The 72,089-nt window shown below is 37.3% G+C and overlaps 4 protein-coding genes across 4 annotated transcripts; 2 read left to right on the forward strand and 2 right to left on the reverse strand.

Annotated features, from left to right (window-relative positions):
* Positions 1 to 13,785: 13,785 nt before the first annotated feature.
* LOC107793022 (G-type lectin S-receptor-like serine/threonine-protein kinase CES101) lies at positions 13,786 to 20,115 on the forward strand. The gene is made up of 4 exons (XM_075246803.1): positions 13,786 to 14,169; positions 15,207 to 17,874; positions 18,956 to 19,765; positions 19,870 to 20,115. The coding sequence occupies exon 2, from the start codon at positions 15,253 to 15,255 to the stop codon at positions 16,228 to 16,230; it is 978 nt and encodes a 325-aa protein (XP_075102904.1). The 5' UTR covers positions 13,786 to 14,169; positions 15,207 to 15,252; the 3' UTR covers positions 16,231 to 17,874; positions 18,956 to 19,765; positions 19,870 to 20,115.
* LOC142177200 (uncharacterized) lies at positions 18,963 to 19,456 on the forward strand. Its single transcript, XM_075245666.1, has 2 exons — positions 18,963 to 19,130; positions 19,217 to 19,456. Exons 1-2 carry the CDS (start codon positions 18,963 to 18,965, stop codon positions 19,454 to 19,456), a joined length of 408 nt encoding a protein of 135 aa, XP_075101767.1.
* Positions 20,116 to 25,942: 5,827 nt separating the features above from the next.
* Positions 25,943 to 26,989, reverse strand: LOC142177201 (uncharacterized). Its single transcript, XM_075245667.1, has 2 exons — positions 26,717 to 26,989; positions 25,943 to 26,047 (listed from the first exon to the last, which is right to left on the reverse strand). The coding sequence occupies exons 1-2, from the start codon at positions 26,987 to 26,989 to the stop codon at positions 25,943 to 25,945; spliced, it is 378 nt and encodes a 125-aa protein (XP_075101768.1).
* A 1,060-nt stretch (positions 26,990 to 28,049) lies between these two features.
* LOC142177202 (uncharacterized) lies at positions 28,050 to 28,742 on the reverse strand. Its single transcript, XM_075245668.1, has one exon. It carries the CDS (start codon positions 28,740 to 28,742, stop codon positions 28,050 to 28,052), a length of 693 nt encoding a protein of 230 aa, XP_075101769.1.
* Between the last annotated feature and the right edge of the window lie 43,347 nt (positions 28,743 to 72,089).

A 72,089-nucleotide genomic window follows, 5' to 3' on the forward strand; every position in this document is an offset into this window, starting at 1 on the left:
GACCTTCTTATTTGGCTTCTTTGCACTTCTAGACTCCTTAATGATTTGTGTATCAACAACCTTTCTTTTACTCCTTGTGAGTTGAGTTCTGGCAGGAGAAGCCACACCTTTCCTTGTTGAGACTGTAGACTTTGTAGCTTTCACAAGGGTTTTCCTGGATTTCTTCCCTACCTCAGATAGTGGCACATCATCTTCATCACTGCTAACTTCTTCATCTCTAGTGAAAGGAGTTAACAGAGACCCAAGTTCTTGAGCCCTTGTCTTTTCACCAGTTTCTTCTAAAGGGGATATGACAGTGTTTTCAATTGTCATGGAACCTTCATATTCCTCACTCACATTCCCATATTCTTCCCCACTCTCTTTATCACCTCCTTCACTCTCACTCACCTTTTCTTGATCCTCACCCTCACTTTCAGAGTCCTTCTCTTCTTCACTATAATTTTCTTCTTTTGCAGAATCATTAACCTGTTCACATGTCTTATCATCGTATCACACTCCTTCTCACCTCGAGATGCTCCCTCATTCTCAATCTTTTCTTCTTCATTGGCTATGTTTTGAGCATCATGATCCTCATGACTGTTCACAGCTTCCTCTTCTTTTTCACCCATATTATGTTCCTCATCCTCAGTCCAACTAAAAGAAAGGCAATTAGAAGCCTCCTTTTGCACATGTTCTTCACTTCCTCCCCCCTCAACCACAGACTCCACAGCCGTAGTATCTACTTCCTTCCCCAGATCCCCTGCACCCTTTCTATATTTAATTTCTCCACTAGTGGCTTCTCACTCGTGGGTGGGAGATCATCTAGGGGGTGCAACATCTATAGCAAATACCAAAACATCTAATTTGGAAGGAGGATGTTGTACCTGATCAGTAGTGGCTAGCAGCATCAGGCACTTTCTTGACATATTTTCTTGGAGTGGCTTTGACCTTTGCTGACTTAGAGGTATTTTTCGCAGGAAGCTTAGGTGCATGGGTGGTTGTTTTTGGAGGAGGGGATACAATGGAGGTGGGAATGATAGGAACAACATGAATATTAGGAACATGGGATGATGATGTAGGTATAGTGGAGGATATCGAAGGAGAAGGAATAGGTGTAGGTTCTCTTTATGGCTTGGCATATTTCTTCGATTTGGTCTTCATAATTTTGGGTTTTGCTTCAGCCTTGGTTGATGATTTAACTTTAGAGGGTGTTTGACTGGTTTTAGGCATAGTGATCAGATGAGAGACTCGAAGAAGAGAAAGAGAGAATTAGTTCTTGATAATTTCTTTTGATTCTTGCTTAGGGTTTGAGAGAAACAGTGAGGTTTGAGAAGTTGATCATAATAGCATTTTAAAGGCGTTCTCTTGATTTGACTGGAAGAGAGAAGGTGGCCGAATTTGAGTTCTAACGGGACTCTTATAACAGTTACTTTGAATGTTAGGATTTCAGGAGTAATTGATCTCTAATTGCACTAAGATTCCCCCTTACTCTTTGACTTGAAGACGATTGGAAGTTATGCCAACAGAATTAGAAGTTTGAGTATAGCAATATTTTTAGGATATAAAGTCCTAGTGACTTAAGATAGTATGGCACATACCTGAATCAAAGAACCAACTCCTTAGCAACTCCTTAATTTATTTCTGCAATAAAGCTTCAGCACTTCATATTAGTTTCATGCAACACAATTATCAGCTAGATTTTCCAAGCAAGTGTGTGAGCTTAATACAAGCACAAAGCTGAATCAAATACATTACACTTAATTATCTACATCTTATTATGCCTTTTCTAGCCAATCACTGGGATTCAACTCAGTGGGAAGAGTTGATTAGACCTAATTCTAGTCTATTCCTTTCAAAGTGATCCCTACTTAGAGCTTTAGTAAAAATATCAGCAATTTGATCTTCGGTTTTACAAAAGTTAATTGAGATATTCCCCTTTTCAACATTGTCTTTGAGAAAGTGATGTCTAATATCAATGTGCTTGGTTCTCTTGTGCTGACATAGATTTTTAGCAATGTTTATGGCACTGGTGTTATCACAGAAAATAAAAACACAATCAACAAATATACCATAGTCCCTTAGTTGTTGTCTTATCCATAGAAACTGAGCACAGCAGGATGCTGCTGCCACATATTCAGCCTCAGCTATATATAAGGCCATTGAGTTTTGATTTTGGTTCCCCAAGACACCAGACAAGAACCTAGAAAATGAGCTGTTCCTGAAGTGCTTTTTCTGTCAACATGAAAACCTGCATAGTCAGCATCAGCATAACCAACTAAATCAAAGCTATACCCTCTGAGATACTATAGATAGAAGTCAGGGCCCCCCTTGAGATATATTAGTATCCTTTTGATAGCCTTCAGGTGAGATTCCTTGGGATTTGCCTGAAATCTTACACATAATCCCATACTACACACTATATGAGGCCTGCTTGCTGTGAGGTACAACAGTGACCCAATCATTCCTCTATATAGTTTCTGTTCCACACTTTTCCCTTCTTCATCAAGGTATAACTTTGTTATAGTTGCAATGGGTGTGTCAATGGATTAGAGAAATCCATGTTAAACTTCTTCTTCTTTTTTCCTGCAAATATACTACGAGGTTATTCACCTAGGCTGGGACAAAGTTACACAATGTTCAAGTAAAAGAGAGTAAATGAAACAAAAAAAGCCCATGGCTATCGCTACCATATACAATGTAGCAGTAGCATAATGATAAATGAAAAGTACTAAGCTATTAATTTGAAACATCCAATTGTTGCCGACGACAATGAACTCACACACCGGTTACAAATAATTCTTTGTAGCACCTATAATTCTCTCACCAGGCGCCATTTGTTACAATTCAAAGGAGTAGGTATTTATAAATCCACAAGATATACAATAAAGTAGTTCGGACATATTCACTTTGGGACTGAAGAATTTTAGCAGTATTGTTGATACAGAACAAAGGCATTCGCTACTTCTTTGCTTGAGATACATTTTGCATTGGTAATTTGCGACCAAAAGCCCAGCTAATGTCAAGTGATTTTGCATATGGTAGAAGCATAATCCAGACAGTCTTTGAACTGGGGAAAGTTGTCCTGCCTAGCCAACGATAATAGACCATAGTTTAGTGTTAAGCCATATGGACACCATAGTGATGATGTTGTGGCAGCATCATTTTAGCTGGACGAACACTCCTTAATATAAGCTGCTCAATATGTGTAAGGACAACCCAAGTATTCCCAGAGAATGTATGAATCAAAATGGCAACAACAACAGTTGATTGTCTTGCTGGTGCATTTGAAGAATAGGTGTTGCAGATGTTGAGTCAAATAAATCTTTGGAACCTGCAACATTTAGCAAACAAATTAGGAGGGGAGCTCCTGCTCCCAGTTGTATGAGTAGGCTTGGGATATGAGTGAGGTAGTGGGGGTGTGGTTGTTGTTTAGTTGGTATATCATTGTTGTATGTCATCAAACTACCCCCAGAATGAGCATGTGGCCATGCTAATACCACTAGGAAGTGATAATAGCACACAACCATGCAATACTTCCCAAACAGTAGCAAAAGAAGGTCCAGATGTATAAGTCTACAACAACACTGATTAGGCAATATCCTTAATATGTTGCTATGATTTTGTGCTTTAGCAGCTATAACCAAGCAAGTAATGCATGGTGTATTGCTGTAATGAAGCAGTAAGAAATGGGAACTTTCCAATACCACTGTGAATTTATACAATACTCAGCATACACTGAACAATCAAAAATTGCATGTCTTCACATTTGGCATGTTGGACTGGAGTTAAAGTAATGACTAGAGCTCAGTGGCATTCGAAGCTGTTATGTATGCATCCCAGATTTGCCTTGTAGATTCCAGTGTTCGACACAATTGTGCATTTCATACTGTGATACAGCTGAAGAATTGTGCCTATTTATATGGTGTTATGACAGTCGCAACATGAGAATTCAAAAATGCTAATACCACTGCAAGATGACATAGTTGCATACATTATAGAAATTGTCCAAAAATTGAGTTGTACTTGAGTATCCTGTGAAATGATGTTCTGTTGTTGAACTTCTTCAGTAGTTCTTTGATATATTTCTGCTGATGTATCATGGTTCTAGTAGGTATTTGCTTGATTTTCAGCCTCAGAAAGAAGTTCAATTCACCCATCATGCTCATTTCAAACTCATTTTCCCATCATCTCAGCAAATTCTTTGCACATTGCTTCATTGGTAGCCCAAGGATAATGTCATCCACATACACTTGCATAATAAGAGTATTCTTCCCTCTGCTCCTTAGAAATAGAGTGTTGTCTACCTTTCCTCTTACAAAGTTGTTGGCTAAGAGGAATTTTGAGAGCCTTTCATACCAACATCTTGGAGCCTGTTTTAGTCCATAAAGAGCTTTATCCAGTTTGAACACATAGTCAGAAAATTCTTCACTTTTAAATCCAGGAGGTTATTTGATAAACACTTCCTCCTTCAGGTAACCATTCAAAAAGGCACTCTTTACATCCATCTGGTATAAAGTGAACTCCATGTGGGAAACAAAGGCTATCAACATTCTTATAGCCTCCATTCTAGCTACAAGTGCAAATGTCTCATCATAGTCAATGCCCTCCTCTTGATTGTATCCCTAAACCACCAGTCTGGCCTTGTTTCTTGTGATATTTCCTTGTTCATCCAACTTGTTTCTGAACACCCATCTGGTACCTATGACAGTTCTGTTCTTGGGTTTCTATATCGGGTGCTATATATTGCTTCTCTCAAACTGATTTAGCTCCTATTGCATGGCTATGATCCAGTCTGGATCCTTTAGATCTTTTTTGATGGCCTTAGGTTCAACCTCGAGAGGAATGTTATGAGTGCACATAGATTTCTTAGAGAAGACCTGGTTTTCACCCCTGCATTTGGATCAGAGATGATATTCTTAAGAGGATGTGAGCTTTGATGTTGAAGATTCACCCGAGGAGTAACCTAAAGGAGCAGGTTCAGTAGGTGTGGCTTCATTAGTCTAGTCAACAGTTAGAGTAGTTCTTTCTTCTTCTTGTTCCTCATGATCACTGTCAATTTCCTTGTGGTTTTCAGATCCTTCTTCATCATATTCCTTTGTATCTCCATCATCAGTGAATCCTATGTCATAATCTTCATCCTGCAAACCTTTCTCAGCCAAATTGTTAGATTCATAAAAACTAACATGAATATTTTCTTTCACACACATAGTTCTTTTATTAAAAACCTTATAGGCCTTACTATGTGGAGAGTAACCTAAGAAAATTCCCTAATCACTTCTGTCATCAAGCTTACCTAGAGCTTTTTTCCCATTATTATGCACAAAACATTGCACACAAAGGCTCTTGGGTGAGTGATGTTGGGTTTTCTTCCTCGAAGTAACTCATAAGGAGTTTTCTCAAGAATGGGTCTGACCATGCATCTATTTAGCAGGTAGCAAGCAATATTGATTGCCTCAGCCCAGAAATTCTTAGGCAGTCCACTGACAATCAACATGGTCCTCCCCATGTCTTCTAAGGATCTATTCCTTTTTTCTACAACTCCATTTTGTTGTGGAGTTCTAGGTGTAAAGAAATTATGGTCAATGTCATGTGAGCCACAAAACTCAAGGAATTTTGAATTTTCAAATTCAGTTCCATGGTCAGTTCTTATACTTAAAACATTCCTAGCTTTTGTTGAATCATTCTGACAAATACACAGAAAACATCAAAGGTTTCATTTTTGGATCCCAAAAATAAAGTCTAGGTATACCTGGAGAAGCCATCAACAATCACAAACACATACCTCTTACCTCCTCTGCTCCTTATTTTCATTGGTCCACATAGGTCCATGTGAAGGAGTTCCAGAGGTTTACAAGTACTTACAAACTTTTTAGATTTAAAGGATGACCTAACATGTTTTCCTCTAGTACATGTATCACATAACTTGTCAAAGGTGAACTCAACTTTAGGTAGCCCAAGGACCAAGTCCTTTGCTGCCAACTTGTTGAGTTGAGAGAGACTGGCATGTCCCAGTCTTCTATACCATAGCAATGGATCATCTTCCACTACACTCAAGCATGTGTGCTCACTCTGGGGAAGTGATATAATCGATATCTTGCAGACATTATTATGTCTCTTACCCTTTAACACATTTTCATCAGTATCAAGCTTAGTGACAGAGCAAATTTTGGAATTGAATTTTACCTCATTTCTTTTATCGCACATTTGAGAGATGCTAAGAAGATTGTGTTTAAGACCTATCACATAATACACAACTTCTATAGCATGAGATAGTGACTTTCTAACCTTGCCAATACCTGTTATCTGGCCCTTTTTCTCATTTCTAAATGACATACTCCCTCCTTGGAAGGCTGTTAGTGAGAGAAAGTTTTTCTTTTCTCCAGTCATATGTCTTGAGCATCCACTGTCTAGATAACAGTCCTAATTGTTTCCTATCACCTTAGCCTGTACCAAAATTCACAAGTTAGTTTTGGGAACCCAGACAAGCTTGGGTCCCTTTTTGTTGGAAAAAGGATGAATCAGATCCCTTCTTGCCTAGAAGGGGAGAGGATTAGAAGATATTTTCTTGTTAACCTTAATCCACATAGTATGCACATGAGAATTAACCTTTGGCTCCTCTTCTTTCTTCACATTTTTAGCAATACCAAAGATGTTTCTAAACTGAGCATGAATTAAGGCAGGACAAGTGTCATACTTTCCACAATGAGTGCACATGTTATTATCAGAAATTCTTACATACTTTGGGTCAAACTTAGGGATAGGTTTTCTGAAGACAATTCCAGATTTGTTAGAGATACAATTTTCATTCAGCCAATTCAAGGCATCAAAAGATCTATGTCATTTGCTTAGTCTAGAGAGTTCATAATTAGCCTTTTCTAGGTTTTCACGCAGGACTTTATTTCTACATTCAACATCACAAAATATTATCATTAGAAAATTTTAATTCCTTTTCAAGCTTATCCTGCAGATCACTCATTTTTCCTTTAACATATATATCAGGAGACTTCTCATTCTTAGAAGTAAGCTCAAATTAATGGTTCTTAAGGTCTTTGCCCTGTTTCTCTAAACTAGCTTTGTCAGATTCAAGCTCTTTGATATCAAGTTTAACACAAGAAAGGTTGCTCATTAGCTGATCATTTCTAGTACTCATTTTATCCATTTCATTCATTAAGGTCATAATTATGGCCATTAGTTGTTTTTTGGACATAGTATGAATGTTTTCTTTCAAGTCAGATATACTTACCTGGTTTGCTTCATCTTCAGTTTCTGAATCACTCATGCCATCATTCCTATCACTTCTTTCTCTGTTTTGGATTCTTCAATTGCCATCAAAGCCACTTTGATGTTTTTATTTCCAAAGTCAGTTTCCAAGGTCCTCCATATATTATGAGCAGAGATGCAAGAGGACACTCTGAGAAGAGTGTTTCTCGAGAGGCTTCTGTAGAGCAAGTCTTTTGCTTTAGCATTTTTCTAAACAAGCTAACGATCTTCCTCATCGTATTCCTCTTTTTTTTGTTGCACTTGTTACCTTCACTATCCAATTTGGTTGGGAGAATTGGTCCATGACTGACAATTACCCATAGGTCAAAGTCAGTATCCTGAAGAAATATTTCCATACGTAGCTTCCATTCATCATAGTGATGTTCATCAAACAAATGAGATCTTCTAATGTGCATTCCAAGCTGTACTGGGGGTTCTGTCTTCACAGCTTGGTATTCATCAATCACAGTATAGAGACCTATAGCCTTATCCTCATTTTCTTTCTCTTGATCACTTCTACTGTCCTCATATGCTGCCAAGAATGCCTACTTGATTGCTTCTGTAAATCCTTTGCATAGGATTTTTCCTTTGTTGGAACCCTTTTCTCTCATCTACTCCCGTTTCTCTTTTTCAGCTTTTTCTTTTCTCTGCTCAATTTCCCACATTTGGTATTTCTTGACCATGTGATTTAGCTTGCCACACTTGTAGCACCCATCATAGTTAGCTTTGTCGATTTGCTTGGGCTTACTACTGGTTTCTCTCTTGGATGCACTTTTGGAATTCTGCATGAACCTCTTGAACTTGGCAAACATTTCTAGATCAGGATCATCATAGTCAGATTCATCATCCTCATACGTTTTAAGAACCAAGGCCTTATCCTTCTTTGGTTCTTCCTTGCGCATTTCTATCTTTCTTATTTCATGAGTTTTTAAGTTTCCAACCAACTCATCATGATTTGGTCCAATTCCTTGGTTTCCTGGATTGCAGTGACTTTTGATTCCCATGAAGCTGGAAGGATTCTTAGAAATTTTCTAACCAACTATTATGAGGTAAACACATTTTCAAGTAATTTCAGTTCATTGGTTATTAAAGTGAACCTAGTCATCATATCCTGGATGGGCTCAGAATCCTTAATGGAGAAAAACTCATAGTTTCTCATGAGTAGCTCAATCCTTGATCTCTTTACTTGGTTTGTTCCTTCATGAACAGTTTAGAGTGCATCCCATATCTGCTTCGCATTAGAGTACACAGAAATTCTATTGTACACATCAGGACCAAGTCCACAGATAATGATTTTCTTAGCCTTTGCATTCTTCTCCATCATTCTGAAATCTGTTGCCACCAATTCGAAGGGGTCCTTAGGAACTGTTTCATTTTGTGCATTTTGTTTAGTAGGAATAAAAGGACCTTGGTTCACTATGGTCCATAGTTCATAGTCTTCAGCTGTCAGGAAGTCTTCCATTCTTGTTTTCCATCAACTGTAATATATTCCAGTGAACAAGGGTGGCCTGGTCGTTGATTGTCCTTTATTAATTTTGGGTGGAGCACTCATCTTGCTTCCAAGATCTTTCTAGGTGTTAGCCGTGTAAATGAGAGAACCTGCTCTAATACCAATTGTTAGTTTGAGTGCTCGTATGGATAGCTAAATATGGTGGTTCTTTATCGCGTTCCTTAAGCGTAAAGTAAACAAGCAATAAAATGAACACAACGATTTTTACGTGGAAAATCACCCGGATCAAAAGGTGCAAAAATCACGACCTACCATGTAGGATTTTCAATTCCAACTCTACTAGAATAATGAGCCAAAATGTATCAATTACAAGACTGTAATTAAATACTCTCAAGCACTCCTACTACTCCTATTTGATTCACAAGTTACTCTAACTTCTAAAGCAAAATACTCACTCCAACTCACTAATTATTTATGACACTTGATTACAATTCAATTTCCTAAAACACATTCACTAGACTGACTCAGGAAGAATACAAGGCAAGTACTCAATATAAGTAAGCTACAACTTGTTGTGAAACTTTCAAGGATATATCCATGGTGGAATACCTTGTTTTCATCACTTTGATATATCAAAAAATAAAAAGGAGTTCATCTCTGGTTATTCTTTTATTTTTTAATTTGTGTGCGTGAGAGAGAGTCACCAAATGATGTAATATTGGAATAAGTTAGAACTGGCAGCTAGATGGATTCGCGAAAACCATAGCATATGGGGGAATATTTTTAAAAATAAAAAGGTGTACATGAAACAATATGTTTTAAAAAGAAACAAATAGGAAGTTTGACAGTGCATTGACAAAAAAACAAAACTCCTTGTCATAATTAAAATAAAAAGCAGAATAAGTAGGAGGGTTAATCATCTGAAGGTAAGTTCAAGGAAAGTGCATGATCAGATATATATCTGTATATAATCTGTCACTAGGGGGATGAATAAATCATTGACAGGGAGCATTTTTCTCCTTATATGGGATCTACGCAGTGGAAATCTGAATTAGTTGGACTAGTAGGTTTTGGATATCAGATGGTTATAAAAAAAAGAAATAGCATAAATTGTCACTTTGTGTGCTACTCTTTATCATTTAATATTACCCCCTTAATATGTTAACTAACCTCAACTCAGCCATCTCACTTGTAGTTGTAGCGTTGCATGAATAGCCCCTAATGTATCTTATTGCTAAATCAACTTTCCAAAATGAAGACATTTGAAAACAAAATTTTCCAAATACAATTAACCAGCATTTTGCTTGACTGAAGAAATGGGCAAACCTACTGTTAGTTTGAATGCCCGTATGAATTATAAAAGAACTTGGTTCTTTACCATGTTTCTTAAGCGTAAAGTAAACAAGAAATAAAATGAACATAACGATTTTTACGTGAAAAATCACCTGGCTCAAAAGGTGCAAAAACCACGACCTACCCGTAGGATTTTCAACTCCAACTCCACTAGAACAATGAGCCAAAATGTATCAATTACAAGACTGTAATTAAATACTCTTCAGTACTCCTACTACCCCTATTTGATTCACAAGTTACTCTAACTTGTAAAGTAAAATACTCACTCCAACTCACTAATTGTTTATGACACTTGATTACAACTCAATTTTCTAAAACACATTCACTAGACTGACTCAGGAAGAATACAAGGCAAGTACTCAACACAAGTAAACGACTTATGACTCTTTAGTTGATGTGTAAAAGGATAGTTCAGAAGTCCAAAGTCGATCCTATTTAAAACACAACTTGAGATCTTCTAGGAGTCCTATTCATAATCAACTTCTTCTTTGATAGGACTCCTACTGTTCCAAGGATTCCACAAGATTTGGGACTTTTGTCTCTGACTGAATTATCCGTATCTTTTTTAGCAACGACCCTTATCACTTATAGCAGCCTTCTTCCACCAAACTCGGATCTGGGTAACTTTGAGAGAAAGTTACTGTCTTGTACAGACGTACAAGTATCAATCATGAGGAGCTGATTCTTTCTCCCGAGGAGCTGGTTCTTCATAACAGTTAAGCAGCTACGTTGAGGACCTGGTTCTTTGAATATTTAGTCATACTTTGTTAATCATCAAAACTTCAATACTCAACAAATTTTCCCTTTTTGATGATGACAAACTTTGTACACAACAGAACCAGGTAATCACATCAAAGTACCAGATAATCACAACAAGTACTATTGATAGACATGTATGTTCATAACCCACAACCTTCCAACCTTATCTTCCTCCTTTTTGCATCATCAAAAGCACACAAAAAAATGTTAGACATTAATCATAGATGATAAAAAGGCTACAACACAAGCTTAAGAAAAGGCAAATAGACTAGGCTGATGATCCAATATAGTATAAAGTAGTAAAGTAGAGCAAGATGAGACATTAAGTAGTGCCAAAAGAATCCCAAGGACTTGTCTTCATCATTAGAACAAAATAAACTAAGCATACTACAAACTACTCAGACTAAAAAAATAAAAATAAAATATAAGGCATCACTGGAATAGCAAAAGAACTAAGGACACCGGAAAGGAACAAGTTCATGGGTGAGAAGCATATGGGGTCAAAGCTTTCACAAGGGTGGAAATCTGTTAGGCATGAGCCTCCCTATCTCTTCTAAGCTCTTCCCCTTAGTTGATTTGTTTCCTTTCTCAACTTATTATTGTCTTCACGAAGCTTGGCATTCTCTTCAACAGCCAACTCCAACCTCTTGCTGAGCTCTGCAGCCCTACTCTTCCCAGGTAGAATAGCAGATCCTGTGGGTCTTCTAGCCTTGATCTTCTTATACCCACATTGCTTAAGGGTAACAACATCCAAAACGTCATTGTGGTTTCCAAAGTCTAAACTTAAGCTCAGGTAAGGCAATGTTGAGCTTGTCAAACAACTCAATCAATATGAAACCATAAGGCATAGCATGCTTGGGTTTGGAAGTATATGCAGATCTTGCCATATGCTGAATCATCAGGCTAGGAAGAATGATAGGGCTACCAGTGTCAAGCAGCTCCATCACTGCCATGTCCAGTAGAGTAGCTTCATGCCTTCTCTCAGACCTCTCTCTCAAACCTCTGAAGAATGCAAGAATTGGCAAAATGAAACAATAATTTGTGGAAGGGAGTCATATCAGTCTTGTACACTTTCTGGGGAGCATCTAGTTCAAATCTTTTGGGAGAACTTCCTGGTGACCCCAATGCCAGTGTCAACATCATTGTCTATGGCTGTCCACTTCTTCTTCAAGTAGTTGTCAAATCTCAAGGAAGAGATATTCAGAAGCATCCTCAGCTCCTCAGCATCAAACTCCATTTCAAAGCCCCCTACCTTACTCTTGACTACCGTCCCAAAAAATTTGAAATTTGCATAGAATTCCACCACAACAGGAACACATACTGGGGGGAAAATTTTTACAAATATGTGCTTCCATCCCTGTAGCTCAAGTTTTTCAACCAGTTGAGCCATCCCCTTCTCATCAGTGTTCGCAAGAATTTTTTCATTTAGCACTTTTCTGTTCCTGAACTCTGTGAGTCGATCAACTGCAGCTGGCACATTCTTTCTTGTCTTATCCCTACTAGCCCTTGCAGAAGAGGTAGCAGGTTTGGTGACTTTGGCACCTTTTCTCTTTAGTGTAGCAGATTTAGTTGGCAAGGCAGAGTCAGACTCATTTTCTCCATCCACCTCAACAGTGTTAAAGTTATTGCATTGTATCTGCAACAGTACAACAACACAACTGTAGCTTGCTAAGGCCAAACTAAAAGACCTTCTCTTCTCACATGTTCACTTATATATATAGAACATGATACAAGGTATAACCTAACACTTGCAAATCCAAAAATTTATATTCTCTCAAGTGCTAGCCGCCACAGTCTTCAAGGCTCTCTCAAGAACAAAGTTGCTACAACTTCAAGGACCAGATCGAGAGATTGAAGATATCTTAAGTCCTTAAGTTTGTTGAGTCTTTGTCATTTTATTCTTTATTTGTAATCCTACACTACTTTCAAGAAGTGTCTTTGTAGGACAGATTTCAATCATTGTTTGGTTTAGTTTCTTGACTAGAGTTAGTCAATGTTTGTTACTTTGTAATAGAATTATTGCAAAGGGATTACAATAGAGTTATTGTAAGGGGTGAGGGATTAAGAGTTTAATTCCTAGATTGCAATATGTTGTAATATGAAGTTTGCTCGATTTAGTGGAGTTGAAATCCTACTAGGCTAGGTCGTGATTTTTAATCCCTTGAGCAAGGAGTTTTCTACGTAAATATCGCGTGTTCTTTATTTACTGCATATTTAATGTGAAAACATATAGAGAACCCGATTCCCTATACTGTGTGATTTTACTTTCCGCTTATTTACCGTGGGAATAGATATTGGTGGACTCCTAGTTTCTATCATATCCCATATTTTGGTAATGCCTAGTTCCACGGAGACAAATTAGTACATTCAAAGTTCTCACGTACTCTTTCAGAAACATTTTTATCATCCAGAAGGCTTTACTTTTCATCCTGCCATGAAAATCCTTCAAATAAATCAACTTCAATAGCATATATCCTTGAAAATATTAATTCTTCTTGATTTATCTTCATGAAAATTCCCAACCCCTTAATTCTGAATTCTCTGTGCTCGTTATTGGTGCTTCTATAGTATTGGATTATTAGATGCTATGAAGTTCTTATAGCACACTGATACTCTGGGGCGGACCTACATGGGTCAAAATGGTACATATGAACCCATTTCGTTGAAAAATATTTCTTTCTTCGAGAAAATAGTTGACAAAACGTTTTGTTGACCCCTCTTAGCACAAAGATAGTGGTCTGGTCTACCCACAAAGTGGGTTCAAATTTATTAGGACGTCCTGAGTTCAAAACTAGTTTGCCCCAAACGGGCTCTTTTAGACATAGGACATACACGAAAGTTTATATTTCTCTTTTTAAAACTAGGAAAGCTTTTTCCATATAAATACAATCTAGAAAAAGAAAATTACACAGTTTTAATTCTTTTCCTAATAGAATAAAAAATCTGAAAATTATAAATAATTCCCAATTCCCAAACCCTTCAATGCTTCTTTCTTGGCTGAATCTCACTTCAAGTTCAAAGTCACATTGCTTCCATAGCCATCTCGATATGCACTGCCGCGTCTCGCTGTCTTTGTATATTTGATTCTTTATATTTTGAACCAGCTTTCTAAAAATCCTGGGTCCGCAATTGCTGATACTGTAGAGGAGAGGATGGGAGAAGTTATGCCGCTTAACTTATACTTGCAAGTTTCTAATAAAAACGCATAAAAAAGGTTAAATACCAGGCACAACGGGAGACATCAGTAAATTTTTGCTCGCATCGTGCACGTTGAGGGAAGGTAATACCATCCAATGTTGGGACGTCGCATAGGTCAGGCTGGACTAGTTTGAGCTGGACTTGGCTTCGGATGTGGTTGGACTGCCCAGGTCAAGTTTTGATCACTGCACTATCTATATTCCATCCTTGTGAATATTTGTCAATGTTGCAGTCATTTATAGCTTCATTTCCAGTAATATATGACCAAGAAATTTGTAAGACTTGACACTTGTCTCTGTAAAAAGGTTTGACCTTTTTTTTTTTATTAAACTTGGAAATTTGATCCCAGGGACTTGATTTATTTTGGCTCTTCTGATTTTGTAGCAAAAGAAACCTTTGATCTTTGTTTGACGGAAATAGAATTTTAATCTAAATTCTAGTCACGAGAATTAAAACTTCCAGCTAAACTTCTCTGTATGAGAAATTAAAAGAGAATTGTAGCTACAAAAGAAAAATTTAACTAAACTTCAATTCTTGCTGGAGATATATATTAAGCTTAACGAGCATGAGAAAAAGAACATAAAACAAGTGTTTTCTTTGTACACACCTTCACTTTAAAGCTGGGCATTCATCAGATTAAGATTTGAAGTTTTTTGCATTTCTGGTCTTAAATGTTAAACTACATTCATTAGAAAGCAACCTTAGGATTTTAAATCCTCGTCATTTATTGACTCGTCTGTTTTTAAAATTTAACCTTTTGCTTGATCATGGTACTACAGCTTAGGAGGTCTTGACCTTTTTGGTTTTATCAATAAAAATCAACCACTTCCTGGTGGTTTTATTTAAAAAAGCAGGAAAGAAGAAAAGAAAATAAAAAAGTCAAAGAAAAAACAACAGACACCAAATATAAATTGGTCAAAATTGTTGCTATGAAAAGTCATGATAGTCTCGTTCCACAAGCTTTCCTACAAGAAGCATGTCCAGATATCATTTGTACTCAAACAAATCTTGAAAAATTCTTGCTGAAAAATGTTTCAAATCATTCACTATTCTGAGCTGCACGTTTGGCTTTGAACAACCGAAAACACAAAGAGATGACCATATTATTATTATTATCTGCAGCAACTTTTATTTTTTGGTCTCTAGCTGCCAAAATGAAATTTTTAGCCAAGTACTTCTTCTTTCTCATCTTTACCTTATTCTGCAGCCAAAAATGTATCATTAACCTTTCATCTGTAGCTGCTATAACCTCAATGAAGCCTGGTGATGAACTCAATCACTTACAAGTACTTGATTCAGAAGGTGGAAAGTTCAAGTTAGGATTTTTTTCTATCCCACAAACAGATAAAAATTGTCTTGGAATATGGTATGCAGGTGATTCACAAGATAAGAAATTATGGATAGCCAATCCGAATACGCCTATATTGAACAACTCAGGATTGATCACCATAGATTCTACAGGAATATTGAAAATCACCAGTGGAGGGAAGGCAGTTGTGAATATTGCCCCTCCTGTATTGACAGGAAGTTTAATGGCTAGACTTCAAGATTCTGGAAATTTTGTGCTTCAGGATGAAACTCGGAATAGTACTTTATGGCAAATCTTTGATCATCCTACCGATTGTCTTTTGCCTGGTATGAAGCTTGATCATAACCTTACAACAAAGCAGAATTGGACTTTTACTTATTGGTTGAGTAGTTATATTCCGGTCTCGGGGGTTTTTACTCTAAGTTTGGAGTCAGTTCAAGATGCATTTCAGTTGGTTATACGTCAAAGGGGCGAGGTTTATTGGACTAGTGGCGCTTGGAGCAATCAAGGTTTTCCATTCTTAAGTGCATTGAATGATTCTTCTAACAGATATCAGTATAATCTCAGCTTGGTGTCTGAAAAAGACAGCGTGTTCTTTCAATTTGACGCTCCAGAGGGAAGTTTCCCAAGTTTTGAGTTGTCTTTAAATGTGGCTATTCATGGCGGTGGTGAAGACGGTTGTGTGTACACCCTTTATAATGAGTTCTGTTATGGTTATGAAAGTGATGGTTGTGTCTCTACTCAGTTGCCTGAGTGCCGAAAGGATGGGGATAAATTGGAGCAAAAGAGTGGAGACTTTATTGATACATCTAATACTAACGATTATGATAATGCAAGCATTAGTATTGGTGATTGTATGCAGAACTGCTGGGAGCACTGCAGTTGTGTTGGCTTCACCACTACCGGCAATGGAACAGGTTAGATTTGCGGACACTATGAGCTACATAAGTCAACTATAACAGTTGTGACACTAGGATATTTTTAGAATGAGGCTGTTGAACTATCAGTTGACATAAAAATAACGAGCAGAGAGCCGTGGCTAGTTTCTTGTACAAGAGAGCAACTGACTTTCTAGAGTCATCAACCATAAATTTAGATTGATCCAATATAAGTATCTTCAGACCCTACACCAGGAAACTTGACACAGTACTCTCAACTGACAGTTATTGCGTTCAAGTTGAAGACGGGAAATATGCATTCAAGCATGAAGAAGAAAACAAAAATACAAAGATTAAACAAGTTATCAAACAGTTAAGTAACAAATACTCATCAAAGTATCTTTAAAAGATAGCAATTTGATCCTTCCTTTAGGCTTGAGGTTGATAGTGTTGAGATACACGGTTAAACATGCGGTTTAGAGATAGTATTTTGTTTAATTCTTTATGGAACAATTATTTATTTAATTTATTCAATTCAATAAAGTATTTTTTAAAATAGATTATTTGTTACATGTGTGTCCTTTTAGTTATGTAGTAGACAATTTAGTGTATGGGGTCTTAGCTCATGCACAGAAGATTAAATTATCGGTTCACATAATTAATAAACTATGTGCACAATCAAAGATATTATTGGACAAAATATCTTGATGATTGTAGCACAAGATTATAGTATAATTTGTCTTGATTATGAGAGTGGTTTTACTCCAACTTCTCGTGCTAGTATACTTAGTGTATATTGAACGGACCAAGTAGAGAAAAAATATTTTTGTACTGAATATATATAAATCATTTTCTCTAATTCATTAAAATGTGCTTATACTCCTAATCTTGATATAATTATTATGATCAATGTGATTTATTTTTTGTTTTGATTTATCAAAAGGTACAACTCTATTCAGAGTTAGTGTATGCCTAATAGATTGGACAGTAACGAATAACATTTGTGAAATAATAATTAGTTGATAGAATCTATGACTCGGTTTTGAGTTTGATGTTACCTCTTTCATGTAAGCTTATAAGTTTTCATGTAAAAACCCGGCCGGTGGATTTTATATCCGTCACATGAAATAGTTTAAGCGGAATTATAAAGGATTTAATTAGTTGATTAAATTAAATTTTCAGTGATTTAATTTAATTAACTGGTATTTTGGATCTTAACATGGGGAGTTAAAATAAGTGTTAGTGAATTTTCGAAATTCATATTGAGGAGTTCAATTGCAGTTTATTAGTGGAATAAGCTGCAATTAATTATAGTAAGAATTAATTCATGCAAAATTTCGAATTAATACTATAATTAGTAGCCTCTTATTATTTATGTGGTCCCTGCTATGCCTAGTAAAAATCTGGACTGACTTGGGTAAAAAGTAACTTGAGAGAAAAGTCATCCGGTAAAGTTAGAGTAGGATTCTACTTGTGCAAGTAGAATCCTACAAGTTTTTGAGAGCCTTATTTTGGCTGAAAACGTGTCTACTTAAGGAAGACAATTTTCACCCAATAACTCACCTTTTTGAGTTGTGTTGTTCTTGCCCACTCAAAGCATATTCGTCCAAGGTATTACCAGGATCATAGCAGAAGATTGCAGCCCTGGATTCTTGCTGTGTGGAGAATCTTTGCAACGATTTCAAGAGGTCAGTGCTTCTAATCTAGCAATTATATCATTGTCTAGTTTACATGTATTTGATGCCTCGATTATATGCTTGCTTCCGTTGCGCATGTTCTAACAATTGGTATCAGACGCCGTCTTACATCTAACTAGATAATATAATGCAACATGAATAGAGTAATATTAAAACGTGTTATTTAATGATACATGTTTGGTATGATTATTCTATGTAAAAAACGTGATTGTTTTTATTAGTATTTTAATTATGTTATTATGGATTAATATACATATGCATAAATAGTGGTATTATATTTAATGACAATCTGTTCAATTACGTTTTTGTTGAATGACTGTTTTCAAAAGAGTTCAAGCGTGACTGTTTTTCATAATTAAGTTTATGGATTAACAGTGTTGTTTTAGTAAAAAATGTAGCTGTTTTGAAAAACAGAATACTACAAATAGGTCATGAATTTGGAATTCTGAAATTCTGTCGAACACTGATTGACCTCAAATTTGGTAGGTTCATCGGAAATGACCCAGTGAGCAATACTTATCAGCTTTTCTCATGACGTACGTCGTTGTTGTGGGCATTCAGGGTCGTTTAGATGGGATTTTGGCCATTTTTCTATTTTCTGGAAATTTATTTTAATAAAAGAATTTTTTTTAAAAAGAAATGAGTGATGGTATGGTTCAATTCCCATGGTTTCCAATCATGTTTTACAGTAATATAATGAATTTATATGTTGACATAGGTCTTCTTCCACATTGGATAAGTTCATTATAGATGATTATTGTAGTTTTGTCTCTAGTTATTTGATTACTTGTATTAACTCTCCAACTGAATTACATGTTGATACAATGAAACTAGAGTTTATAAAAGTGATATTTACCTATCTTAAATTAACAGTTTACTCTCCATCTGAGTTGGTCTTATTTTAATTTATGGGATAAATATCTTACATAACTCATATATTTTGCATGAATAGTTAAGTTTCCCTAACAAATCTAATTGTTCAATGAGCATGGTTATATGTGTAATGTGCTGTTTTGAATATAATTATTCTAAATACATAACTAATGATCTATTTAATGTGAATATCTCTCAGATTAACCATGTCTTCATTCAACCCACTTACCTCAATTTTGAACCAAAACAAATTAGAAGGACCAAATTATGTTGACTGGAAAAGAAACCCTGATATTATCCTAACTGCTGAAGGTTACAAATTTGTAATCACTGAGGAGTGCCCAAAAAAACCTGAAAATGCAACTGATGATCAGGTTAAGGCCTATGACAAATGATCAAGGCTGATGAGATGGCGTGATTGTACATTCTTGCCTCTATGACGAATGTTTTGCAACATCAGCATCAGTCTATGAGGTCTGCTTATGACATGCTCGAAAGTCTCAAAGAGATGTTAGGTGAGCAAAATCATGCGGCTAAGCAGACATCCATGAAACCCCTTTTGAACACTAAGATGACTGAAGGATCATCGGTCAGGGACCATGTTCTGAAGATGATGAGTTTTCTGAATGAACTGGAGGTCCTTGGAGATGTGATTGATGAGGAATCTCAAGTTGAGATGGTCCTGCAGATTTCTGTCTGACAGTTTTCAACAATTTCGCTTGAACTATAATATGAACAAAATAGATTTGTCACTGGCAAAATTGTTGAATGAGCTGCAAGCGGCAGAATCTATTATCAAACAGCAAGCTCCAGTTGTGGCACTCAATGTTGAGAAAGCTTCGATTTCTAAGTCGAAAGGTGGTAAGAAAAAGAAGAAGGTTCAAAAGGTTTTGGCACCTGGAGGTGCGGCTGGTGTGAAAAAAACCCAAAGGAAAGTGCTATCATTTCAAGCAACCTGGGCATCACAAAAAACAATGCGCTGCCTATCTGGCGAAGTTGAATAAGCAAGGTAATTCAAATTTAGTTGTCGTTGAAACTTGTTTAGCGGCTGTCTCTACCATGTTTTGGTGTGTAGATTCAGTAGCCACTAATCATATCTGCACTACTTTGTAGGGGTTTCAGGAAATGCGACGGCTAAGTGAGAATGAAGTTTGCATTTTTCAAGCCAATGGCGAGCCAACACCAGCTTTAACATTAGGAGATATTAGTGTTTCATTTAGTAGTGATAGAGTTTTAGTTTTGAAAGATGTTCTCTATGTACCTTCTATTAGAAGGAATTTGATTTCGGTTTCGAAAATAATGGATGCTGGTGATAATGTTTATTTTGTTAATAACACTGTTGTTATTAAGTTTAATAAATATTTTATCTACACTGCTGCTAGAGTACATGACCTTTTTATTCTTGATATATCTCCTCATGTGCTACAACAACCAAAAGAATTAAATAATATTAATCTGCCACAAAAAAAGAAAACGTATTTCTGAATTGAGCCAAACTTATATGTGGCACTTACGTCTAGGTCATATAAATCTAAATAAGATTTCGAGATTGGTCTTTGATGGACCTTTGAGTTCATTGAAAGTGGAGTCACTGCCAACATGCGAATCTTGTTTAGAAGGTAAAATGACCAAGAGACATTTTTCCTCAAAAGGAAATAGAGCCAGCGATAAGTTAGAATTAATTCACTCTGATTTGTGTGGCCCTATGAATATACAAGCAAGAGGTGGGTTTTAGTATTTTTTGACTTTCACAGATGATTACTCAAAATATGGATACATTTATCTGTTGCACCGTAAGTCTGAATGCTTTGAGAAATTCAAAGAATTTAAGACGAAAACGGAGAAACGACATGATAAATATATCAAAATATTGCGATCTGATCGTGGTAGTGAATATCTTTCTGCGGAATTCATTAAATACTTATAAGATTGTGGAATTACATCTCAATTATCTGTTCCAGGAATACCACAACAAAATAGTGTGGCAGAAAGAAGAAATATGACCCTTATGGAAATGGTTAGATCAATGTTAAGTTATTCCGATTTACCTTCTTCCTTTTGGGGATATGCTTTAGAAATAGCAAATTACATTCTAAATTTGGTTCCTTCAAAGTCAGTACCTTCAACTCCAATAGAATTATGGACTAGGCGCAAGCCAAGTTTATGACACATTCGGGTTTGGGGTTGTCCAGCACATGTGTTGATAGGGAAAGTGGATAAATTGGAATCGAGGATAGAAGTATGCATTTTTATTGGATATCCAAAAGGAACTAAAGGCGGTTTATTTTATTGTCCCAAAGAAAAGAAGGCAATTGTTACGACAAATGACAAAATTTTAGAAGAGGACTATTTAATAAACCATATTCCTAGAAGTAAACTAGTTTTACAGGAATTAAGTAATGGAATAACTAATGACTCATCTCTGGAACGTATCCCGGAAGCCAGTATTGACATACCACTGTATTATCGTAGTGGGAGAAATGTCAATAGGCAGCAGAATGCACAAGAGCAATTGTCTGACATCTCACTACCCCAAAGTTGTGAGAATAATGTTGAGTAAACTCAGATTGTTGAGCAACCTGAAGCATTGATGATATCCCAGCACCACAAGGTGTGGAGGATAACATTGACGCTTCAGTTCCGGAAAATGATGTTGTGATTCAACAACAAAATATTGCACCTGTAGTGACTAGTCGTAGTGGGAGAATTATTATAAAACTTCTTCGTTTTGCGCTCTTGGGAGAATCTTATGATATAATCCCTGAATAGCCTAACACGGAATCTATTAATTATGATGAAGCACTACAGGATACAGATGCTGATAAATAGGTTGCTGCTATGAAATCTGAAATGGAGTCCATGTACTCCAATCAAGTCTGGGATCTTGTAGAATCACCTACTGGAGTCAAACCCATTGGTTGTAGATGGATCTACAAGAAAAAGAGAGGAGTGGATGAAAAAGTGCAAACTTTTAAAGTTAGGCTTGTTGCAAAAGGGTTTACTAAAAAAGAAGAGATCGATTATGAGGAAACCTTTTCGTCAGTAGCCATGCTTAAATCCATTAGGATTCTCTTATCCATTGCTTCTCATTACGATTTTGAGATTTAGCAAATGGATGTCAAGACGGCTTTTCTTAATGGAAGTCTTGATGAGTGCATCTATATGGCACAACCAGTTGGTTTCATAAAAAGTGGCAATGAGCACATATTATGTAAATTAAAGAAATCCATTTATGGATTGAAACAAGCTTCTAGAGCATGGAATACTTGTTTTGACGCATCGATTAAAACCTTCGATTTTGATCAATGTGAAAATGAGTCTTGTGTCTATAAGAAGTGGGATGAGGATAAAGTTACATTATTGGTTTTGTACGTAGATGATATTTTGCTCATAGGAAATAATGTGAGCATGTTAAATTCAGTAAAGGAATGGTTGTCCTCACGTTTCGATATGAAAGACTTGAGATATGCGGCACATATCCTTAGGATCAAGCTTATGCGAGATCGCAAGCGAAGGATATTAGGCTTATCCCAAGCACTTTATATAGATACTACTATCACTAGGTTTAGCATGCAAGATTCCAAGAAAGGTTTTCTCCCTTTAGACATGGAATCTCTCTGTCGAAAGATCAGTCCCCAAAAACGACTGATGAGATAGAAAAGATGAAGGCGGTCCCTTATGCTTCTGCTGTAGGGAGTCTCATGTATGCTATGCTATGTACTAGACCGGATATCTGCTTTGTTGTTAGCATGGTTAGTAGATTTCAGTCTAACCCTGGACGAGAATACTAGACTGTCGTTAAACATATAATCAAGTACTTGAAAAGGATTAGGGATTATATGTTGGTTTATCACTCAGGTGATCTTGCACCCATTGGCTATACTGATTCAGATTTCCAGTCAGATAGAGATTCTAGAAAATCTACCTCAAGATATGTTTTTACCCTAGGAGGTGGAGCCATAAGTTGGAGGATCATCAAGCAATCATGTGTTGATGATTCCACCATAGAAGCTGAATATGTGGCTGCATCTGAGGCAGCTAAAGAGGTTGTTTGACTTGGGAACTTTCTAAAAAACCTTAATGTAGTTCCTTCGGTTCAAGCACCGATTGTACTTTATTGTGACAATAGTGGTGCAGTTGCGAACTCGAAGGAACCAAGAATCTATAAAAGAAGTAAGCATATTGAGCGTAAATATCACTTAATTCTGGACATAACTTAGAGAGGTGATGCAAGAGTGTTGAAGATTACGTCAGAGGACAATTTGGCAGACCCGTTTACAAAGACCTTGCCACAGAAGATTTTTGACAAGCATGTAGAAGGAATGGTTATGAGTCTAAGTGGGAGATTGTTGGGATATACTGTTAACCATGCAGTTTAGACATAGTATTTTGTTTAATTCTTTATGGAATAATTATTTATTTAATTTATTCAATTCAATAAAGTACCTTTTTAAATAGATCATTTGTTACATGTGTGTCATTTTAGTTATGTAGTAGACAATTTAGTGTATGGGGTCTTAGCTCATGCACAGAAGATTAATTTATCAGTTCACATAATTAATAAACTATGTTCACAATCAAAGATATTATTGAACAAAATATCTTGATGATTGTAGCACAAAATTATAGTATAATTTGTCTTGATTATGGGGGTGATTTTACTCCAACTTCTTGTGCTAGTATACTTAGTGTATATTGAACGGACCAAGTAGAGAAAAAATATTTTTGTACTGAATATATATAAATTATTTTCTCTAATTCATTAAAATGTGCTTATACTCCTAATCTTGATATAATTGTTATGATCAATGTAATTTATTTTTTGTTTTGATTTATCAAAAGGTACAACTCTATTCAGAGTTAGTGTATGCCTAATAGATTGGACAGTAACAAATAACATTTGTGAAATAATAATTAGTTGATAGAATCTATGACTCGGTTTTGAGTTTGATGATACTTCTTTCATGTAAGCTTATAAGTTTTCATGTGAAAACCCGACCAGTGGATTTTGTATCCGTCACATGAAATAGTTTAAGCGGAATTATAAAGGATTTAATTAGTTGATTAAATTAAATTTTCAGTGATTTAATTTAATTAACTGGTATTTTGGATCTTAACATGGGGAGTTAAAATAAGTGTTAGTGAATTTTCGAAATTCATATTGAGGAGTTCAATTGCAGTTTATTAGTGGAATAAGCTGCAATTAATTATAGTAAGAATTAATTCATGCAAAATTTCGAATTAATACTATAATTAGTAGCCTCTTATTATTTATGTGGTCCCTGCTATGCCTAGTAAAAATCTGGACTGACTTGGGTAAAAAGTGACTTGGGAGAAAAGTCATCCGGTAAAGTTAGAGTAGGATTCTACTTGTGCAAGTAGAATCCTACAAGTTTTTGAGAGCCTTATTTTGGCTGAAAACGTGTCTACTTAAGGAAGACAATTTTCACCCAATAACTCACCTTTTTGAGTTGTGTTGTTCTTGCCCACTCAAAGCATATTCGTCCAAGGTATTACCAGGATCATAGCAGAAGACTGCAGCCCTGGATTCTTGCTGTGTGGAGAACCTTTACAACGCTTTCAAGAGGTTAGTGCCTGGATTGTATGCTTGCTTCCGCTGCGCATGTTCTAACAGATAGAGACCTCAAATTAGGACGTTCATCGGTCCGTAAATATATCATTGTCTAGTTTACATGTATTTGATGCCTGGATTGTATGCTTGCTTCCGTTGCGCATGTTATAACAGATAGAGACCTCAAATTAGGACGTTCATCGGTCTGTAAACTCTTAAATGACTGTCACTTGTATTGACAATGATTCTGCAATAAATTCAAGGTATCATTCTAATGCTCTTAGAGGCTATTAGGAATGGTTCGAAATGCTGATAATATCGGGTGAGAAAAGGCTTCAAGATTCTGAAAACTTCGTATTACAGGATAAAACTCGGAACAAGACTTCATGGCAAAGCTTTGATCATCCTAACAATTGTCTTTTTCCTAGTATGAGGCTTGGTCATAACCTTACGACAAGGCACAGTTCGACTTTAATTCTTGGTTGAGTATTAGTATTCTGGCCTCAGGAGCTTTTACTTCAAATTTTGAGGCCATTAAAGATGCATTTTAGTCGGTGGTTCATTGAAGGGGCGAGATTTATTGGACTAGTGGGGCTTGGAATAGTTAAAGCTTTCTCTTCTTACCTGCATTCCATGATCCTACTATTATTTATCAGTACAATCTCAACTTGGTATCTGATGAAGATGGCACGTTCTACTAATTTGATGCTACAGAGAGAAGTTTCCCAAGTAGGGATGGTAAGCAGCGCGGAGTTCTTTCTACCTAACGGTTTTTGTCAAGACTAACGGGTTTAGGTGACCTTTATACCTCATACGTAGGTTCTCCCCTAAATTGAACCTGTCACCTTAATGGTACATATGCCCCTAGTTAAGAAAGTGACGATGGTTGTGTCTCGACTCAATTGCCTAAGTGCCGAAGGGATGTGGATAAATTTGAGCAAAAGAGAGGATACTTTATAGATGTACAATATACTACTAGCTATTATGATAATGCAAGCATTATTCTTGGTGATTGTATGCAGAAGTGCTAGGAGCACTACAATTGTGTTGGCTTTACTACCAGCAACCATGGAACATGTTGCATAATTTGGAATAGATATATGTTCCATTCGAGTTGATGAGGGTGGCAATGCATAGAAAATATATGTTTTGGTTTCACCAAAATCATCTAAAGGCTAGTCTTTGTATCATAAATGCACCTTGTTTAGAGTCAATTGTATAACTTTTAGCATGCTACATGTGCAAGAAAAACTTGGATAGGAGAGTAATTGTTCTAGCATTATTTTTTGGTAATAACTGTGAATATTACTATTTTCAAACCACATTGAAACATACACCTAAAGAGCACCCCAAGCACCAGCCAAGCACTATGCTGGAAGAAGTAGGTCTCACACTCTAATTACAAATGTATTCAACGAAATCTGTACACCTCCTAGCTAGCTTTCCCTCCCTAAACATTTGAATCCTCTCTATAAATGTATTCTTTATCTGTTGTATTACAAAATCCCTATTAACCTTCTATTTTCTGAAGAAAAATAAGTTCCTACTCTGCCAAATGTTGTATATCACAGCCCCTACCACTGCAGCCATCACTTCCTTCTTGAATTTACTCCATCATCTGCGCTTGATCCTCATCAGTGTGGTCATGAGATCATGCTGCGTAATGTGTGCTCCAGTCCATTCCTTCACTCCTTCCCACACCATTATTGCCCATGTACACTGTAAAAGAAAGTGTTGTGCATATTCAGGACTATTCAGCTTGCATAATCCACATGCTCCATCAGCACAAGGAACTCACATGCCTATGATTCTATCCTTTGTTAATTGCTTCTTCTGCACCGCCAACCATAATATAAACATGTGCTTGAGCTGCATAATTCTATTCCAAATCAAATCAGCAATATTCCACTTTAGTCTTTCCCCTACTAGTTAGTTATACCCCATTGAGACCAAGTATCTCCCATTACTAGTGAAACAATAGCTATCGTTAATGTACTACCCATCTATTTGTTGCTTGATACCATGTAACTTCCTCCAATACTGCCTACTATCATGTGTTGGTTGATGTGTCCAAAAATTATTATTTGGTATCATATAGATGCCATGTACCCATTTCACCCATAGTAATCCCTTCTTTTTAATCAGTAGCCATACTAGCTTTCCAATAGAAGCAATATTCCACAATTTACAGTTTTTGATATTCAACCCACCTTGGTTCTTATGTCGACATACTTTCTCCTAGGCTACTAGAGGTATCTTCTTCTTCTCTGTAGAGCTACCCCATAAGAAATCCCTACATTTCTTGTTTACTTCCTTCAGCATACTCTATGGGAGGATGAACACTGCCCCCCAAAAATTGTGCAATGAAAATAGGACAGAAACAACCACCTGCAGCCTCCCTGCATAAGACAAGTGCCTATTTGATATTGTTTTCAGCTTCTCAGTGATCTTCACACATAATTGGTGACAGTCTATTTTACTCCACCTCTTTGGAGATAAGGGAAGACCAAGATATCTAATAGGAAATGTGCCAATCGAGTAGCATGTGATGTCCAATAGTTTCTGTTTTAGCTCATCATCTACCCCTGCAATATACATGTTTGATTTCTCTGTATTTACCTCTAGAGCTGTAGTAGCTGAGAAATGCCTAATTGCTTCCATTATTCTCCTTATAGTTGCTTCATTCCCTTTACAAAACAATATTAAATCATCTGCAAATGTCAGATGAGTTAGTTATTTCTCCTTGCACATTGGGTGGTATCTAAAATTTGGCAGCTGGCTCATCCTAGATAGATACTCCATCACAATAACAAAGACAACGGGGATCTGTCTTAGTCCCCCCTTCCCCCCAAAGTAGCCAAACCCTTCTCTATTAACCTTTACTTAGAACTTTGTTGTTGTTACACAGGCCATGATCAACTGAGTAAACTTTGGAGGAAAGTCATATCCCTCTAACATTTCTTCAATGAACTCCCATTGTATCATATCATATGTCTTCCTTATGTCAATCTTAATTATACATCTAGGGGTAGTTTTCCTATTGTAATGTCTTAGCAGATCACTGCACATAAGAACATTATGGACTAATAATCTTCCCTTCACAAATGTTGCTTGATTCTCACTTACTATGGTAGGAAGCGCCTCAGTAAGAATGTTACACATAACCTTCGATATACATTTGTAGAGCACATTACAACAAGAAATAGGTCGAAATTGGCTAGCTTCTATTGGATTAGCCACCTTAGGTATCAAAGTCATCATGGTAGCATTGAGCTGATTCAGCATTTGTCCATTACTGAAGAATTCTAACACAACATTAGTGATATCTTTGCCAACCACTCTCCATGCATCTTTATAAAACCCAACTCTACACCCATCAGGACCATGACTCTTATTGATATTAATATTGAACATTGCTTTCTTGACCTCCTGTGCAGTTACACCCTTTATCAAGCCTAGCTGCTGTTGTACAGAAAATACAGGTCCTTGCTTTAGGAACCCAGGCCATGCCTTATTCCTAGTTCCTCCATTTGTACCTAGTAGTTTCTTATAGTAGCTGAAAAACACATCAACAATCTTATCAAGGTCTGTTTGTAGTTGATTCATCTCATCATTAATTTGAGTCACAGATTGTACTAATATTATTTGTTTGATCAGGGAGAAGAAGTACTTGGTATTATCTTCCCTAAATCTAATCCATGTGGCCTGCATCAAGAAAGTTTCAGCCATAAGTGAGGCCTCCCTGAACTTGTCCCTGATCCAGTGGTGCTTTCTGCAGCATAGCTTGCAATTTCTGCATTTTCTCCCTATATTTGTTAGCCTCATTGATGACATTGCTAAAGTTTCTCTTGTGTAATGTTCTACGTTTCTGTTTCAAAGCCTTTAACTTCTTTACTATCTGATACATTTTACACCCCTCAACTTGCATTGCCCATCCCTCTTCAACAATATGTATGAAGTCTGGATGTTTACTCCAAATATCGCAATACCTGAAAGCTTTCTCTTTCCTTGCCAGTGCCTGGGTCATCTCTACCACACATGGATAGTGGTCACTAACCCCTTTCGGAAGTGCATGAGTTTTGCATTGTGGCATTGTATCTATCCATTCTCCACTAACAAATACCCAGTCTATTTTTGAGCAGATTCTACTAGTCCCATGCTTATCACTCCATGAGTACTTGTACCCATTGTTAGGTAACTCCATAAGTGTGCATTTATCTAAACATTCCTGATAGTCCACCACCTCACTAAATGCTACTTGATTCCCTCCAATTTTGTTTTCCTGTTGAAGTACGGCATTGAAGTCTCCCATGATTATCCATGGAAACTGGCATCCTATACTCATATGGTGTACATGTTCCCACAATGCTCTCCTCTCATCTCTAAGATTATGTGGATACACAGATGTGACCATGAATGTGACTTGCATAGGAATATACTTTACTTAGCAAGATATTGCCTGTGCAATCTCATTAATGATCCATACCTCATACTAGTCTAGTTTTCACACTACCACAATTCTGCCATTATAGTGTGATACATGATTATTGTAGTATTTTCACCCTACAAATATAGAATTAATAATACTCTCCATCTTATTACTTTTATTCTAGTTTTAAATAACCCAACTAGTCCAACATTCTTATCATTGCAGAAGAGTTTGACCTCTTTCTGCTTACTAAGGTCATTAAGGCCTCTAGTATTCCAACTCAGTAGTTTAACCATCCCCTATAGGGAAGATGGTACCGATCCCTTTATTCTCTCATCCATTAGATGTTCCACTAGCCTCTACATTATTTTTTTCCAAGTTTTGAATGGATTATCCACATGCATCACTGAGTGTTAATGGCTAACCATATTTACTGATTTGTGAGGTTGCACCCACCCTTGATGCCCCATCCTAGGATTCTGCCTTTGCCATCTGCCCTGCATATCCTCCTTTTCCACTTCTTTAGCTCCCTTATCCTCCTATGTTGTCACTGTATTCACCTCATTATCAGCATTATGTTGAGTAGCCTTGTCTGGTTGCTCACTTCCTTCCTGCTCCTTGACTTCCCTTCTTGTCTTATTATTCCTACAAATGTCCTTTTTATTCCCATATTTGTTACAACTAGAGCATATCGAAGGCTTCCACTCATATGTTACTCTTTGTTCAATCACAACACCTTTTTCATTTCTAAAGTAAATCAGCTCTAGTAGCTTTTCACCAACTTTCACTTCAACCAACAATTTTGCAAAGTTTAACCCAAGTTTCTTTTCAATGTTCTTGTCCACCATGAGAGGTTTCCTAATTAAGCTACCGATTTTGCTCAAACGCTTAGCACTCCAGTACTTAAAGTCCAACCCCGGCAATTTGACCCAAATAGGAAATGAAAATAGTTCCTCTTGAGTAAATTCCATGTCTGCAGACCAAGCCTTCACAAAGAATGGTTTATTATCAAAGTGATATATTTCTCCTTGAATGACTTCATTCTTCCCCTCTTCATTCTCAAATCTGACCAGCACTATTCCATTCTTCATCATTACTATTTTGTTAATGCCTAACTTCTCCCAGTTTCTCTGTATGTAACCATTTAGGACTGCAAATGGATAGTGTGCTCCTAATACATAGCACACTACAACATTTCTTCAGTACTCAATCTCTGTAACAGTGTCATCATCTTCAATTTCCACTATCCTATGTTCCTCCATAGTCGTAGGGTTAACAAACTCAAGTTTAAATCCAACATTTGTTATTTTTGATATATCAAAATTATCCCAAATGGATGCCCTTGATTCAGATTCTTTACCTACACTCTTCTCCGCAAGTTCAACCTCGTCTGCCCATGATCGTTTTCCCCTGTAGCCAAAGTTTTAGTTGCTTTATTCCAATTCTTCACTCCCTCTTTCACTTGTGTATTCCTCTAAAATTTTGAGCTCATTCTGCTCCCCTCTCCATTGGAATTCCCTCTTCTTATCTCTCGTATCACCAATTCAGCTGAATTTTGTTGAATTTCTGCCGGAATTACCACATTACTATCACTATTTGTTCCAATCACTGTTGCATTGACCTTAAGATAGGAAACTTCAGGAATCCTTTTCACATGGCCATCGCCTTGGTTCCCACCCTTCCCTGCATTGGTATCACCCAAATTCACCGTCGGAATCGCAGTTTTTGCTCTCCACCCCATGGCGGCGTACGTTTAGACTAACGTGTGCTGAGAGAGTTTCAAACTGTCCATCATGTTCTAGCTATTTCTATTACTTGCTATTATCTGGTTTCATCTGCAACTTTATAATGAGAAGACGTATATAATAAGGTAAATCTCCTAAAGTAATTTAGTAACTAGCTTGTTATTCTGTCAATTATGTTAGTATGTATCCACAAACTTCTCTTTCATAGATGAGAAAAGTTTATTGGGTAAAATTTACATATTACAGGTGGATGTTTCTCGAATAGATACGTGGCAGTAAAGACAATTCGGAGATGAGTCAACAAATGACGGGCACTGGTTACAGGAATGCGAACAATATTACACAAGTTCCAAAAGTATCAAGGTCAGATAAGAGAATTTGAAAGTAAGGTACCGGTTAGAGAGGGATGCATTAAAGGAGCATCCATTACAGAAAATTATAACATTTATTATCAACCGTTATGCAACTATCAAGAGGGATTTTTATTTACCTTTAAGAGGAGCGCGATATGAGGATCTTGTCACCTCTAATTTAACTATAAATAGTAATATTTGTACTCATGGAAGGACAAAAAATACTTGTAAGAGAAAAGGCTGATACTGTTCTCTCATTCTAAAAAAGCTTTATATCACTGTTATTAAGATTTTCATATTGTTCTTGGTTACAGAGTGATTAGTTCGAAGCCCATGCTTATTCTTTCTTCGATTATCCTTAATTTATTCTCTTCGCTCTTTGTTATATTATTTTGTCGGATCAATTTAATCCACGTGTCTATAAACCACGCTATAAATTCAATTATGCCTATTTGCAGGTAATTACTTTGGCACCCACTGTAGGGCATAGACAGTTGTATTATTACTTTGATATGTTCATCTTTTACTAACGTACTTTGACATTTTTTTGTTGGAAGCAAAAATAGTTATGGCACTCGATGATGTCAACAAGTCGCACAATGTTGGAACAAACAACAATGGATAATTTCTGTGATGGAAATCAACAAGATGATTCAACCAGTGAAACCCGTCTCGATGGCAATGATGAGTCAACTCCTAACCAAGTAGAAAGAAATACTCGGCATGTGAGGAGTCCTACCCCGGATGATATGGATGATGAACCTGTTGGTGATACCATGAAAGTTTTGAGAGCACAACAAAGGAAAATCATGAATCATCTCTCAAGACAGGACCAGATAATTACTAGCTCCAACAAGCACTATCAGTGGCTTCAAATAATTCCAATGGTGGAGTTTGATCCCCTCCTAGCGTGCCTATAAATCAGACAATGCCAAGAACCGGTAACATCGCTTCAAAGGAGGAGTTCAGACCAAATAACAACCAAGAAGGTGGTTCATGCAGCAGATCTGGAAATGAAATAACATAGATGATCCTTTCAAGACCGAGATCATGAGTTCATGAGGGAAAAGAATGCTATAATGGATCAAAATGCTAAGAAATTCCATGCTTGGATGAATCATATCACGGGGACACCTACGGTCTTGAAGGGCCCAAACTCAAAAAAGTATATTCAATTGTCATTCAAGCCTAGTGCGGCTCCAAAGTTGATCTCAAAGAGATTAAAGATGCCGAATATTCCAAAATACAAAAAAATATCGGATCCACATGAACACATCACAACCCACACCACACCTGTGAAGGGAAATAATTAGCCTATGCATGAGATCGAATCAGTTTTGCTAAAGTAAATTTGGTGAAACCTTAACAAAAGGGGCTTTAACATGATATTCACTTTTACCTGAACACACAATTGATTTCTTTTTTAAATGATTGTAGATGCTTTCATCAAAGCACACGCTGGGGAAAGGAAAGATCAAGATAGGAAAGTGCATATATATAGAATCGCTCAAGGAGACTCAAAATTGTTGTGAGGGTTTGTGATCTAATTCCAAAAGGAGAGAATGTTGTTGACAGCAGTACCAGATGAATGGACATCAGAAGTATTTACCAAAGGTCTCAATCCCTTAAGCTCTGATGCCTCAAGAAAGTTGAAGGGGAGTCCATTGGAATTTCAAGCAACCACACAGGCTTATATCCATAATCACTATGAATCCCAAATTAGGATTAAAGATGATTAGTTGGATTCTTCAGTGTCTCCCAAAGGTCTAAATCATGATCAGAATCTAGAAAATTTCAAGAATGATCTTGATGCGGACCGGAGACCATCCAGGAGTCAATTTTAACCATATGTGTCAAATGAAAGGTATGATACTCAGTCAGGTCAAGGGTGTGGAGTTAGAGGTTTTCAGTCCTTTGAAAGAACCGGATCAGACAGTAGGACTAATCATGGGAAAAATAGCATAGCCTTGCAAGATAAAGAGCCATTGGGTCCCGGGATTTAGGATATCCCTGGTTATCGAATTAAAATTTTAATATCAGTTTGGTGGAATTGATTTCATCCATGAGGAATATAAAGGAGGCAAGGTTCCCAAAACAAATTCGATCGGACCCCAGTCAAAGGGATCTTAATTATGATGTGAATTCCATAGTACACATGATCATAGGACTGGGGACTACCGACATCTTCGTGAAGAAGTAGTGATATTATTAAAAAATGATCATCTTAGAGAGTTTTTAAATGACCGGGATAAGAGTAATTGCGATAGGAGTCGAGATACAATGGAACTGACAAAGCCAACGGGGTCTCACTGTCTTACAATAAACATGACTTTTGATGGGGTTGAAAGGAATGAGGTGATATTTTTGTTTGCAAAGAAGATAAAGATATCAGTCACTCATGGCAAGAGGATCCGGAAAGCAGCAGAAGATGACAAAATCACCTTTTGTGAGGAAGATGCTAATGGTCTTATTATACCATACAATGATGCTCTGCTAATATCATTAAATATTTTACATTTTAAAATTAAGTGGGTGTTGGTTGATCCAGGTAGCTCAAGTCATATTATTCAATTGAGAGTCTTAGAATAAGCAATACTGACCAGAAACATAATTTCGGCGACAAAGCTTTTGGCTGGTTTCAACTTAACAAGTGTGACAACTCGAGGAGAGATTGTTTTGCCTACGTATGCTGAAGGGGTGATGAAATCCACTTTGTTTGAAGTTATGGATGGTGATATATGTTATAATGTGATTCGTGGTAGACCATGGATCAACGAAATGAAGGTTGTGCCATCAACCTATTATCAATTGCTAAAGTTTCCAATACCAGATAAGATTAAACAGATTAAAGGGGATCAACCTGCTGCAAGAGAAATGAATATTGTCACTATGTCTAGCAGTAAGGCAGAAGGAATCAGCAAATAGCAATTACGGGAACCAATGTCAACTTCCACTTCAGTCTCGGTGGAAGACAATAATGAGGAGGAGACACTTGATATTTACCAAGTACATAGGTCTTTCTAGGTACCAGAAGAAATGGATGCAACAAAATCAACCGTTGAAGAGCTTGAACAAGTCACTTTGTTCACGGAGTTCTTAGAAAGAAAGGTTTACTTGGTAACGCCGTAGATCCCCGAGCTTAGGCTTAAAGTTATTAAATTTCTTAAGGTTAGAGTTGATTGTTTTGCGTGGTCCCACTCAGATATGACAGATATTCCACTTGAAGTGGTTGTTCACAAGCAAATCTTGGACCCTAATTTCCCTCTAATAAAGTAGAAAAAGCAGTTGATAGCCAAGGTCAGAAACATGCTTGTGAAAGAGGAGGTAATTAGAAGAAATGGATGCAACAAAATCAACCGCTGAAAAGCTTGAACAAGTCACTTTGTTCACGGAGTTATCATAAAGAAAGGTTTAATTGGGAATGGGGTTGAGCCCCGAACTTAGGCTTAAGGTTATTAAATTTCTTAAGGCTAACGTTGATTGTTTTGCGTGGTCCCACTCAGATATGACAGGTATCCCACTTGAAGTGGTTGTTCACAAGCAAAGCTTGGACCCTAATTTCCCTTAGTAAAGCAGAAAAAACAGCTGATAGCCAAGGTCAGAAACAGGTTTGTGAAAGAGGAGGTAATCAAGTTGCTTAATATAGGTTCAATACATGAATTTGAGTATCCTGATTGGTTAGCTAACGTAGTAGTATTACAAAAAAGAATAATAAATTTAGAATGTATATTGATTTTAATAATTTGAATCAGGCGTGCCCTAAAAATGCCTTCTCATTGTTGAACATCGATCAAATGATTGATGCCATGGCTGGGCATGAGTTTATGAGTTTACTTGATGCATATTTTGGGTATAATCAAATTAGGATGCACCCGGAGGATCAAAAGAAGATATTATTTTTTACAAATTTTGGTACGTACTGTTATAATGTGATCCTTTTGGGCTCAAAAATACCGAAGCCATCTATTAGAGGCTCGTTAATAAAATGTTTGAACGTCAAATTGGTAAAATAATGAAAGTTTATATTGATGACATGTTGGTTAAGTCTCTTAGTACAAGGGACCATTTGATTCATCTTCAAGAAATATTTGATATCTTAAGGAAGTTCAACATGAAGCTTAACTCGGAGAAATGTACTTTTGGAGTTGGATCTAAAAAGTTTCTTGGCTTCTTGATTTCGCAAAGAGTAATTGAAATTAATTCTGAAAAGTTCAAATCCATAGAAGATATTCCCGATCAACTGAAAAGTACAAAGGAGGTACAAAGGTTGACCAGCAGGTTGGCAGCCCTTAGCAGATTTATTTCAAGATCTTCGAAGAGGTGTCATCGCTTCTCTTCGCTATTAAAAAGGAAGAATAACTTCTCGTGATTACCAGAGTGCCAACAAGCATTGAAGGACTTGAAGAAGTACTTGTCAGGTCCTTATTTAATGTCAATACCAAAGGATGGGGAGACGATAATTATCTATTTGACAGTGTCGGAAGTTGCGGTAAGTGCAGTTCTAGTCCGGGAAGAGGAAGGTACGCAGTTTATTATTTATTATATTAGTAAAATATTATAAGGTGCTAAAACACGATATCTACACCTAGAAAACTAGGCTCTTGCTCTCATAGTCACCTCTTGAATACTTAAGCCCTACTTTTAATGTCACCCTATAGCCATTGTGATGAATAATTCCTTGAGGAACGTCCTCAATAAACCTGGGTAATCGGGTCAATTGGTTAAATGTACGGTTAAAATTTGTGAATTTGATATTGAATATAAGCTGCAGAATACAATCAAACACAAGTTTTAGCCGACTTTGTGATTGATTTTAGTATGGGGATGATGCCTTTAGCTGCAAAAGAAGCAGTTTTGGTATCAGGGACTATTTCTTGTATTTGGACCTTGTTTAAGGATGGTACGTCCAACGTAAAAGGGGTCCGGTCTTGGGATAGCATTAATTATGCCTTCGGGGCAAACCATGAGGTAGACCATTCGAACTATTCCTTTAACTAACAATGAAGCTGAGTATGAAGCTGCAATTGTAGGACTCGAATTAGCCCGGGGACTAGGCTCTGAAATGATTGAAGTAAAGTGTGATTCCTAGCTGGTGGTTAATCATATATATGGGTTTTTTATGCTAAAGAGAAGCGTATGCAGCGATATTTGAATAAAGTCTTAGTTTTGCTTTTCCGGTTCAGGGAGTGGTCTGGATCCATATTCGAAGAGAAGATAACATGGAGGTTGATGCATTGACTAACTTGGGTTCTTCAATGGAGATGAAAGGCGCTGATTCATGTACACTTGTTTAGTTGTTGCATACAGTCCTAGATGTAGATGGCTATTGCAAAGTTAATTCAACAAATCTAGACTGTGATTGGAGAAACGAATTTATAGAATATTTAAGTCATGGTAAACTGCCTGATAACTCTAAAGCCTCCCAGGCACTACGAACAAAAGCTACCCGGTATTATCTTGTTGATGGAAAACTATACTGGAGGTCTTTTCAGGGTCCGTTGGCTCGGTGCTTAGGAACATTGGAAGCTGATTATGTGATTAGGGAAGTTCATGAAGAAGCTTCTAGCAATCATTCCGGAGCAGATTCATTGGTGCTTAAATTGATGAGAGTCGGTTACTATTGGCCATGAATGGAGCAAGATGCAAAGACATTTGTGAAAACACATGATAAATGCCAATGTTATGCTCAATTGGTACATCAGCCGGCAGAACTTTTGCATTCAGTTGTGTCGTGGTGATCATTTATGAAATGGGGGATGGATATAGTTAATCCTTTGCCTCAAGGACCTAGACAGGTAAAATTTCTTTTGATTCTGACTAATTATTTTACTAAATAGGTTGAAGCGGGTTCTTTCAAGAAGGTTGGAGAACGAGAGGTGATAGATTTTATTTGGAATCACATTATTTTCCGATTTGGAGTACCAAAAGAAATTGCTTGTGACAACGAGCCACAATTCATAGGCTCCAAAGTTATAAATTTCTTATAGGGATTGAAGATTAAAAGGATCACGTCATCTCCATATCATCCATGTACTAGTGGTCAAGCAGAGTCGACTAATAAGGTGATAATTCAAAACCTCAAGAAGAAGTTAGAAGATGCAAAGGGTAGATGGCCTAAGGAGTTTCCGGGAGTGTTATGGGCATATTGAGCGACGGTAAAATCAAGCACACAAGAAATACAATTTTCCCTTGTGTACGATGCAGAAGCTTTGATTCCGGTGGAGATAGGTGAACCAACCATGAGGTTCTACCGGGCAAACGAGCAAGAAAATGACGAAGCAGTGTTGTTTAAGTTGAATTTTCTTGAAGAACATCGAAACTTAGCATGTGTAATAATGATGGCACGAAACCAAAGGATGGAAAGGTACTACAATCATAGAGCAAATTAGGAAGGGCCTTATTGGGTTTTTGCTATAATTGATAAAGGTTCGTATCAATTGAAAAATCAAGATGGGGTTAAATTACCAAGAAACTGGATGTGACTCATCTTAAAAGGTACTACTGTTGAAGACTGTTGATTATACTAAAAGTACACGTTGCACTCTTTTTTTCTTCGTCTAGTTTTTGTCCCAAATAGATTTTTCTGGCAAGGTTTTTTACAGAGGCAGCAACGTAATGCGTACTCCGAATAAGAATTGTTAATAGCAACAGGAGCTTCAGTGTTCGAATTCTCATACATTGCATCAAAACACTAGAGGGAGGAAAGAGGATGTTACTCTTATCAGGGCAGTAGAAGTGTTAATGCTAGCCTCAAAAGGCAAATGAAAAATCTAGAAACAGAGTGATACGGGGGACTGCTAGAACCTAGAAGCATATCCCAAACTTAAAAGTTCAATCATTATGAAAGACCTCGAGTGAGGACGAATAAGAAGTACAAATTAGTTACATGTGTTGGCAGTTTCATTTACTCAGTGAATATACAATTTTTTTGCTTATGTAAATGTACTTTTAAAAATGGAATAAATAAATGAAAGTTCGTTTGTTTATATATCTCATTTCTTGTCCAATAGATATGGTTTTTCATTTATATGAATGTTGTTTAAACTTCAAATGCAAGTACCAGAATGAATAGGGGATGTCCTCTTCAAGAGCACTATAAACATAAAGGCCCTATCTCATTAAACCTTTCTAATTAAAGGTTAAAAATCGAAAGTATAAATACCCGTTATTGAAGTTAACCGGATGTGAAAATTCCCCGACTTTATCAATATAAAAATAAAGATCAAAAAAGATATTTTTTGCTCAAGACCCTGAGAAGTTAAGTAAGAAAGGTATCTGGCATTTCAAAATCCCGGGCCCAAAAGAGACTTCGGGATAGTTACAAGGGTTGTAAAAAAACTTAGACAAATACATCAATCTGCTCGGTTAGCAGAGGTTGAAGGATGAGAAGTCTCTTTTGCATCTTTTGGAGATATATGCGGCTAAGCATCAGGTTCAATATCTTTATCTTTATCTTCACTGTCATCTTCAGCTTCCACTTCAAATTTCGAGGACTCAGAGCAAGTATCTAAAGAACTTGAAGCAGCGGACCGAGCAAGAATGCTCTCGAAGGCAGTTTTTTCCAAAGCAAGAGTTCGGTAATGCAATCATCTATGTTTGAAATGCCACTTTTGGCATAAAGTCTTGCTCCTCATGCTGTAAACAATATGAGTTTTCTCAAGCAAGAAAGAGTCTTCTTGATCTCGGAATCTGGCTTAGAGTTTTTTTTCAGTTGCAGGCATTCGTTATCGACCTTCGAAATGTTGTGGGCCCCGAAAAGGTCAATATTGGTCTTAGCATGTTTGTAGTTTTGTCCCATGACCTTTAGGAGCCTTTCCTCCATTCTTGCCCTCTTCTCTTCAACTGCAGTAGCTTCCTCAGTCTTGGAACGTAAGTTAGCTTCCAGGATGTTGATTCTTTTCATGGAAGTGGACTCACGTTCAGCCGCCGAATTTATGACATCCTGCAGCTCTTCCCACTTGACCTTTAATTTACCAAGCTCAGCATGTAACTAAGTGGACTATTGACTACGAGCCATATTTTCTTGCTTTGTTTGCTCTAATCGAGTTTCGGGTTCGCCCATTCGAGCAAGTCTTGCTCTAGAGCGGGAGGCGCTCAGCAAGTTGATCACGCTAAGACTTAAGCACTTCTTTATCCAGTATCATCTTTTGCAAACACTCGGAGGCAAGAAGGTTATCCTGTAAAGTGAAATTTGAAGTTATCAAAATGGTGTGTAATAAATATAAAGAAGAAAAGGAAGATGAATGATACCTGAGCAGAGAGATACATGTTATTGTTAATTAGACATTAAGTAGAGACAACATCCATTTTCTTGTAATCTTTATTCGAAGCCAGATGCTTCGAGTAGTTGTCTATCCTAACCGGTTTGGAGAGCAAGTGGTATTCACCCAATATTGTAAAGATAACACTGTGTTTACCATTAGGGTTCTGGATGGAGGCAAGAAAGGCATTTTCTATGTTCCCTTGATTGGGTGATTGGGGGAACGCACACCTTGCTCTTGTTCGGTAGGGACTGATAGCGAGACAGGAGCTGGTGATGGAGCATAAGTTGGGGGAGTATCAGAAGTAGAACCCTTTTGACCAGAGGCGACAACTGGTGCTCAAAATTGGGATTTGGCCATTTTAGCCATTTCGAACTCTTTAAAGAGTCCCTCTATGTCCTTCGATTGGGTTATTGGTGTTTTTCTTCTTCTTCTCTATAGAGAAACCTTTTTGGTATCATCCTCGGTTTCATCTTCATCAAGGACCACTATGGTCGGTCCTTCTAGGATCTCCTCCGTGACCAGGGGATTCTTTTTAGCCTCAGTCTTAGAGGGATATTTTCTTGGTTTCTTTCCCTTGGGCTGAGAACTAATGGATGACGAGCCTTCACCAGAAGGAAGAGCTGCATCACGAGTTCTTTTCCAGTCAAGGACCTATTGGAGCCGTTATTGTACTACCTTTGGGTCATGTGAGACCTCGAGGTGGGGCAAACGGAAGATCCCTTTGGAAGGCCTGAAGTAATAATATGAAAAGTTAGAAATTTATTACTATATGAAGGAAAATGTTGAAAAGGGAAAGGTGAAGCTTTTCTCACCATGGTTCTTGGCCTTCCAGTTTTTCCTGATTGAATTCTTCTTCCACATACGGAAATTCGGTGTAGAAGTATCCAAAATTATTTGAACCCATTGAGTTAGGTCCTTAACTGCTGGGGGAACCCAAAGGGTGGCTAAAATACAAGGAAGGAAATCTTAACAAAGAGATAAAACACTTTTAAAATAGTAAAAAGAGGGATACTTGAGAAAACTTACAAGTATAGTTCCAAACTTCAGGGATGGGAGATGCTGATGCCGGTAAAATATCTTCGAGAGCAACAACAACAAACCTCTCCATCTACCCACGATCATCATCATCATCTACGTTGGTGATGATAGCATTATGACCTTGTTCGCTGACAAAGGACATTCATCAACAGCTCTGTTTATGTCGTCATTAAGGTCAGAAGATTCTCTTTTGACCTAAAGGTCCTTTTTGAAAGACAACTGAGAAGGGATGATTGTGTTTGTTATGGGAGGTCCAGCGTCAGGCATCTTAGACTTGTTGTTCTTGGATGGACTGCCGCCGATGCAAGCCTCGAAGCTGGTGGATGAAGAAGTCAAAATTAGGTCATGTTGTTTGGGGGTAGAAGATGTGTTGCCGGGGAAAGAAAAAGCAGAAGACATGGTGATGAGAGATACAAATTTGAATATTTTACTGAGAAAAGATGAGTTGCCGAGAAGTTTTAAGACTTGGAGAAGAAAGTTTATAAAAGTGAAAGATAAAATTAGAGCAAAGGGGAGAAGTTTATAGGCGGCTCTATAAATCCATCATCACCTAGGTAACTAGTGAACTGTTTGTCAAACCACGAGACAACATGTGTCTGTCCTATTAAATGCAAAGAGACGTGCGTCCTTTCATGTGTCAGAAATCATTCAAGAACTTTCCCGACAAGAAAAAAAATATCTTATTCACTTTCCGATCATATCGAGCTGAGTCACCGGAAAGTAGGAGACTATCTGTATTGGGTAAAATTTATATACTACATGTGGATGCTTCTCAAATTGACTCATGGCAGTGAAGACAGGTAGGAGAAGAGTCAAAAAATGGCGGGCACTGATTACAGGCATGTGACTAGTATTACACAAGTTCCGAAGGCATCAAGGTCGTAGAAGAGAATTTGAAAGTAAGATACTGGTTGAAGAGTGCAGCATTAAAGGAGCAGTCGTTATAGAAAATCATAGCATTTATTTTCAATCGTTTTATGCAACTATCAAGAGGGTTTTTTATTCACCTTTAAGAGGAACATGATTTGAGGATCTTGTCTATTTTAATGAAACTATAAATAATAATATTTGTACTCATGGAAGGACATGAAATACTTGTATGAAAAAAAGGCTGATATTGTTCTCTCATTTTAAAAAGCTTTATATTACTGTTAAGATTACATTGTTCTTTGTTCTAGAGTGATCAATTCGAAGTCCAGGCTTGTTCTTTCTTCGATTATCCTAATTTTATTCTCTTCGCTCTTTGTTATTTTATTTTTTCGGATTAATTTAATCCATGTGTCTATAAATCACGTTACAAATTCAACTGTACCTATTTGCAGGTAAACAAAAAGAAATGAAGAAGAGTATATATGTGAGTTGACAGCGTTAGACAGCTTCAATAACACAAATTTAAGAGAAGAAGATGGAATAGAATTACATGATTTGAAGAAATTTAGCTTTAGGTTCATATTAGTTGCCACAAACAACTTCTCGAGTGAAAACAAGCATAGAGAAGGTGGTTTTGGACCTATTTATAAGATATATTTATACCTTTAAAAATACAACTTGCTTAGTACCTTCAGTGAATAATTGGATTACCTTTAAAAAAATCTATGATAGGAATAATTCGTAGATGGGAGAGAGGTAGCAGTCTAGATACTTTCAAGTACATCATGTCAAGCGCTGGAGTTCAAGAATGAGCTTATACTAATTGCCAAGTTCACCATACAAATCTAGTTCGAGTTATAGAATGTTAATACATGGAGATGAAAGAACGTTGATATATGAGTATATGCCCAAAAAGAGCTTAGACTTCTTCCTCTTTGGTATGTTACAATTCCAAAAAAAAAAGGGTCATTTTTTCAAGTAAGTTTTGAAATTTTTTATGAAATGCCTTCTATCTTTGATAGATCCTGCAAGAAAAAAACTACCGGATTGGTAGAAACCTTTTGAAATTATCGAAGGAATTGCTCAAGGACTGATCTAAATTCACAATAATCAAGAATGAGAGTCATACATAGATATCTAAAAGCTAGTAATGTGCTCTTGGATAAAAATAAGAATACTGAGATAGTTGATTTTGGTTTGGCAAGAATTTTCAAACATAACGAGACGGAGGTAGTGATCGGCACGGTTGTAGGAACATAGTGAGTTGATCCTATGTTATTTCTTAATATATATTTACTTAACATGTAGAATATTCATATTAACCGAATCAAAAATATTTTTTGTCCTCTACACAGTGGTTACATGGCTCCCGAGTTTTTCATGGAAGGATCATTCTCAATCAAGTCTGATATATTCAGCTTTGGAGTCTTAATGCTTGAAATTGTGAGTGGTCTAAAAAATACTAGCTTACAACAATTCGATCGTCCACTCAACTTAATAGGTTATAAAAGTTCTTGACACCTTTTTAAATTTGAAGTACTTAAATTTACAAATTTTGAGAGAATTGATCATTTTGGTTAGGCATGAGAACTATGAAAGTAAAGGTGTGTGTTAGAACTAAAGGATCCAACTCTTGGTAATCTGTGTAACACCAAACCGTTATTGCTGTGTTATTCATGTTGGACTATTATGTGTACAAAAAGGTACAATAGAGAGGCCTAATATCTAATGTTGTCCCAATGCTTGGTAATAGAATTATGCCATTGCCTGCTGCTCTCCAATTCATCTGGAACCAAAGTTGAACAATGTTAGGTTAATGATTCATCCATCACTGCCCTTGAAATTAGGGACGGATTTATCTTAAGCCAAGCGGTGTCACATAACACCACTTGACCGCAAATTTTTATTAAATATGAATATATAATTAAAAGTTAGAAACAAAAAATAAATAAATAAAATAAAGTGACACCGCTTGACACAATTAACTATGCAGCTACTTCGTTCAACAGAGATCGATCGGGGATTTTAAGACTATGGGTGCACCATGATGCTATCATAATGTCAAGTGATGTGCTAAAATTTTGTGTTTTATGACTTATTATTAATTTTGCCCGTTATCCAAAGCGATAAACGATAATCTTGCTAATCTAAATTTTATTTGTCTTAAGCTAGCTCAGTTTTAATGTCCAAATTGGAAAAAAAGAGTGAAAATAGAATGCTAATGAGAATTTAATACCGTATAAATTGAAATGTGTGCAAGTTTTAGGGTTAAAAGAAGCACACAAATTGATCACGTCCAATTCACACTCAATTAAGGAATATGATACGGTCATTATAATAATAAACCCAATGCGAGTCGGGGTCAAATCCACAAGGAGTTTAAAATGGATGTTGAGGTAAATACATAAGAAAGAAACTCGAAATATCTAGATTTATCTTCCAAACAAAAGTGGGTAGTAATTCTTCTAAAGTAAACTACTAAGAAATTTAACTAACTAATGAACAAGTAATGACTGAAATATATTTTTTGAAATTTTTATCAAATAAGGTATGGCCTAGGGTTGTAACCTTAACCTAGATGTAAACCTAATGGGTAGAGTAAATCTATACTTGCTTGGTATATCGGGGTTTGTTATGACTTTCAATACACAAGTACCCACTCAATACCTCTCGGTGAAAGAGTGATTATACCAAAATTGGCTCTCTCAAGTCCAAATGGGTAGCAATCAAAATAATTGAGTATGAGTCCAAGTTGGATTATCCCTATCTCTAGTTCAAATCCTTTAATTAAACTAATCAACACTTCAACTAGTTCAATTTCTTATTAGCCAAGTTTTCCTAAACTAAATTCCTCTTTTCCAAGTAAGAACAAGGTCAAATAGGCATTAATCAATATTTGCAACCATTAATTCTAACTTTAAAACATAAACAAGGCTAAATAACAGTAACTCAATCAATAGCAAACATTAATATTAGACACCCATAAGTTTTACATACTAGTGTTGGATCACAACCCTAGATAAAATCTAGCTACTCATGGTAATGGACACAGAAAAATAAAAAGAAGAAGTAATTGAATACATAAAACTAAAATTAAAATAGAAAAGTAATTGATCCTCTCTAATTGCAGCTCAAGGTTTCCCAAAATGGCTAAGAACAACTACCAGCTTCTGCAACAATACCAAAACAGAAGCCCTAATAAAGTGCTTCGCGTCTATTTATAGTCCTCCGAAATTCCTGACAAAAATCCCATTCGGAGGGTTCTGTGGCCACACTTTATCATCTGTGGTCCATACTTTGGTAGGTTAATGCTGCGAGTGCTTTCAGTTGGAGGAGTTCTGTGGCCGCACATTAGTTTCTGCAGCCACACTAAATTGCTACGAACCGCACTTTGAGGAGGCTTCAGATTTTGTTCGATTGCATTTTCTCTGATCTTTCAGGCTTGACAGTGCGAACTTTTTTTGCGGACCAAGTGCAACCACACTTTTTTGTTTGTGGATCGCACTTCTGCCAAATATCCGTGAAGCTTCAGTTTCTCTTTTGCGACCGCATTTTATCTTATGCGGGCCGCATTTGCTTTTGCGGCCGCAAATGGAGTTTTGCGGACCGCACTGTTCTTGCATTTTTTCCTCTTGACTGATCTTAGCTGAAACATTTCCTCTTTGAGTTTGATTTATTCATTGAGCTCACATTCTTCGGCACACCTGTAATTCAACCATCTTCATTAGATTTGGAGACAAAAATTAGCACTTTTGGACCAAAACTAAAGCAAGAATGTACTAATAAGTGGTTAAAATACACACTTATCAACTCCCCCAAACTTAAGTCTTTGGTTGTTCTCAAACAACTAGATTAGTTTCCTCCTTCCCTCAGAGAATGATCATTTCAAGGAGTCACCTACAAGTTATTTATCCTCAGTTGGGATCATCAATTACCCATAATACTCGTGCATTCTAAACAAGGTGGCAATTTTTTCAAAACTGTGCAACTTGCTCATCTCATGTAATTCTAGTGTGACATTTGAGCCTCAAGAGTTGACTTTATTCATCAAGGATTCTTGTTCTTTCATGTAAATCATGATGGACTCCAAACTCTTCCTCTTCTACATTCCATTTGCAATGCTCACTTCAAGTTTCAACACTCAATTTCTAGAGCAACAAAGTTTTCACTCTTCTCTCAGAAAGGAATGTCACAAGTTAAGCTTTAAGTACAATAGGTTTACCCCTCATGTAAATATTTACTATTTAAGCATGCTTGGTTCAAAATCAAATAGGACTTCTTTCAGGTTGTAATGAAGGCTTTTGGTCTGGGATAGCATATCATATGTGATACAAGTGGTTGCACCCTTCCTTAAGCTCTTCACATCTCATTTCTTGGCTCACATTTGTCAAACCCTTAGAGGCATTTCTTCTTCTTGGAGGATATAGAGACTTAACATCACTCTTTATTCAAAATTTTATTCTTTTTCTCCCTTGATGTTTATACTAGAGGTACTTGCCTCTCTCAATTGCAGCAATCTCCCCTTTTGTCCCTTTTTGGGCTTCTTTTGGTTTTTATCACTTTTTTTTTACTTTCTCTTTCATGGAGATAATTTCTTTTCTTTCTTTTTAATGCCTTGATATCTCTTTTAGATTTCTCAACTTCCCCCCCCCCCCTCCCAAACCTAAGCTTTGAGCCACTTATTACATATGAGTACTTAGGAGGGATCGGGTGCCAAGAGAAGATCATGTTCAAAACGAGTAAAGGCTTGTAGCATGGTTATCAATGGAGAAAGGCTAAATTCTCAAAGGGGTTGACTAGGGATAACGATCATAGGGTGGCAATATAAAGCTCAAACGGTCCAAGGAATGCCTACAATCATCTTTCAAATCAAGCAAACTAAAAATTTCGCTTTGAAACACATTCGGGACAAGTTCTAGACTATTCACTCAAGTACTTGGACTAGCAACAAAATTTCATCTCATCTCTCATGAAAATAGCCCACAACAACCACAATCAAGTTAAAGATCTCTATGGCGCACTCAACTACCTAATAATTATCAAAGACAACTCAAGAGCCTCAAAGTCACTTTTACTAGAGTTACTTCTTTCAAAAACCTTGTCTCAAACCATAAGCATGTAGTTAAGTTTGTTGGTACCACATGAAGCATAAATAACTCGTTTTCATAAACTAACTTGATTAGGGTTTTTATTCATTACTACTTACTACTACTATTACCTAAATATAAAACGGACACATTCCCTAAAGAAAGTTGTCACACTATCCATCCTCAGGAGTAGTCACCCGGTTCACACAAAAAACCACCTTTGGGAAGAACCGTGGCATTAAGAAAATCAAAGGATTATTATTAACAAAATAAGGAAAAGCATAATATTTACACTATCAAAACAAACAAAATTATAGATTACTACTAAATGTATTAAACTACTAAATATAAACAAAATAAATCATCCATTATTATATCCCGGTGTCATCAAATGTATTAATCATCAAATATCAAATTCTCCACCCCCAAAATAAAAGGAAGCATTGTCCCCAATTCTTAGCAAAATAAGATCAAAGAGAAGAGAGGGACGAAGAAATTCCTTAAGGGTCCTCTGTCATCATGGTATCACCAACAGTATCAGTCTGAGCTTGCTCAGCCAACTGAATGATTTCATCATCCTCTGCGGGGGCTGCTTGAGAGGTGAACATATCACACACCACAACAGCAATGTTGGATGCAAGGCAAGGCTTCTCAGCCTGAGTAGTGGGATCCTCATTAGAAGTATGATCTGGGGGAGGCTGGGTAGGGTCCATCAGCATGTAAAATGACATGTTGCCGGCCTCAGCTATCCTAGTCACCTCAGCTCGGAATGAGTCAACTGGCTTCTTGTTGGCCTATGTCTTTCTCATCTTCTTCACCTTCTTGGTCAACTGCTCAATAACTGCACCATGTTGTACTAGTATGTCCATAATCACTTTCTGGTTATCCAAGACCTTGGTGAGCTTCATGTCAATGTCAGAAAGGTCTGACTATGTAGAGGTTTGCTTTGCAACAACACTAGATATATCGGACAACTTTGTTGCAGCTGTCTACATCCAATTGTTGAGACTCACTAGCATTTGAGAAACCCGTAAAGAAGACAGTGGGCCTGTAGGCAAAGGCACCAGCCTCAGAGCTGGTGTAGGCAATGGAGCAAGGGCTGATAGTGGATCATGAACCGTATCTCTGGCATTGGTGGAAGGCTCAGGTGAAGTGAAAGGAATATCAGAGGGAGTAGGAGCTACTACGACTGGCTCATCAGACTGGCCGGTAGTAGTGGAAGGTTGACTGCTCTTCTTCGGGTTCCTTGGGTCTTGCAACTTATACACATCAAAGGGACCGGTTGTCCTGACTTTCATATCAAATGGCCTAGACTCCACCTTGGAATCTGTCAAGTACTCAGTGATGGTACTGGGGTAAGGGTAGGGGTATTACTCTGTTGAGCTACCAAGGTGATATTCGCCAATATCAAAGCACCCATATTGATTGGGTACCCAACCATGATAGAAGCTAATAGCACTGCTCTTGGCAAATACAAGTTGTTCTCATTCAGGCATGGAACAAGTCTTGTACAAACAAACTTCTGCCACCCTTTTCCTCGAAGTTGAGAGTCTGACGGAGGATTGGCACTCTCGCACATATCCAAGGGGGACTAGGCCCAGGTGCAAGTATCTTTGCGAGCCATGGTGTGACCTCCTCTTTCTCAACCAAATTAGCCAAATACTCCTTTGGCTCCACATCTTCAAGTCCGATGTAGGTGTCCATACTTCATAGTGCATTGATCAAATTTCACTTTAAGGTTGCGCACTTTGGTAACCGTGGTCCCTTTAACAATATGCGTTGTGTTGGCGTAGAATTCTCGGACAAGGTGTTTCTTGACATCTACCAGCTTCTCTATGAACTGCATCCACCATTTTCTCTTTGTAAACTACTCCAGGACTATCAGGTTGTACTTGTCTAAATCCTTGATGAAGAATTGCCTTTCGTGAGTAAGTTATCTTTACTTCCATCATATTCAGAAGTTTGAATAAGCATTTAGGCTAAAAAACCGGTCTTCCTAGACGACCTTCTTCTTTGTTCTCACTATGCCATCTTTTGTAGTCATTCCCCCTTTTTCCGTCATCAGGGACATTATCAGAATCAGAGTCTTGAGCAGTTGCGTTTGACTCATGGCCGGTACTACCAGTGCCTTGGGAGGTACTCTGTGATATAGAAGGTACGTCTTGGGGCTCAGACTGCCCTTGTGGCTAAGTCTACTCCTCATTGTTCTCTTCAAATAGAGACACAAATTTTTCTTCGGAGGCTTCCCTAGACGAGATGTTAGAATCTGACTCTAAGAGGCTTCTACCTCTCCCCCGGCCTGTTGTTGTCTTCTTGGTGATTACCTTTTGGGCACTTGGGTGCATGGCACCTCTGCCTCTAGATGAATCTCTTTTTCCTCTTGATCGCACCATTATCTGTGTATGCACAAAGAGAGTTTTTAGTTCATATGCAAGTATCAAATCAGTTAAGAGTCAAATTAGCAATAGAGGACACCTTAGAAGCAGTAGGGTGCAATGTGTAACATGCATAAGATAAGGTTAAAGTGCGGTTTGCACAATTTCAAATGCGGTCCGCAAAATGGAAGTGCGGTGCGCACAAATCCAAATACGATCGCACTCCTGCACAGATGTTTCAAGTCCTTATAGTGAAGTCTCTGAAGGACAGTGTGGACCTGCATCTAGTGCGAATAGTGCAGAAATCCAACGGCAGTCCGCATAATAGTTTTTATGGTCCGCACTTGAGTAAAAGTACTCAGGTCCCAGAGAAAAAATTCTCTGAAGGGCAGTGGAGACCTATCTTTGTGGCCGCAAAATTTCAAGTGCGGTCCACACAAATAAAATGCGGCCGCACAATCAGGGTCATCAACCAAGTTACCAAAATCAAATATTTGCAGACCGCACAATTTTAAGTGCGGTCCGCACAATCAAGAACAATGACGGATGACAATCATTTCTACCAGGTTATGCAATTATGTGTTGAATACTACTGGGTAACATGGTAAAGGCATGAAAAGTAAAAAAAAACCAACCCTATCTAAGCATGCTTTCACAAATATCCAATGTTAAACTACCCCACATAGACACAAATAAGGGTATAATCACAGATGGCCTAAAAAGAAGTTAAAAAGCAAAATGAAAATTCAAAACAAAATAACAAGATTGAAATGATGCATATCAGATTGTGCTAGTGTAATAAGATCAAATTTAGTAGTGGGTGGTTGTTTGTGATCAAAATTGCAAGCAACTAGTTCCATCGTAGAGTCTCAATTGGGAAATGAAAGTGGCGAAAAGTGTAAATGGGAGACTATTGTTCTATTTATGCTCACACGAGGGTAAGGATGAAAGAGTGTGGACATAGAATTCCAAATGATTTCCGCACTCTATTATCTGGGCGGTGGAGAGCATGCAGTTGTGCGGTCCGCACTTTTTCAAGTGCGACCTCACTTCTGTCAACTTAGTTTCAGTGACTTCTCTAAAATTGCTCTCCTTCAACAACAAAATTTGTGATAGTCTGCAAAGTTAGCTCCGCACTGTTGGGAGAAAAGTTCAGAGGGCCTTCAATTTAGCACCTGAGCATCTTCTTGCAAATGCAGTCCGCAGGTAAAATCTGAGATCGTGAGCAATTTTCTGCGGCCCACATTCCCTTTTCTGCGGTCGCACTAATAAAAGTGTGGTCTGCATTTTCCCATACAGGGCACAGCTTCAGCCATCATCTCAATATCTACACTGATCACTGCAACACACTTCAAAGCTAGTTAAAAAAATAAGAACATCTAACTAAAAAAGGAAAAGGAAAAGAACTTGGGTTGCCTCCCAAGAAGCGCCTTATTTAACATCGTGGCATGATGCAATATCATAACATCCTCAATTGAAGTAAAGTACTGCTACCACATGGCTTTCACCAACTTTTCCCAAGTAGTGCTTCACCTAGTGACCATTGACCCGAAAAATTTCATTGTTCTTGTTCTTCAAGTACAAAGCACCAAAGGGTGTCATACCAATAATTTCAAATAGACCACTCCACTTTGACTTGAGCTTACCGGGAAACATTCTCAACCTTGAGTTGAACAGCAACACTAGATCACCGGCCTTGAACTCCTTATTCCAAGTATACTTGTAAGGAAGGTATTTAATCTTTTCTTTGTATAAGGATGAACTCTCATATGCATGGTACAAAAATTCATCCAATTCATTCAAATGTGCAACCCACAAGTTGGCGGCTACATCTCAATCATGATTCAATTTCTTCAAGGCCCACATTTCCTTGTGCTCTAATTCCACCAGAAGATGACAAGATTTTTCGAATACCAACCGGTATAGAGACATTCCGGTAGGTATTTGGTAAGTCATTTTATATGCCCATAGAGCATCATCAAGCTTCTTAGACCAATCCGTCTGATTTGCATTCACCGTCTTGGACAAAATACTCTTTATATCCTGATTGGAAACTTCAACTTGACCACTTGCTCATGGATGATAGGGAGTTATCACTTTGTGAGTGACACTATACTTGTCAAATAAAGTGTCAAAAGCCTTGTTGCAAAAATGTGACACTCCATCACCTATGATCACCCGCAGAGTCTCAAACCTTGTAAAAATGTTCCTCTTTAAGAAAGTCACCACACTTCTAGCCTCATTATTTGGTAAAGCAACGGATTCAACCCATTTAGACACATAATCCGTCGCGGCAAAAATGTAGTTGTTTCCATAACAACTCACAAAAGACCTCATGAAGTCATTGCCCCAAAACATCAAAGGTATCAATCTCCAAGATGGTTGTAAGGGGCATCTCATGTTTCTTTGAAATTCCACCGCCCCGTTGACATTCATTACATCTTTTCACCAACTCATTTGCATCTTTGTAGAGAGTAGTCCAATAAAAATTGAAACTTAGGACTTTAGCTGTCGTTCTTGCTCCACCATGATGACCACCATAGGGCGAAGAATGACAAGCCCCAAGAATATCACATTGTTCTTCCTCCGGCAAACACCTTCTAATCACCCCATCCGTGCAAATCCAGAAAAGGTATGGTTTATCTCAATAGTAGTCTTGGCATTCCCTCTTGATCTTCTTTCTTTAGTTTGAAGAGAACTCATCCGAAATGATATCACTCATAAGGAAATTTGCCAAATCTGCAAACCATGGTATATCTTTCATTAAAAGTGTCGGGAGTAGCTCATCGGAGAAAGAGTCATTGATTTCAAGGCCATCATGTGGCCTCCCCTCCTCCTCCAAACGAGACAAGTGGTCCGCCACTTGATTTTCACTCCCCTTCTTGTCTTGGATGTCTATATCAAACTCTTGTAACAAATGAACCCATCTCATAAAGCGAGCTTTAGTTTCCTTTTTGATCATAAGATAGCGAACCGCCATATGATCCATGAGGACAATAACTTTGGCACCCATCAAGTAGGGGCAAAACTTCTCAATAGCAAACATAAAAGCAAGGAGCTCCTTCTCCGTAACGGTATAATTGACTTGGGCAATATTCATGGTCTTACTAGCATAGTATACCTAAAGAAAAACTTTGTTAATACATTGCCCCAAAACGGCCCCAACCGCTATATAACATGCATCACATATGAGCTCGAACAGAAAACTCTAATTTGGAGATGTAATGATAGGAGTAGTTGTCAACTTGAGCTTCAATTGTTCAAAATCTCTCATACAATCATTATTGAAATGGAACTTGGCATCCTTCTCAAATAGTTTGCACAAAGGGTTCACCACTTTAAAAAATTCTTTGATAAATCAGCGGTAAAATCCTGCATGGCCCAAGAAACTCCTCACACCCTTCACCGAGGTGGTAGGTGGAAGCTTAGAAACAACTTCAATCTTTGCCTTATCCAATTCAATACCATTCTTTGATTTATGGCCAAGGACAATGCCTTCCTCACCCATGAAATTACATTTCTTCCAATTGAGTACCAAATTTATTTCCTCGCATCTAGCCAACACCTTGTCCAAATTGGCAATAGAATCCCCAACCACTGAAAAATCATCCATGAAGACCTCAAGGTAGTATTCTACCATGTCCGTGAAGATAACCATCATACACCGTTGAAAAGCCGCTGACGCATTGCACAATCCAAAAGGCATCCGTTTGAAAGCAAAATTACAATATGGACATGTAAATGTGGTTTTCTCTTGATCTTCTGGAGCAATAAAAATTCGGTTGTAGCCCGAGTAACCATCAAGAAAGCAATAGAAGGCACGGCCGGCCAACCTATCAAGCGTTTGATCCATGAAGGGGAGAGGAAAGTGATCCTTCCTTGTGACTTTGTTGAGCTTACGATAATCCATACAAACTCTCCAACTAGTGACTGTTCTTGTAGGAATCAACTCATTCTTATCATTGGTAACAACCGTCATGCCCCCTTTCTTTGGGAAACATTGGACCGGGGAAGTTCATGAACTATCGGAAATAGGGTAGACAACTCTGACATCCAACCATTTGATAATCTCCTTTTTAACCACCTCTTGCATAGCTTCATTGAGTCTTCTTTGATGTTCAACAGAAGGTTTAGCATCATCCTTCAACTTGATTTTATGCATGCAAAATGCAGGGCTTATACCCTAAATATCCGCCAAAGTCCACCAAATAACTTTCTTCCTCTTTTGCAACACCGCCAATGTAGAATCTACTTGCACGTTAGTCAAACAAGAATGACCAGTAAAGTAAAACAAGGACCAAGAAATTCATACCGAAGGTGAGGTGGCAATAGTTTCAACTCCAAGGTCTGTGGCTCTTCAATTGAAGGTTTTGTAGGATGAGTCTTCCTATTCTCAAGATCAAATGACAACTTCTAGGGTGTATAGTTGTAAGAGCCCATCCCTTGCAATGAATTCACACACTCCATGAAATTATCTATCTTATCATCATCAAAGTTGAGCAAAACGACTTCTAACATGTCACCAACATTGATTGTAGCACTTGTGTCATCAATAATGACACCGGTCACCAAGTCCACAAAAGATCACACCTCATTACTATTTGGTTGTCGCATAGATTTGCACGCATGGAATACCATTTTTTCATTACCAACTCAGAAAGTGAGTTCTCCGGCTTCAACGTCAAGAAGAGCCTTACCCGTAGCAAGAAAAGGCCTCCCAAGAATGATTGGCACTTCACAATCAACCTCACAATCTAGAATCACAAAATCCGTCGGAAGAATAAATTTATCAACTTGGACTAATACATCCTCAATCACTCCCAACAGTCGCTTCATTGTGTGATCGTCCATTTGTAACCTCATAGATGTGGGTCTTGGTTTTCCAATCCCCAAAGTTTTGAACACTGAATAGGGAATCAAATTGATACTTTCCCTAAGATCATAAAGAGCTTTAGCAAAATTGGCACTTCCAATAGTACAAGGAATTGTGAAAGCATTGGGATCCTCCAACTTGGGATCAATGGAATGAACACTCAATTAATGAGTGACCTTGATTGTTTCAAAATTCATCGATCTCTTCTTGGTCATAATATCTTTCATAAACTTGGCATAACCGGGCATTTGTTCTAAAGCTTCCACCAATGGCACATTAATAGAGAGATATTTCATCATTTGAATGAACTTCTTGAATTGATTTTTACCATTTTTCTTAGCAAGCCTTTGAGGGTAAGGAGGTGGGGGCTTTGGCAAGGGGGCCTTAACCTTTTTGCACTACCGGATCTGGTATGTCAGTGATGTGTTTCCTAGATGGATTCACCTCTTCTCGGGTCTCATTCTCACTATCAATATTATCAATCCAAACATAATCATGTACTTGAACATTATTTTATGGTATTTCCTCCTCTTGGATCACTTGGTCATCATCCACAAGTTTATTTTTATTTGAGGTGGGTGCATTCCCGCCTCTTTCACTTCTTCTGATAACCACCATGGCATGCCCCGCATTGTTATAAACCTTTGGGTTCACCACTGTATCACTTGGTAATGCACCCTTAGGATGAGTATTAAGAGATTGAGAAATTTGCCTCATTTAAAATTCAAGATTATGGATTGATGTGGTATGTAAGGTAAGTTGGGCATCCGAATCCACATTCTTTTCCATCATGTTCTTGAACATGTTCTTATTACGACCAATTTCATTGCTTGAAGAACTTGAACCGTGGGAAGAATAAGGAGGTGGGTTGCTTGATTGTTTGTACATTAGGGGTCTTTGAAAACCCGAACTTTGATTTGTATGATTATTATTGTTTTCCCAATTACCTTAATTGTTGCCTCCCCAATTCCCCTGATTGTTGTTGTTATGAGAATTCCCTTGATTGCTTAAACCCCAATTGCCTTGATTGTTTTGAGAATGCCATTGATTTTGATTAGATCCTTGAAAATTTTTCAATTATCCTTGGTAATTATTTACAAATTGTACCTCTTTGTCCTGATTTTGATAAGAGTCATTTTGTTCATAGCTACCATCATTTTTTGCATAATTCTCCACCCGGGGTTAAAATTACGGGCCTTCCACTTCTTGTTGTCTTGACATTCACTCCTTCCATTGTATGAACTTGTTTATGAGCTTGAGTTTGATGAAGTTGAGCCTTAGCGAGTTGAGTCATCGTTATGGTAAACTCGGCAATAGCTTGCCTATAGTCTTGCAATTCTTTATGAAGATGAATCATGTTAGGATCACCTTGGGGAATATTAGCTCAGGATTTCTAAGCCAAAGAAGTTTCCGCCATCTCATCAAAAATCTCACATACCTCTGCATAAGGTGTTGTCATGAAATTGCCTCCGACTAATTGATTGACCACACATTGATTCGTGGTATTGATACCATAGTAAAAAATTTGTTGGATCATGTTGTCGGTCATATCATTGTTCGGACACTCCTTCACCATTGTCCGATACCATTCCCAAATTTCATGCAAAGGTTCATTGGGCTCTTGCTTAAAAGCCAATATTTCATCCTGTAGAGTTGTCATATGCCCAGGAGAGAAGAACTTTGAAATAAACTTCACCGTCAATTCATCTCATGTATGAATAGAATGATTAGGCAAGTGTTTCAACTAATCCAAAGCCTTACCCTTTAGTGAGAAGGGAAAAAGCCTTAACCGCAAAGAATCTTCAGAAACATTTATTTGTTTGCTTACCCAACATGTATCCACAAAACTTTTCAAATGCTTGTAAGCATTTTGAGTCGCCGCACCCGGTGAAATAGCCTTGTTGCTCGAGCAAGGTGAGCATCACATTGGTAATTTAAAAGTTTCTCGCCCTAATGCAGGGGGGCTATGGCACTTGCATACCCTTCATTGGGCAAAATCCAAGATTGTACCACTTGTGGTTGTGGAGATGGTGGAGGCGGGAGAGGTGGAGGAACATTGTCTTGTTGCTCACGGTCTCGATAGTTTTGTTTTGGAACTTACGGTATTTCATCAACTTGTTCATCCTTGCCATCCACCTCTCCCAATGGTATGTTTCCAAGTTCGTTGTTCACCATTTAGAACCTACAATCACTTTAACAAATTAGAATCACGAAAGTAAAAGAAGATACTTCAAGAAACAAACTCAAGTATATAGCTATCACCGTAAACTCCCCGGCAATAGTGTCAAAAATTGATCACGTCCAATTTACACCCAATTAAGGAATATGAAACGGTCGTTACAATAATAAATCCAATGCTAGTCGGGGTCGAATCCACAAGGAGTTTCAAATAAGTATTGAGGTAAATGCTTAAAAACTAAACTCGAAATAGCTAGATTTAGCTTCCAAACAAAAGTGGGTGGTAATTCTTCTAAATTGAACTACTGAGAAATTTAACTAAGTAATGAACAAGTAATGATTGAATATTTTTTGAAGGTTTTATCAAATAAAGCAAGGTCTAGGGGTGTAACCTTAACCTAGTTGTAAACCTAATGGGTAGAGTAAATCTATGTTTGCTTGGTAGATCGGGGTGTGTTATGACTCTCAATACCTCTCGGTTAAAGAGTGATTATGCCCAAATTGGCTCTTTCAAGTCCAAATGAGTAGCAATCAAAACGATTGAATATGAGTCCAAGTTGGATTTTCCCTATCTCTAGTTCAAATCCTTTAGTTAAACTAATATATACTTCAACTAGTTCAATTTCTTGTTAGCCAAGTTTTCCTAGACTAAATTCTTCTTTCTAAAGTAAGAACAAAGTCAAATAGGCATGAATCAATATTTGTTACCAGTAATTCTAACTTTATAACATAAACAAGGCTAAATAATATTAACCCAATCAATAGCAAGCATTAATATTAAACACCCATAACTTTTACATACTAGGGTTGGATAACAACCCTAGATAAAATCTAGCTATTCATGGTAATGGACATAGAAAAAAGAAAAAAAGAAGTAATTGAAGACATAAAACTAAAATTAAAATGGAAAAATAATTGATCTTCTCTAATTGTAGCTCAAGGTTTCCCAAAATGGCTAAGAAAAACTACGAGCTCTTGCTACAATACCAAAAAAGATGCCCTAAAAAGTGTTTCACGTCTATTTATAGAGCTCTAAAATTTCTGAAAATAATACCTTTCGGAGGGTTATGCGGTCACACGTTATCATCTGCGGTCCGCACTTCGGTAGGTTACTGTTGCGAGTGCTTTTAGTTGGAGGAGTTCTGCAACCGCCTAAATTGCTGCGGACCGCACTTTGAGGATGCTTTAGATTTTGTTCGATTGCATCTTCTTTGATCTTTCAGGCTTGTCAGTGCAAATCTGTTTTGCTGATCAAGTGCGACCGCACTTTTTGGTTTGCAGACCACACTTCTACCAAATATCCCTGAAGCTTCAGTTTCTCTTTTGCGGCCCCATTTCATCTTTTGCAGGTTGCATTTGCTTTTGCGGTCGCAGATAGAATTCTGCGGACCGCATTGTTCTTGCATTTTTCCTCTTGATTGATCTTAGCTGAAATATTTTCTCTTTGAGTTAGATTTCTTCATTGAGCTCACATTATCCAGCGCACCTGAAATTCAAACATTTTCATTAGATTTGGAGAGAAAAATCAGTAATTTTCGACCTAAACTAAAGCAAGAAGGTACTAATAAGTAGTTAAAATCCACATTTATCACAAATCTCAAAAAACCTTAGATCATATGACTAACTCTTTAAACCAAAAAAAGAAACTATATTTTGTCCTAAAAGTTTGGAAAATAATTTAACTATCTTATTGGAATTAAAATATATTTAAGCAATAATTTAGAATAAAAATATGTAAGCAAGTCCCATCGTGTAACTTAGATCTTATAGTCACATAATTATTTATAATATAACAAATTTATTCTAGATCAAAATAAATACAAATTTCAATAGAAGTAATCAATACGAAAACTCTAACTCCTTAAATTATTGTTTACCATGAAGTCTTGGAGAATTAATAGGTTGGATAAAGTAAAGGAGAGAAAAAAATAATAATAATAAGAAAGTGCAAAAGAAAGAGAAATAGAACAAAAAAAAAAAAGAGCTACAAACTAAACACTTATTATTAATCATTATATTCATATGTGGCCATAGGGTCTCGAACTAAGGCACCAATGTAAAAATTTGAGCATGGGTACCATTTGCATTATATAGCAAAATATGTGCAAAGTAATACGAGAAATCTAGTTTTCTTCCAAAGAAGAAGGGGACACGTGCTCCAAAAATCCTTATATAGATTCATCCCTATTGTTCAAGCGCCTCAGTTTTCCAGTGAGCTCGTGGGTTCGAAGATTGGAAGTCTCATTCATATTTTGAAATTTTTGTGCCTCATTTACAAATGGATTACATTGTGTTGAGTTTGGGTCAAACCGTTGACCTCTTAGAAGCTAACAAAACTTCTAGCTATTCGATGAGTAACTTTTGTGAACTCAAGTGACAATAAATTATTTGGATTATTAAGAAGGGTGTTGTTGCTTCTATGATTAGTTGTTGTGCTATTCTTCTGCATTTTTCTGTCTTCTGCTTTCTTGCCAATAAATTGATTAAGAATGATTTGTCGATTCAAATTTAGTGATTATTAGGTACTTTATATAGAAAAAATAGTACTTAGTATTATTTTTAATGAGGTTATTTTTTAATACTTTTCAAAAAACGAAACTCATCGATATGCTTGCATCTATAATTCAATTGCATTGAAAATAATCGAGTCAATTGCAGAAAGATAATATTGTATGTTAATTGAGCCGTATGTAGAATTTCAATGATATTCACGGCAGCATTAGGATTCATCTGAAAGACATGCTAATCTTCTCTTCTGCAAGCTAAATTTGAAAGTTAATGACATTAATCAACTTCTACACTACATATTTTGAAGGTCTAAAATCTAATTCAATCTGCTTCTGAAATATTAGAACTTGGGCATAACAAGGTTGGCTCCATGCATCAATCAACTTAGCTTCTCATTCTTTGCTTATGCTCCTTTAAGTTCTTGGATGATCTTCCTCGAATCCTCATTAATCACCAACGATTGATCAGAAAGACAAACACAACCTGCAGTTTAGATCAGATTTTTATACTCGGATAACTAAATTGGTAGGATTCTGATGTTTATGGTGTTAAGAGATAAAAAATGGTGAGTGTATCAGTTTGATACAAAAATAAAGAGTAGAGAGCTTTGGCATGATATGCTAGCCACTTTACTTTTGCATAGTATAATTTTTAGAAGAAAAGGATTCAATTGAACCTCTTTGCTTCACCTAACTCCCCTGATCGCATAAGTGCAAGGTTTGATATTCTGAATTCTGATAAAGTTCTTATTATTTCTCCATTCTCATTTCTCCTTTCTCCATCCTCGCTTTTCCAACTCTCAAATTCTTTAAAAAAGTAAACACAACAGAAAGAAAAAAAAAACAGGTGACTAAACTTCCATTAATTCATTTACTTTAGCAAAATTGTTATTTTATAGGGTAAAATATGATATGTTAAGTGATTGCATAAGAGAGTAACACGTGGAGACGAAGGTAGAGGATAGCTAGAACCGAAGATAATTGTTCCATTTGTTACCGGAAAGAGTGATGCTCATAAAAATACAATAAATGTCTGCCTCCCGGTAGCATTTAATGGAGAATATTCTACAGCATTTAGTGCACTGCCCGTTACAAAAAATTTGTCATTCATGCCCAATGTTACACATTCTTCAATGGCCCTCATAATTGACATTAAATAAGGACATGATCCTAGTACCTTATTCCTTAGGTGCAGCTATAAATATTGAGCTTTGTTATCATTGTAGAGGACACGAATTTTCTAGCAAACTTACGCTACAACCTATCAAAAGCTTTATACAACTTTATCCTTTTGCTTTTTGATTTCGTCATTATTGTGCCCGGAAGCCCTGCTCCCGGAACTACTGTTTTTGCTATTTCATTTTTATCTCGAGACTAAGTGTTGCATATTTATTCAATTCTTTTATTATTTCAAGATCGAATTAATTCACTTGTCTAGAAACCACATATAAATTCAACTATACCGTTTTACGGGTAAACAGTTTGGCGCCCATTGTGGGGCCTAGACAGTCGTGTAACTAAGTTGATCCTTGCCTCTTTTATTAACGTGTTTTGATTATCTGTTCTTAGAAAAAATCAAAGAAAATGGAAGATAATGGTGTTAACAACACATACAATCTTGAGTCCCAATGAGACCAGCCTCAGTACGAGGATTCAATCAGTGATACCCACAATGAAGGGAATGATGCCACGCCAGTCCACGGCAGACGGTACCTGCAACACGTTCGGGAGGCGAGATGCTGAAGAGGAGCATGTTGTTGAAGCGATAAGAATCCTGCAGGAGCAACAAAAGGCCATTCTAGGATATCTCACACGACAGAATAAGGTTATGACAGAACTAAAGCAGGCGTGTCGGGAGCTTCCAATAACACGAATGGATGAGGTCCAGTTCCTCCCAGTGCTCCCGCAAATCAAATAACGTAGGAGTCGACAACAACACCCCGAGGGGCGAGGTTGGCTTCGAGGGGGCGTGGGGAGCAGATTCGGTCACAATAACAAGAGCGATCCCTTCAAATACGGTTTAAAGGGCCGGATGCACCCCCGGTGCTGAAGGGCCGGACTCAAAGAAGTATACTCAGTTGCCGTATAAACCAAACGCGATATCAGAATTGATCCTGAAGCGGTTTAAATGCCTGACGTGCCGAAATATGATGGGACTTCGGACCTTTAGGAGCATATTACTACCTATACAATGGCAGTAAAGGGGAACGATTTAGCTCCCCACGAGATTGAGTCTCTTTTGTTGAAGATATTCGGGGAGACTCTCACGAGGGGAGCCTTGATGTGGTATTCGATATTTCCCAAGCATTCCATAGATTCCTTTGAGATGCTCGTGGATTCTTTCATTAAGGCCCATGCCGAGGCTAAGAAGGTGTAGGCTCGAAATGCCGACATATTTAGAATTGCATAAGGAGAGTCCAAGTTACTACAGGAATTCTTCACCCAGTTACAAAAGGAAAGAATGTTGCTCCTGACTGATCCGGATGAATGTGCGGTTGAAGCATTCGCCAAGGGTTTGAATTCGAGAATTTCTGATGCTTCCCGAAAATTGAAGGAAAGCTTGCTTGAGTTCCAAGCGACGACTTGGGAGGATGTTCACAACCAGTACGAGCCCAAGATAAGGATTAAAGATGATCAGATTGGCTTCCCGGCGTCGGCTAAAGTTCGGGAGAAGAATAAAGAAAAATCAAAAGACGATTTTGACACAGATAGACGGTCTTCGAGCGACCGGTTATTTACCTACGAATGGGCCGAAGAACGCGGGAGAGGTTTTCGGTCGGCAGACAGATTCGTTACCGACAAAAACACTAATCGCGGTCGGAGCAACAGATCATTGCAAGACAAGGAAGCGTCATGTTCTCGAGATCCTTCCTACCCCAGGCTTTCAGAATACAACTTCAACATCAGTGTAGTAGACTTTGTATCGGCTATGAGGAACATTAAAGAAGCGCGATTCCCGAAGACAATGAGGTCCAATCCCAGCCAGAGGGATCCTAATTTGTGGTGCGAATACCACGGGACTAATGGCCACCGAACTGGGGAATGCTGCCATCTGCTTGAAGAGGTGGCGACATTACTGAAAAATGGCCATCTCAGGGAATTCTTAAGTGACCGGGCCAAGAACAATTACGGTCGTAACCGTGATAATGCGGAGCCCTCAAAAATAGGAGAAGACCCTCCGAGCCAGACGATCAACATGATCTTCGGGGGAAACGATATTAACGAGGTTACCTTCTCGGTAGCAAAAAAGACGAAGGTAACAGTAACCCACGGCAAAAGGCTTCGGGAAGTCGATGAAGACGACATCACTTTTATGGAGGAAGATGCAGACGGATTGTTGCTACCGCACAACGACGCATTGGTAATTTCTTTAAATGTATTAGATTTTAAAATCAAATGTGTTCTGGTGGATCCAGGAAGTTCGGCACACATCATACAATGGAGGGTATTGGAGCAAGCCAAGCTTACTAGAAGCATCATTCCGGCCACAAAACTCCTCGCCGAATTCAACCTCGCAAGAGTAATGACTCGAGGAGAGATCTTGCTGCCCAATAATGCCGAAGGGGTGATGAAGACAACCATTTTCGAGGTTGTGAACGATGATATGGGTTACAACATTATTCTGGGAAGACCGTGGTTGCACGATATGAGAGTTGTACCATCAACATATCATGAGTTATTGAAATTTCCAACTCCCGAAGGGATTAAACAGATAAAAGGCGACCAACAGGCGGTAAGGGAGATTAATGCGGTTTCGGTCTCCAGTAGCAAAGGGATGGAGCATGCGGCATAGCAATTACAGGAACCGGTGCTTGCTCCCCAATCAAGTGAAGTTAACCAGGGGGAAGAAGCATCGGAATCTTATCAGGTGCCGAGATACTTCCAGGTACCAGAAGAGACGGATGTAACAAAGTCCACAGCAGAAGAGCTCGAGAAAGTTGCATTGTTTGAAAAGTTCTTGGAGAGGAAATTCCTTTTGGGGACAGGACTGCACCCCGAGCTCAGGTATGGATTTATTGAATTTCTTAAGTATAATGCCGATTGTTTTGCGTGGTCGCATGCGGATATAACAGGTATCCCCACGGAAGTGGCCGTACACAAGTTGAGCTTGGATCCCAGTATCCCTCCGGTAAGACAAAAGAAACGACCTATTGCGTAAGCCAGGAATAAATTCGTCAAAGAAGAGGTAACTCGCCTAATTGATATCAGTTCGATCCGAGAGGTAAAGTATCCAGACTGGCTAGCTAATGTAGTAGTAGTTCCTAAGAAGAACAATAAATTCCGCATGTGCGTAGACTATAAGGACTTGAATAAGGCGTGCCCAAAGGATTCATTCCCACCTCTAAACATCGATCAAATGATTGATGCAACGACTGGACACGAGTTAATGAGTTTCTTCGATGCTTATTCCGGGTACAACCAAATTAAGATGAACCCGGAGGATCAGGAAAAGACTTTGTTCATAACAAATTTCGGCACATATTGCTATAATGTGATACCCTTCGGGCTAAAGAACGCCAGAGCCACTTATCAACGGCTCGTAAATAAGATGTATGAAAAATATATAGGGAAAACCATGAAAGTTTATATAGACGATATGCTTGTTAAGTCTTTGAACGCAAGTGATCATCTTAAGCATTTTCAAGAAACTTTTGACATCCTAAGAAAGAATAACATGAATCTTAACCCCGAGAAGTACGTATTCGGGGTCAGCTCCGGCAAGTTCCTAGGATTTCTGGTATCACAAAGGGGGGTTGAAGTAAACCCCGATAAAATCAAATCCATCGAAGACATCCCGGACCAGCTATCAAGCATGAAAGAATTTCAAAGGCTTACGGGGAGATTGGCTACTTTGAGCAGGTTCATTTCCCGGTCATCAGAGAAATGTCACGGTTTCTTCGCGCTGCTCAAAAAGGAAAACAACGTCGAATGGACCCCAAAATGCCAGTAGGCTTTGAGGGATTTAAAAAGGTACTTGTAAAGCCCTCTGTTACTAACAAAACCGGAGGAAGGTGAACATTGTTAATCTACCTAGCAGTCTTGGAGGTAGCGGTAAGCGCCATTTTAGTCCGTAAGGACGAACGTACGTAATCTCCCATTTATTACGTTAGTAGAATTTTAACGGGAGCAGAAACTCGCTACCCTTATTTGGAGAAGCTGGCCTTAGCTCTCGTAGTCGCCGCTCGGAAGCTGAGGTCTTACTTTCAATGTCACCCGATAGCTATGGTGACCACCTTTCCCCTGCAGAATATCCTTCACAAACCCAAACTCTCAGGTAGATTGGCCAAATGGGCCGTCAAAATGAGTGAATTTACCAGAGAGTTTAAACCTAGGACTGCAATTAAGTCACGAGTTTTGGCCGACTTTGTGGCCGATTTCAGTCCGGGATTACTGCCTCTGGCAACCAAAGAAGCAGTGATGGTTACACAATCGACATCGGGGGTCCGGTCTTGCATAGTATTAACCACGGCTTCGGGAGAAACCTTAAGGCAGGCCATAAGAACGGTCCCTTTGACTAACAACGAAGCAGAGTATGAATCTATGATTGTAGGACTCAAATTGGCCCAGGGACTAGATTTTGAGGTCATAGAAGTCAAATGTGAATCCCAACTGGTGGTAAATCAGGTCTACGGGATCTTCACAACCAAAGATGAGCGCATACAACAATATGCAGTTAAGGTTCAGGCTTTGCTTGCTCGATTCCGGGTGTGGTCGATTATGCATATCCCGAGGGAAGAAAATGCCAAAGTAGATGCACTATATAACCTCGGTTCATCAATGAAAATGACGGGATCAGATTCTGGGATGGCAGTGCAGCTCATGCACTCGGTTCTGGACGCAGATAGCTACTATGAGGTGAATACGCCTAATTTGGTCTGGGACTGGAGGAATGAGATCCTTGATTATCTCGAACACGGGAAGTTGCCCGAAGACTCCAAGGCATCCCGGGCATTGTGCGCCAAAGCAGCATGATATAGCTTCAAAAGAGGCCAACTGTACAGGAAATCTTTTCAAGGCCTGTTGGCCCGATGGTTAGGAGCCTTCGAAGCTAATTATGTTATGCGAGAAGTCCACGAAGGGATATGTGGAAATCATTTGGGTGCAGACTCCTTAGTACTAAAACTAGTAAGGGCAAGATATTATTGGTCCCGAATGGAACAAGATACCAAAGCTTTCGTGCAAAAATGCGATAAGTGTTAATGCTACGCACCACTGGTGCATCAACCAGCAGAACCATTACACTCAGTTCTATCTCTATGGCCGTTCATGAAGTCGGGAATGGATATCGTCTAACCACTGCCGCTGGCCCCTGGTAAGGTAAGATTTTTTTTGACTTTAACTGACTATTTTTCTAAATGGGTTGAAGCAGGTCCTTATCAGAAGATCGATGAGCGTGAGGTGGTGGATTTCTTGTGGGAGAACATAATTTGCAGATTTGGAATACCAAAAGAGATAGCATGTGATAACGGGCCACAGTTTATAGGCGCAAAGATCACAAAGTCCTTAAAGATTTGAAAATCAAAAGAATCACATCTTCACCCTATCATCTGAGCATAAATGGTCAAGCGGAATAAACGAACAAAGTGATTATATAAAATCTCAAAAAGATATTAGAAGTAGCTAAAGGTAGATGGCCTGAGGAACAACCTAGAGTGCTATGGGCATACCGAACAACGACCAAATCGAGCACAAGAGAAACTCCTTTCTCTCTTATGTACGGAGCAGAAGCCTTAATCCCAGTGGAAGTAGGGGAGCCCACCTTGAGATATTTCCAAGCAAGTGAACAGACAAACAACGAAGCAATGTTAATCAACTTGGAGCTACTCGATGAGCGCAGGGACTTGGCGCATATAAGAATGGTAGCCCAAAAGTAGAGAACAGAAAGATATTATAATCGAAGAGCCATCCTCAGTTATTTCAAAGTGGGAGACTTGGTTCTAAGGAAAGTAACTCAAAAAAACCCGGGAACTCAACACTCGAGGATTGTTAGATAGTCTTTGGCCATACAATTCTAAGGGGAAGTGAAGTTTGTTACCGAACTGAAGATTATCTAGCAATTCATTAGTGGAGTCCTCGAAGGTGCAAATCTTCCAGTGTTCCAATTCGCATTCTTCGCATTCGAACACTGGGGGGAATAATATGAGGATACGATAATAATGACTGCCACATCGACCGAAATACGAAAACTGAAAACATAGTTATATCATCGGGACCGGGGACTGCGCAACCTGCCGCGTAGAAACAAGTTGTATAAGTTAGCCACAAGAAATGGCAATTTCCTTTTAGCATAACGAATGCTTATGTACTTTTTGAAAATGGAAGGAATAAAGTAAAGTCCTTTTATTTCTATCGTGTTTCTTGTCTGAACGATAAATTAATTTTATTATTTGAAAGTTAAACAAGTACTTCAAATGCTAGTGCAGTAATGAATATGAGACGTGCTCTTCAAGAGCACCGTAAATACAAGAGGGCCTTCTCTTATAAAAACCCTCACGATAAAGGGTTGATTTCGGAATAACTTATGCCCGGAATCCAAATGCTTTCGAGCAAAAATACAACTGAAAGCCATACATAATCAGACGCAAACAGTAAAACTTGCGCAAAACACTTAAGCAAGAAAGAATGCAAAGATTAAAACTTGCATAAGTGTTCAAACTAAATAACGCAAAAAGACTCATGCAATACTTGAGCAAAAGATATTTTTATTCACAATAAATATGCCAAAACGGTACAGGTACAAAAGTTGGGAAAAGAAATGAAAAGTTAAACTATTGCATCTCCGAAAATCGGAGGATGAGAAGCATCCGCGTCCCCAGGGGAAGTGGGTAGATCCGCCGTTGGCTCAATATCTTGACCCTCATCAGTTTGGCCTTCAACATCTTTGCCCTCCGGCTCCTCTTCAGTTTTCGAGAATTTGGAACCGGAACCAAAAGAATCGGAAGCATCAGGCCCTGCCGGGAGACCCTTTTTAGCAGTTGACTCTAGTTCACGGGCTAGCGATTTCGGCATCAAAGTTAATGATGCTTGCTTTAGCCTTTTTCAAGGTTTTTCTCCTCATATTGTACATAACATATGTTTTTTCAACTACGAGGGAAGTCGGTCGGTGCTTGAGTTCTTCTTTAAGTTGGATAACCTCGGCAGAAAGGTTTTCCCGAACAGATCTCATGGACTTGAGGCTAACGTCGAGTTTGGACCTTATTTACGGACATGATCCTAGGACCTTGTTCCATAGGTGCACCGATAAATAGTGAGTTCTGTTATCATTGTAGATAATATGAATTTTCTGGTAAACTTACGCTACAACCTATCAAAAGCTTTATACAACTTTATCCTTTTGCTTTCTGATTTCATCGTTGTTGTGCCCGGAAGCCCTGTTCCCGGAATTACTGTATTGGTTACGGTGTAAATTATCTTTCGAAAATTATTTTTCAAAATATAAGTAATTTTTTGGTGTGTGATTGCTGGAAAATATTTTTCAAAGAGAACATTATCATCAAATTTTACATCCTAAATTGATTTATTTTCAACAAAATTGAATAGCCTAATCAGTACATTCTATCTTATTTTAGACCAAAAAGTCGTTCTCCTGAGTGTGGAGTGAAGTGGTCCTCGTTTAAGCATGATGATAGTTGACATAAAAAGTTTATGGATTATTAAACTAATTATTTGCGGCTTTATGCTATCATGAGAAAGACCAACTGTCCCCACCAAAGCAAAAGCTATTGTTTTTATTATTAGAGAAAAGAAAAACGTAGAAGAAAAAAGACAAATGGCATAATTGAATCACGTTATGAAAGAGAGAATCTTGTCACTTAGTTTGGCCACGATCACGAGTGGGCTACTATGAACTCTTTAAAAAACTAACTACTTACTCTTTCTTATGTGTTCACATAGCTGGTCCAAGTTTGGAATATTGTTGGGATTGTAAGGTGAGGAATAGATTTTACTAACAAGTTGAAAGTTCAAATAATCCATCAAAATTGAGTTATTAATATTTTACATACGACCCCAAACTATTCTCTAGAGCCCAAATCTCCATTTCTCTTACCAATTGTCCCCCCTATTTGATTCTTCATCTAAGTGGGTTGTTGTGTATCAAGTGTATAATGTCCACTGAAAGGCTTATAGATTTTATCTTGTTTTATCTTCTAACTTGATGAATTAAATTTTAGATGCAAGGCTTTCCTATTATAACAGAGTTGTTGAAAAGGATTCTATGTCCTTCCATCAAATATTTTGCTATTTGACCAATTTGAGATACCAAGAAACAACATTCTAAATTTCTTTCATCCAAAGTGAATTCTTAGCCTATTTTTATATTCTTTCTAGATTCAAAAACTATTCACAAATAACTCATCTGTATAAAAAATATTCGATCACCTTCAAAATCTAGAAGAAATTAATAGTATATATTATCTATACTATTATATAAAGCACTAAACTCCAATACAAAATATTGATAGACTTTATCCTTTATAAGTATATTATATGTTCGATAGAGTTATAATTACAATTTATTATTAACACTTTAATTTTTTCTTGTATTCATTATTAGGCCTTTTAATTTAATCAAAATTATTTACCATAAAAAAATAATTATCTTTGTTAAAAAGTGATAATTAATTTTTAAAAACTATATTATATCCTTGAGTGATCATAACTTTAGGAATATATTAAATTTTCTTCCAAATTTTTATGTTACTTATTACTTTAAATTTTCAAGTTTTAACTTTATCTAGCATTTTAGAACTTTAGATCAAAGTACTCAAATTTTGATATTTGCTTTGACTAACTTGAATGAAACAAATGGCTCACTTATAATACATTATTTTATATAATAATAGCAATATTTTAGGACCTTTACCTCTTATAGGCCTAAAGCAGAAGCTTTAGTGGCCTAAGTCTTAAGCTGGTTATGCTAAAGCAACACTACATAGTTATATAACTGGAATAGAGTATAATAGTATTATCTCAAATTTGTTAGAAAAATTTCTTCTTTGTCACATACCATATTTCTTATTTTAAGTTTTTTCACAAGGGAAATAAAAATACGCTAGTAAGCTTAGAGTATAAATAAGAGAGTACTCAAATCTATCGAAAGAAAAACTAGTCGTAGAAAATTCCAAATTCTTCATGTCTCAAATTTTGATGTCTCTTTGAATTTCCTTGAAGAATTGGTCGAACACGGAAATAGACGATAATTCTTTTGGGACATATATCGTTTTTCATCTCTCTTTTATCCACGTACACAATAAAAATTGGTGTCTTAAGCAATAACTTCTCTATTGTTTTTTTTTATCAAACTATGGATTACATATATATAACTATCTGAGTATTCTAGTCCAAAGTAGGATTTATTTCGGGTGGAGATTGATGTTTTCTTGATTAGGGCGAGCGACCGTTTTAATTCTCCTTTTTTAAAGATAATTGTGATTTTGGTCCTTGAACTTTAACTGTTTTATTCGATTTTTGTTCCATAAATTACTGTTTTAGTTTGATTTTGGTCATTGTATTGTTCAACTTAACACATTTACACTCCAATTTAATTAAATAGGCAGTATTAATACAAATCATCAACTGAAACCAATGGGGTACACGTCTATTGAGTTATAATTTCATAGATAGTCGCTCAACTAGCTTTTACTTTATTTATTGTATTAAAGTTGTTAAACTATTTCTTATAACGAAATAATATAATTTAACCGAGTATCATGAAAATTATTAAACTATTTTTTATAATAAAAAAGTCACTCAACTTTGCATAAGTACATAAAGCCATAATAGCAAATTAACAAATGAGACATTTTCGGTGATACTTCGATTTAGTTAAGTTCGGAATATTGCTTTTTCTTCTGTTTCCATAGTTGGTCCAATTTTGGAATATTGTACTTTCCTTCCTTCCTTCCTATGTTGTTTTATGAAAAATATTTATTCGAATTTAATATTTACGTTAAATAATAGAGGGGTTATATTAAATGGTAGTTGTTAGGATGACGAATGTACATATAACTTTGTATTTTAATTGGATATTATCAATGACTAGTTAGAGCAAAGACTCAATGCATTTCATATGATTTGAATTTGCTTTATAGGTTTATATTAAAAGGTAGATTATTTAGAGATTGCTATCATATAGTTACAATTTATTTTTTTTGGGTCTTCGCATCGCATTAGTAGAAGATAGAATGGGTGTTGCAGAGGAAACTCCAAAACTTTTTGTAGTTCGCCTTTCTGACTACATCAATATTACACGTTTAGGTTATCATCAGTTAAACATTTTTATTGTGTTTACATTTTTGTTTAAAATTTGAAGGATCTAGTTTTTATTTTATCAATTGTTTTATTCTCACATGTCTAACTCTTTTGGGCACTAGTACTTGGTGGAAGATTCAAATACTCTGTAAAAAATTGATGTATGCATCAGTTGACTCAAACACTATCAAAATTAAAGAACAAGATATGAAACTAATTTTTTTATGTTTGTTTCTTTTAATCATACATAAAGGGTAGGAGAAGGGAAAATAGAGAAAAGAATTATAAGGTGGAGAATCGAAGGTAAATACTTAATTAAACAATCAAAGTGAAAATATAAATCAACTAATCATGGTTAAGTGCTAAAGAGTGTATATGTAAGACATGTGTTTTACGCTCAACGCGAGTAAAATTTTACCGAAATAAAATCTTAATTAACCAAATGAAAGTTAAGATAGCTAATCATCTTAATTAATAACATATAAGATCAATCAGTAAATGAACAATAAAAAGTAGTACGAGTAGAAGATTCTATTTTCTCAGCAGTTTTTGGTGCAGAAAGAATTTTATAGTTACACGGTCACACCACTTTCTGGAAATAAGCTAATTGATTGATGTGGCCAAATGCAAATTCATATGGAACCCAAGAATGCACAAGACTTTGTATTTGTGGAAGAATTGACAATGACAAGAACCATAGAAAGAATGAAGAGTAAATGGACCACAACTTTCATTTGTGAATTTTTAACTAAACCCGTGACTATAGGTTGTTATTTAGCTGTTGAGGACTTGGCAGACCAGATTCCCTTGAAAAGAACACGAGTGAAAGTTACCTTTTTTTCCATTTGATATTCGCATTAGAGATCCAAAATTTCTAATTATGAATAAAGAAATTCTATTCATCTCACCAAACCCTTTATATATAGTACAACAATAACAACAACAACAACCCAATAAAATTTCAAATTTAGCGGATCTGGAGAGGGTAGTGTGTACGCAGACCTTACCCTTACCCCGTAGAGTAGAGAGGTTGTTTCTGATAGACCCTCGACTCAAGAAAACGAAAAAGACGAAAGAGACAATATATCAGTACCATCAACAGAAACCATATAAATAATAATGCATTATAAGAAACCAAAAATAGTTGAAACGCAATACAATAACCAGTAAAGAAAAACGGGAGAATAGTGAGAACACAACATAAACCACTAGAAATCTAAGACAAACCCTATCAGTCTATCCTCACACCTGGAACGAAGTAGAAAAATGTTCAACTACCTCCTAACTTACAACTTTAATGCTCGATCTCCATACCTTCCTATCAACGGTCATGTTCTCAAAAATATGATAGGTTACTTCCTAACCTTTATATATGATACATACTAATAAAGGTTACTACTTCTTAGTTGTAAACTTGTGATGGCCTAATTTATCTTATTTTCTTTTTATTTCGCCACGGCCTATAGGTATATTATCATTTCATTATTTAGGTTCGTTTTAGTATTCTTTATTCAAAAATTCTTTCTCTGCTAGTTAAAAATGTAAGAAATTGTTCATTAAGTAGAGGCATTTTCTTCACCTTCTTTCTTCCTTTCCTTCCACACGGGAGGATCATGGGATTCTCTCAATATACATATTCGAGGTGGAATTGTTCAATAGGCAAGGATCAGAATGGGCGGGTCCCGGGTAAGGGTACTAGCTACTATCAGCACAATACTTGAAACAATAGTCTCTATAAAGTTTTTTCAACAGTATAATTAAAAGATACAAAAGAAAATGGTTATAAATACCAATGTTTTAAAAGGCATTTTCGGGACGAACCCTGAGGCGAGGCATATCAAAAACGCCCTCGGGCGATGATGTGGGGCGAAAGTCTCAAGAGGCATACGCCCAGCAATTCGGAGCGTACGCCCGGACGTTCGGGGCGTACACCCGGGCGTTTGAGGCGAGTTTTTTTTAGTGAGGCGTAAGCCCCAGAGATTTTTTCAAATTAAAACAAAATTTGTTGAATAAGTCCTTCATATAATACCCAAATTTTCAAAATTCAGCTTGGTAATTACTCAGAAGTTTTAAAAAGGAACTGAAATGTATTAAATTTAAAATTCAAGATCTTTTTTATTGATTGAAGCCCCAATTCATGGTCTTTCCCAATTCTTTATCTTGTCCGCTAGTCTGCTGATATCTCTCAAAAGAAACGAATATTCAAATTTGTTTTTACAAATACAAAGATAACTACATTCTCCTTCATAGCAGCAAGTTCAAAGTTCAAATTGAAGGTTAGTCATCTTTTTTGTCCCTCTAATGTAGAAAACTTTATTCTTTTCGACTCAAGTTACTTGAACTTTTAAGTAGCACACACACACACACACACACACACACACACACACACACACACACACACACACACACACACACACACACACACACACACACACACACACACACACACACACATATATATATATATATATATATATATATATATATATAACATATTTATAGTTTTCTTCAATTTTTATGTAATTTTACCAGTTTATAAATATTTACTGTAATTATATTATTTTATAAAATATTAAAAATTAAATACCTATGGGGCTTACGCCTCATTCCGCATATGTAAAACGTTTCGCCTTACGCCCAAGCCTTTAAAAAATCTATAAAATACTAATTACAAAATACCTACATTCATCTTACTTTTATACTTGGCTAGTCTATGACTATCCGTTACTTGATTGGCTTCTCGCAGACATAGACACATAGTGTATTGTTGCACCTCCCAACTTTTATTA

Source organism: Nicotiana tabacum, chromosome 23, assembly GCF_000715075.1.
Source record: "Nicotiana tabacum cultivar K326 chromosome 23, ASM71507v2, whole genome shotgun sequence".
NCBI lineage: Eukaryota > Viridiplantae > Streptophyta > Magnoliopsida > Solanales > Solanaceae > Nicotiana > Nicotiana tabacum.

Bases quoted from the DNA above. Each gene is read 5' to 3' on its own strand.
- LOC107793022 (XM_075246803.1), top strand. From the start codon at position 15,253: ATGAAGCCTGGTGATGAACTCAATCACTTACAAGTACTTGATTCAGAA.
- LOC142177201 (XM_075245667.1), bottom strand. From the start codon at position 26,989: ATGGAAGCAATTAGGCATTTCTCAGCTACTACAGCTCTAGAGGTAAAT. The intron at 26,048-26,716 runs GTGGTTGTTTCT...TTTCTTTTACAG, and splicing joins CTTATGCAGGGAGGCTGCAG to TGTACATGGGCAATAATGGT.
- LOC142177200 (XM_075245666.1), top strand. From the start codon at position 18,963: ATGTCTTCATTCAACCCACTTACCTCAATTTTGAACCAAAACAAATTA. The intron at 19,131-19,216 runs GTTAAGGCCTAT...TTGCAACATCAG, and splicing joins AAAATGCAACTGATGATCAG to CATCAGTCTATGAGGTCTGC.
- LOC142177202 (XM_075245668.1), bottom strand. From the start codon at position 28,742: ATGGTCACATCTGTGTATCCACATAATCTTAGAGATGAGAGGAGAGCA.